Source organism: Oncorhynchus tshawytscha, linkage group LG10, assembly GCF_018296145.1.
Source record: "Oncorhynchus tshawytscha isolate Ot180627B linkage group LG10, Otsh_v2.0, whole genome shotgun sequence".
Lineage (NCBI taxonomy): Eukaryota > Metazoa > Chordata > Actinopteri > Salmoniformes > Salmonidae > Oncorhynchus > Oncorhynchus tshawytscha.
Genome location: NC_056438.1, coordinates 10,856,397 through 10,928,485, shown reverse-complemented (window position 1 = coordinate 10,928,485; position 72,089 = coordinate 10,856,397). Strand labels below are relative to the sequence as shown.

Below are 72,089 nucleotides of genomic sequence, written 5' to 3'. Positions count from 1 at the left end.
CTGTCTAACCAGTCCAAACACTACCTCTCCTCCTGTCTAACCAGTCCAAACACTACCTCTCCTCCTGTCTAACCAGTCCAAACACTACCTCTCCTCCTGTCTAACCAGTCCAAACACTACCTCTACTCCTGTCTAACCTGTCCAAACACTACCTCTCCTCCTGTCTAACCAGTCCAAACACTACCTCTCCTCCTGTCTAACCAGTCCAAACACTACCTCTACTCCTGTCTAACCAGTCCAAACACTACCTCTACTCCTGTCTAACCTGTCCAAACACTACCTCTCCTCCTGTCTAACCAGTCCAAACACTACCTCTACTCCTGTCTAACCAGTCCAAACACTACCTCTACTCCTGTCTAACCAGTCCAAACACTACCTCTCCTCCTGTCTAACCTGTCCAAACACTACCTCTCCTCCTGTCTAACCAGTCCAAACACTACCTCTCCTCCTGTCTAACCAGTCCAAACACTACCTCTCCTCCTGTCTAACCAGTCCAAACACTACCTCTCCTCCTGTCTAACCAGTCCAAACACTACCTCTCCTCCTGTCTAACCAGTCCAAACACTACCTCTACTCCTGTCTAACCAGTCCAAACACTACCTCTCCTCCTGTCTAACCTGTCCAAACACTACCTCTCCTCCTGTCTAACCTGTCCAAACACTACCTCTACTCCTGTCTAACCAGTCCAAACACTACCTCTACTCCTGTCTAACCAGTCCAAACACTACCTCTAATCCTGTCTAACCAGTCCAAACACTACCTCTCCTCCTGTCTAACCAGTCCAAACACTACCTCTACTCCTGTCTAACCAGTCCAAACACTACCTCTCCTCCTGTCTAACCAGTCCAAACACTACCTCTACTCCTGTCTAACCAGTCCAAACACTACCTCTACTCCTGTCTAACCAGTCCAAACACTACCTCTACTCCTGTCTAACCAGTCCAAACACTACCTCTCCTCCTGTCTAACCAGTCCAAACACTACCTCTACTCCTGTCTAACCAGTCCAAACACTGTCTAACCAGTCCAAACACTACCTCTCTCCTGTCTAACCAGTCCAAACACTACCTCTACTCCTGTCTAACCTGTCCAAACACTACCTCTCCTCCTGTCTAACCAGTCCAAACACTACCTCTACTCCTGTCTAACCTGTCCAAACACTACCTCTCCTCCTGTCTAACCAGTCCAAACACTACCTCTACTCCTGTCTAACCAGTCCAAACACTACCTCTCCTCCTGTCTAACCAGTCCAAACACTACCTCTCCTCCTGTCTAACCAGTCCAAACACTACCTCTCCTCCTGTCTAACCAGTCCAAACACTACCTCTCCTCCTGTCTAACCAGTCCAAACACTACCTCTACTCCTGTCTAACCAGTCCAAACACTACCTCTCCTCCTGTCTAACCTGTCCAAACACTACCTCTCCTCCTGTCTAACCTGTCCAAACACTACCTCTCCTCCTGTCAAACCAGTCCAAACACTACCTCTCCTCCTGTCTAACCAGTCCAAACACTACCTCTCCTCCTGTCTAACCAGTCCAAACACTACCTCTCCTCCTGTCTAACCAGTCCAAACACTACCTCTCCTCCTGTCTAACCAGTCCAAACACTACCTCTCCTCCTGTCTAACCAGTCCAAACACTACCTCTCCTCCTGTCTAACCAGTCCAAACACTACCTCTCCTCCTGTCTAACCAGTCCAAACACTACCTCTACTCCTGTCTAACCAGTCCAAACACTACCTCTACTCCTGTCTAACCAGTCCAAACACTACCTCTACTCCTGTCTAACCAGTCCAAACACTACCTCTCCTCCTGTCTAACCTGTCCAAACACTACCTCTCCTCCTGTCTAACCAGTCCAAACACTACCTCTCCTCCTGTCTAACCAGTCCAAACACTACCTCTCCTCCTGTCTAACCAGTCCAAACACTACCTCTCCTCCTGTCTAACCTCCAAACACTACCTCCTCCTGTCTAACCAGTCCAAACACTACCTCTACTCCTGTCTAACCAGTCCAAACACTACCTCTCCTCCTGTCTAACCAGTCCAAACACTACCTCTCCTCCTGTCTAACCAGTCCAAACACTACCTCTCCTCCTGTCTAACCAGTCCAAACACTACCTCTCCTCCTGTCTAACCAGTCCAAACACTACCTCTCCTCCTGTCTAACCTGTCCAAACACTACCTCTCCTCCTGTCTAACCTGTCCAAACACTACCTCTCCTCCTGTCTAACCTGTCCAAACACTACCTCTCCTCCTGTCTAACCAGTCCAAACACTACCTCTCCTCCAGTCTAACCAGTCCAAACACTACCTCTCCTCCTGTCTAACCAGTCCAAACACTACCTCTCCTCCTGTCTAAACAGTCCAAACACTACCTCTCCTCCTGTCTAACCAGTCCAAACACTACCTCTCCTCCTGTCTAACCAGTCCAAACACTACCTCTCCTCCTGTCTAACCAGTCCAAACACTACCTCTCCTCCTGTCTAACCAGTCCAAACACTACCTCTCCTCCTGTCTAACCAGTCCAAACACTACCTCTCCTCCTGTCTAACCAGTCCAAACACTACCTCTCCTCCTGTCTAACCTGTCCAAACACTACCTCTCCTCCTGTCTAACCAGTCCAAACACTACCTCTCCTCCTGTCTAACCTGTCCAAACACTACCTCTCCTCCTGTCTAACCAGTCCAAACACTACCTCTCTCCTGTCTAACCTGTCCAAACACTACCTCTCCTCCTGTCTAACCTGTCCAAACACTACCTCTCCTCCTGTCCCTGTCCAAACACTACCTCTCCTCCTGTCTAACCAGTCCAAACACTACCTCTCCTCCTGTCTAACCAGTCCAAACACTACCTCTCCTCCTGTCTAACCAGTCCAAACACTACCTCTCCTCCTGTCTAACCTGTCCAAACACTACCTCTCCTCCTGTCTAACCTGTCCAAACACTACCTCTCCTCCTGTCTAACCAGTCCAAACACTACCTCTCCTCCTGTCTAACCAGTCCAAACACTACCTCTCCTCCTGTCCAAACACTACCTCTACTCCTGTCCAAACACTACCTCTACTCCTGTCTAACCAGTCCAAACACTACCTCTCCTCCTTCTCCCTCGCTCTCCACTACTATCACCCACTACCACCCACTACTTACTATCACCCACTACCGACCACTACTATCACCCACTACTATCACCCACTACCACCCACTACTATCACCCACTACCAACCACTACTATCACCCACTACTATCACCCACTACCACCCACTACTAACTATCACCCACTACCGACTACTACTATCACCCACTACAACAACCACTATCACTACCAACCACTACTATCACCCACTACCAACCACTACTATCACCCACTACTACAACCAACCACTACTATCACCCACTACCAACCACTACTATCACCCACTACCGACCCCTACTATCACCCACTACCAACCACTACTATCACCCACTACCAACCACTATCACCCACCAACCACTACTATCACCCACTACCAACCACTACTATCACCCACTACCAACCACTACTATCACCCACTACCAACCACTACTATCACCCACTACCAACCACTACTATCACCCACTACCGACCCCCACTATCACCCACTACCAACCACTACCAACCACTATCACCCACTACCAACCACTACTATCACCCACTACCGACCACTACTATCACCCACTACCGACCACCACTGTCACCCACTACCAACCACTACCAACCACTATCACCCACTACCGACCACTACTATCACCCACTACCACGCACTACTACCACCCACTACCGACCACTATCACCCACTACCGACCACTACCGACCACTACTATCACCCACTACCGACCACTACTATCACCTACTACCGACCACTACTATCACCTACTACCGACCACTACTATCACCTACTACCGACCACTACTATCACCCACTACCGACCACTACTATCACCTACTACCGACCACTACTATCACCCACTACCGACCACTACTATCACCCACTACCGACCACTACTATCACCCACTACCGACCACTACTATCACCTACTACCGACCACTACTATCACCCACTACCGACCACTACTATCACCCACTACCGACCACTACTATCACCCACTACCGACCACTACTATCACCCACTACCGACCACTACTACTACTATCACCCACTACCGACCATCACCACTACTATCACCCACTACCGACCACTACTATCACCCACTACCGACCACTACTATCACCTACTACCGACCACTACTATCACCTACTACCGACCACTACTATCACCCACTACCGACCACTACTATCATCACCCACTATCACCTACTACCGACCACTACTATCACCCACTACCGACCACTACTATCACCCACTACCGACCACTACTATCACCCACTACCGACCACTACTATCACCCACTACCGACCACTACTATCACCCACTACCGACCACTACTATCACCCACTACCGACCACTACTATCACCTACTACTACTATCACCCACTACCGACCACTACTATCACCCACTACCGACCACTACTATCACCCACTACCGACCACTACTATCACCCACTACCGACCACTACTATCACCCACTACCGACCACTACTATCACCCACTACCGACCACTACTATCACCCACTACCGACCACTACTATCACCCACTACTGACCACTACTATCACCCACTACCGACCACTACTATCACCTTCTACCGACCACTACTATCACCCACTACCGACCACTACTATCACCCACTACCGACCACTACTATCACCTACTACCGACCACTACTATCACCTGCCCTTTTTTTCTTTCATTTCAAACTCTAGAGGGTCAGAAACTCCAGACTCTTGATCCTCTTCCTCACCAGCTGCCACCTCCTCTACACTCTTCCCTCTCTCTCTGGACACATTGTCTATATCTCTATCTCTCTAACCTAGTAGACATCTCTCTCTCTGGACACATTGTCTATATGTCTATCTCTCTAATCCAGTAGACGTCTCTCTCTCTCCATCCAGACCAGCTGTCCAGCCCACTGTGACCAGGGTAGACCCCACAGCAGACAGGCTCCACCACGCAGCCCACTGCCCAGCTCCGTAAGACCCCCACCACCACCACGATGCCCCCCACTGTCCCCCTGTCCGTGTCTGCGACGTTCCCTGTTTCTATGTCCCCTGACCTCACTTAACATGTCCATCTGTCTGTGTTGGGTGATTGTGGTCCTGTGGTGTTCATGTCCCCTCTCTTTGTACACCAACCCCTCCCTTCTCTCCACCAGGACCCTGGACACTCCGTCTGCATCCTTGTCTCTGTGTCCCCTTAAAGCAGACTGCTTGCCAGTTCCTCATCCCTCTGTTTTATGTTGTGTTTATTATGTTTTTCGCTGATTCCTAAAAGCTTCCATTAGTGGGACTGAGTGTTGTGAAGGTAGGATGTGTAGTCGATAATGGTGGAGGGGCTTCCTTTCCGTGTGTCTCAAAGAGGAGAAAGAATCTATAAATAATAACTCTCTTTTGTCTTGGTTTCTCTCCATCCCTCTCCATCTCTCTCCATCTCTCTCCATCCCTCTCCATCTCTCTCCATCCCTCTCCATCTCTCCATCCCTCTCCATCCCTCTCCATCCCTCTCCATCCCTCTCCATCTCTCCATCCCTCTCCATCTCTCCATCTCTCTCCATCTCTCCATCCCTCTCCATCTCTCCATCCCTCTCCATCTCTCCATCCCTCTCCATCCCTCTCCATCTCTCCATCCCTCTCCATCTCTCCATCCCTCTCCATCCCTCTCCATCTCTCCATCCCTCTCCATCTCTCCATCTCTCCATCCCTCTCCATCTCTCTCCACTATCCCTTCATCAGGAGCAGCAGAAACAGGTGGAGGATCCGGGCAGAGAGGTGAAGAAGGTGAGAAAGGCCAGGAATCGCAGACAGGAATGGAATATGATGGCCTATGATAAGGAGTTCCGCCCGGACACACGACTCACCCCCTCACCCTACCACGGAATGTCCTCCGAGGGGTCATTATCACCTGATAACAGGTAGGTTCATTAATCAATCAGTCAATCAATTAGTCAATCAATCTGACTATTTTAAATGGCTCAGTTGAACTGACCCTGTATATAATATGGTATTGAACTGACCCTGTATATAGTATGGTATTGAACTGACCCTGTATATAGTATGGTATTGAACTGACCCTGTATATAGTATGGTATTGAACTGACCCTGTATATAGTATGGTATTGAACTGACCCTGTATATAGTATGGTATTGAACTGACCCTGTATATAGTATGGTATTGAACTGACCCTGTATATGATATGGTATTGAACTGACCCTGTATATAATATGGTATTGAACTGACCCTGTATATAGTGGGACACTGGCTAGCCTTCCACTGACCTCTGCTGATTGGACAGACACTGGCTAGCCTTCCACTGACCTCTGCTGATTGGACAGACACTGGCTAGCCTTCTACTGACTGCTGATTGGACAGACACTGGCTAGCCTTCCACTGACCTCTGCTGATTGGACAAACACTGGCTAGCCTTCTACTGACTGCTGATTGGACAGACACTGGCTAGCCTTCCACTGACCTCTGCTGATTGGACAGACACTGGCTAGCCTTCCACTGACCTCTGCTGATTGGACAGACACTGGCTAGCCTTCCACTGACCTCTGCTGATTGGACAGACACTGGATAGCCTTCCACTGACCTCTGCTGATTGGACAGACACTGGCTAGCCTTCTACTGACCTCTGCTGATTGGACAGACACTGGCTAGCCTTCTACTGACCTCTGCTGATTGGACAGACACTGGCAAAGCCTTCCACTGACCTCTGCTGATTGGACAGACACTGGCTAGCCTTCCACTGACTGCTGATTGGACAGACACTGGCTAGCATTCTACTGACCTCTACGGATTGGACAGACACTGGCTAGCCTTCCACTGACTGCTGATTGAACAGACACTGGCTAGCATTCTACTGACCTCTACGGATTGGACAGACACTGGCTAGCCTTCCACTGACTGCTGATTGGACAGACACTGGCTAGCATACTCTATTGGACAGACACTGAGCCTTCTACTGCCCTCTGCTGATTGGATAGACACTGGTTAGCCTTCCACTGACCTCTGCTGATTGAACAGACACTGGCTAGCATTCTACTGACCTCTACGGATTGGACAGACACTGGCTAGCCTTCTACTGACTGCTGATTGGACAGACACTGGCTAGCCTTATACTGACCTCTGCTGATTGGACAGACACTGGTTAGCCTTCTACTGCCCTCTGCTGATTGGATAGACACTGGTTAGCCTTCTACTGACCTCTGCTGATTAAATAGACACTGGCTAGCCTTCTACTGACCTCTGCTGATTGGACAGACACTGGTTAGCCTTCTACTGCCCTCTGCTGATTGGACAGACACTGGTTAGCCTTCCACTGACCTCTGCTGATTGGACAGACACTGGCTAGCCTTCTACTGCCGTCTGCTGATTAAATAGACACTGGTTAGCCTTCTACCTCCCTCTGCTGATTGGACAGACACTGGTTAGCCTTCTACTGACCTCTGCTGATTGGACAGACACTGGTTAGTTTTCTACTGCCCTCTGCTGGGGAGTGGAAAACACTACACGTCTATGTAGAATTTCTGATTATATCAATGAGTGTCCTTGTTAAGGATATGACAAGTTAGATATAAGTATCTACAACAACGGAAACTAGGTAACTTATCCCCCCCTACTCCACCCCTCCCAGGTCGATGGCATCAGACATGGGCGAGCATTCCTACCCTGCCAGCCCTAACCACCCCTCCCAGCCAACCTCTGCCCCCACCCCATTGATGGTGCCCCCACCTCACCCAAGCCCCCAGACTCAGTCTCTGGACAGGGGAGGGTACCCCAGAGCCAACCCCCTCTGGGGCGGCCGCCGCAGTACGACAAATCGCATCACTGGGGCGCACCCAGCCCCCCACCCACCCCCGCCCACTCCGAGGGAGGGGCACTCAACGGTCCACGTCAGCAGTCCGTCAAGGACTACAGGGCTCATGGGTAAGTCAACTACCACGTACTGTAGGCTACTAGGTATTGTGTCATTAGGTATTACTAGGTATTGTGTCATTAGGTATTACTAGATATTGTGTCATTAGGTATTACTAGGTATTGAGTTATTAGGTATTACTAGATATTGTGTCATTAGGTATTACTAGGTATTGTGTCATTAGGTATTACTAGGTTTTGAGTCATTAGGTATTACTAGGTATTGTGTCATTAGGTATTACTAGGTTTTGAGTCATTAGGTATTACTAGGTTTTGAGTCATTAGGTATTACTAGGTTTTGAGTCATTAGGTATTACTAGGTATTGTGTCATTAGGTATTACTAGGTATTGAGTCAATATATTAAGTCCTATTCCATATCTATATATCAGTTACATAAATTAGTAGACTGTTAGGTTTATGTTGTCAATCTAACTTTAACACTCAATTACAGGCCTGCAAATCTGTATACGTACTGTGGATAGTAGAACCTCTCAGATAAATCATGCCAACACAAATGCTTTGTTCTCAAAAAGTATATATGATGCTAACCACATTTCCATCTACAGTTTTTATGCGAGAAAAGTAATTTCGTTAAGAAAATAATCAGGACAGGTGTGATGGAAACGGGATCAGATCATTTGTTCATTCGACACAGTGGAGTCGTTTTGTGTCTCTGATATTAATTACACAGGAAACGCCATATATTGAAATAATAACCATCATATCGAAGAAAATTTGGAGTCACGCGAAGATGTGTTGTCCTCCCACTGTCATGATGAGAGAGAGGTGTTGTCCTCCCACTGTCATGATGAGAGAGAGGTGTTGTCCTCCCACTGTCATGATGAGAGAGAGGTGTTGTCCTCCCACTGTCATGATGAGAGAGAGGTGTTGTCCTCCCACTGTCATGATGAGAGAGAGGTGTTGTCCTCCCACTGTCATGATGAGAGAGAGGTGTTGTCCTCCCACTGTCATGATGAGAGAGAGGTGTTGTCCTCCCACTGTCATGATGAGAGAGAGGTGTTGTCCTCCCACTGTCATGATGAGAGAGAGGTGTTGTCCTCCCACTGTCATGATGAGAGAGAGTGTTGTCCTCCCACTGTCATGATGAGAGAGAGGTGTTGTCTGATTCACTGATGAGAGAGAGGTGTTGTCCTCCCACTGTCATGATGAGAGAGAGGTGTTGTCCTCCCACTGTCATGATGAGAGAGAGGTGTTGTCCTCCCACTGTCATGATGAGAGAGAGGTGTTGTCTGATTCACTGATGAGAGAGAGGTGTTGTCTCACTGATGTGAGAGAGGTGTTGTCTGATTCACTGATGAGAGAGAGATGTTGTCTCACTGATGAGAGAGAGGTGTTGTCTGATTCACTGATGAGAGAGAGGTGTTGTCTGATTCACTGATGAGAGAGAGGTGTTGTCCTCCCACTGTCATGATGAGAGAGAGGTGTTGTCCTCCCACTGTCATGATGAGAGAGAGGTGTTGTCTGATTCACTGATGAGAGAGAGGTGTTGTCTGATTCACTGATGAGAGAGAGGTGTTGTCTGATTGACTGAGAGAGAGGTGTTGTCTGATTCACTGATGAGAGAGAGGTGTTGTCTGATTCACTTGTCTGTTCTTTCTCTCTCCTCCCTCAGCGGCCAGCCATCCACCATCCCGGAGTACTTCATCCCCCAGCCCCTCCCCCTCCTCCCCCAATCATCCCCTCCGCCCAGACTGCCTTCGACTCTACCTCCTCCTCCCCCTCCCTCCCCCTCCCTCCCTCCTCCCTCCCTCCCCCCCGGGCTGTGGCCATCATGTCCCGTTCTTACAGTCCCTCCCCTCCTCCTCCCGCCCCCTGCCCACTATGTCCCCTCCCCTCTCACGCCCCTCCCGCTGCCCCCCTCCTCCTCCCCCACCAGGCCTGCCCCCATCCCACATCCTGTCTCCGGCTCACGCTATTGGTGGGTCTCAAGGAGAAGCTCCGCCTACCAGGAAGGGCCAGATACCGATGATTCCGATAAGCGATGCCCGCAGCGACCTGTTGGCTGCCATACGTAGAGGTGAGATGGAGGGATGGAGGAAGGGAGAGAAGTAGGAAGGGACAGAGGAGGAAGGGAGGGAGGGAGGGAGGGAATGTGTGTGAGTGAGTACATGTGTTTGTTTCCATTTGTGTTTCTTTTCATGTTTAAGTTTGTTTTCGGTTTGTGTGTGATGTGTGGTACATGTGTGTGTATGTGTGATGTGTGGTACATGTGTTTGTTTGATTTGTGTTTCATGTATGTGTGATGTTGGTAATGTTGTGTTGTGTGTGTTGTGTGTGATGTGTGGTACATGTGTGTGTATGTGTGATGTGTGGTACATGTGTGTGTATGTGTGATGTGTGGTACATGTATGTGTGATGTGTGGTATGTGTGGTGTGTGGTACATGTGTGTGTATGTGTGATGTGTGTGTATGTGTGATGTGTGGTACATGTGTGTGTATGTGTGATGTGTGGTACATGTATGTGTGATGTGTGGTACATGTGTGTGTATGTGTGATGTGTGGTACATGTGTGATTCCGATGAGCAACGCTCACAGCGAACTGCTGACAGCCATACGCAGAGGTGAGAGATGGAGAGAGGGGGCGGTATGTGTGTTTAGTGTATGATGGAAAGACGGAGAGAGGGGTTAGATAGATACCTATAGCTCCTCCCACCAGCCTCCTCTGGTAGGTATCTATCTAACCCCTCTCTCCCTCCCTCTCTCATCCCTCCCTCCATCCTCCAGGTATCCAATTGAGGAAGGTACAGGAGCAGAGAGAGCAGGAAGCGAAGAGAGAGCCCGTAGGAAACGACGTGGCCACCATTCTCTCACGTCGCATCGCCGTCGAGTACAGCGAATCAGAGTCTGACTCCGGCGGGGAGGACAACGGGGAGTGGTCCGACTGAGAGGGGTCATAGGACAAGGGATTAGGCTTTTGAGAAAATGGTGTCTAGTTTGGTCTGGAAGGATGGGAGTGTATGGAGGGATTTTAGTGCCCCCTCCCCCCAAAAAATTCTGTCTCAATATCACTCTACAGAATTGTGTCTCAAACGCTTTCTATCTTTCTTTCCTGTATTCACAGATCTGAAACGACTTGGTAGGTGGATAGGCAATTATGATGATGTTTTAGCTTCGGTCAGATCTATGGACACTGAAGGGGGAGAAGAATGAGGCCATAGAATACACCCCCCCCTTCCCCCTCCCAATCACTCAGTTAGCCAGTCAATCAACCAATCAATCATCAATGTTACGCTCCAGTATTACAGTACTTAGTGAGCAGTACAACACTACAAAACATATTACAGTACTTAGCAATAAGCAGTACAACACTACAAGCCATGACTATGACGTTGCTGAGGTAAACTAAATGGGGTTGGTTGAGGAGCACAAGTCAGCTTGTGTCAAGAAGGTGGGTGACATGTTTTTTATTAAGTTATTCCCTCAATTCTTTATTTCACGTGGCTCATACATAACCTAGACAGGAGTACATCTGAGAAGAGTTACGGGGTCCAAAATGGCACCCTATTCACTACGTAGAGCACTACAGTTGACCTGGGCCCGTAGAGCTCTGGTCTAAAGTAGTGCACTATATAGAGGATAGGGCACCGTTTGGAATGCAGACTGTGACTAAAAAGATGGAAATATATACCCATGGCAACCAACTCCAATTATCGGAAGGTTCAGCTGGTTGCCCTGAACAATGCTAAATCTAGAACTCAAACAGATGCGGTTCCGGTAGATTCTTACCACAGAGCGCGGGGGTGTCGGGGAGGCGGTGCTATGATGCGTCCCTGAGATGCCACATTTGTGTGAAACTGCGTAGGATCACACACACACACATACACACACACACACCAAAGATGTAGGATCCCACCTTTTCTCCACTTGTAAACAACAACAAGAAAAACAACCTCATAACCAAACAAAACCCAACTGACAAAAGACAATACCAATGTGCAGTGCTTTTTAAAATATGGCTTTACAGTTTTCACCGCCTCATGTTTTAAAATTGATGTTTTAAGAGAATCATAAAAAAACACTATATATATATATATATATAAATATATCAAATAAAACACAACATAGTTTTACATCAGCAACAACTACTCCGTATGGGGGTCAGTGAGATTTGAGTATGGTGCAGTGGGTTGACTTATTTTCAAAGGCAAGTTTTCAGCGCACGATGTATTGTGGGAAATGTAGTCATCAATCACAATATTAGACCAGTTTTATTCTGTACTGAAGCCTCTGCTTGTGGTGTGCTATGTGAAGTAGCTTTGTACAGCTGCACAGATGCCTAAATCACTTCATCTAAAGTTACTCGCAATGCTTACTGTGTTTGCTCAGTGCTTGTAGAGCAGGGGTCTCAAACTACAGGCCCGTGATCCAAAAGCGGCCCCTGAGCCGATTTAAATAACGTGGCACCCTGGGAAAAATTATATTGAGAACACACTTGCAGAGGATATAATCCTAACATCAAAAAATATTTTTTTAAAGTATGGATTTTAAACTAATGAAGAAAGACATGGAGAAAGACACTGAAAATACTTTATTTTGTATTTTTGTTTCAATGTGCCACTGATAGCAAATAAACAGGGACACTGCACCCTTAAATAGCACATCTAAACTAAATATACATACAGCTCGTTTGGGGATGAAGTTGAATCCTAGACAATGATCTAAGAGCAGTTTTATGGTTTTCCCGCTAATAGTTAAGGTTACGATTGGAGGGTGGGTAAACTGATCCTAGATCTGTATCTAATAGAAACTTCAGTGTACTGTAGAAGCACAGCTGTGAATGTGAAATTGATTAACTAAATGTTTGTATAGGGAGTTATCCACCTCATTTTCGAACCCCAAACGCGGGAACTATGGCAACATCTTTCTCCGCGCTTGCGCATTATCATGATTCATATGCGCGCCACTAGAAATTCCTGCATTAGTATGTTTCTGTTAGCAGAGACATCATGACAAAATACCCCATGTATTACTGTCCTGCTGATGTGCCTGGACCGTGTAGGCTAAACTGCTCATTAAAAACACATAACTGATCCAAATGGTTGCCCAGTCAGGCATGTTAGTTTCAGTTATTTCCAAATTAATATGTATTCAAAACGCCAGGCTTTTGAGCAGTTATTCAAATGACACAGGGTATTCACTGCAGTTATAGCCTAGACTAGAGTTTTGTACGCACTTGAAAACAATAATAACATAATTCATTACATTGTGTTGTTATAGCCTAGGTAGGATACATTTCTTGTCCCTATAAAACAATAGGATAGCTTTCAGAGCTGCGTACCCACGGACGTGGAGGGACCGCACTCAGCGCAGCCTCGGGAGCGCACATAGTGAAAACATAGTTAGCCAACACTATCTGAAAAAACATTTTTTCTTTCACTTTGTAAATTGACTGGATACATTCACTGCAGTATTATGCCTAACACTGAGTTTATGAATTATGGTCTAATATGCATAAGCTTAGGCCACGGTACATCTCCAGCCTGTCTGTCTTCATTGCTCTGATGAGTATAACAGTATAACTTTAGACCGTCCCCTCACCCATACCCAGGCGCGAACCAGGGACCCTTTGCACACATCAACAACAGTCACCAACAGCGTTAAGAACGGGCACGGAGTTGGAAAGGAGAAGCCCGTATTGTCCTATCCTGTTAACACCAGACTACATCCTGACAAAATAGACCTACACCGTATGAGTGACCTAATAATGTACCTTTCTGGACCTTCTAAACTGTCAAGAATAGACCCAGACTGGTCCAAATGGTTGCATAATCAGGCCTAGGCTGTTACCCTACTGTATGCAGTTATTTCGGTATGAAACAAAACAGAATGTGTGAGCGGTTATTCAAATTAGCCCACATCACTGCAGTTTACAACATATAGACAATAACGGTGTATTCACATGATAACAATAATACATTGTTGTAGGCCAGGTATAATAATTTTATGGCCTAATATCAAGATAATATTTACCTTCTTACTTACAAAAGCTATAGCACATGTAGCTTGATCCTTTTTTATACTCGGCCTAATAGTCTATTGGAGGGAAAGCAGCAGGCTTGCTCGTGCTAATTGCTGAATGTAAAACAGGTCTACGGCATAGAAAACGCATGTTGGGGAAAGTTGAGGAAATCGTGCGATCACTATTGGACAGTTATGATAATATTGTTGCACTGATACATTGCAAATAGTTTCAGAGGACATACAGAGATGAGCACTGTAAAAAAAAAAAAAAGAAGACCCAAAGAAATTGACAACAATTCGATAAATGGAAATCACTTGAGCAAGGAGGCAATGACGTGCTGTAAAAGATGTGCAGGCTAGACGGTGTTTGTTGTTGAATTGCTACATTTAAATTAGTGGTACTATATTGCTTTTCATTAGGCCTTGATGTACATATTATTATTTGCAGTTGTCACTATGACAACGAACACACCATGAAAGCACTGAATTTTTATAATTTTTTATAATTTTATAATTGTATAGCCTATAGTTTATCATTATAGTTATTGGGTGGATGGCCCGGGCCTTTAACTCCGACACAACACAACTAACAGTATTATCACAACAGAACTAGCGAACTTGAATGAAATACATATACAATTACACGTACTCAATTACACTTATAATTGACCGTTATACTCGATAAACTGTCTCTTTCCAATAATTTAATCTGGCAAATTTGCCACCGGCGCGCTGCAATGGTAAGTAAAGCGGAAATCGAATCATTCACTTCCGTTGTTTGGCTGTGCCCATAGCAACGTTCGACAATGAGGTGGATAGATTAACAGAGTTCTATTGAATCCATTTCAGCATCAAACGTTCCATGACAATAACGTTCTCATTTACATTCTAAACTAGAATGTATCGGAACTATTGATACCGACATGGGAAATATACACATTCCAAGGCTCAGTCGCAAATCATACCCTGTTCTCCATTCAGTGCACTAGCATATAAGAATATGAGACGTAGCCAAAGTCCATTGATCTCCAACCATGTCACTTTAACTCCGTATCTCTATCGCTGTGGTTTGTATAAGTAACATTATGTGTGTTTTAAATCAAAACTGTTGTATAGAATTCTGGTCAGATCTGCTTGTAAAGAATTTGGGTTTCTAGATAAAGAGATGAACTGTCTTTGTATTGTACGCAATAAACTGTAGGCATGTATGAATAGCTAATAATAATCTAATAAAAATACTGACTGTGTAGCCTAGTTATTGAATTATTTGATGGGGGAAATGGTGGAAGGATATGCATTTTGACAGACACCAAAAAATGTATGTACCTATCTGTTTTAGAACACCTACTCACGCCTACTCAAGGGTTTTACAACAAAAACATGTTTAAACTATTTTCTACATTGTAGAATAATAGTGAAGACATCAAAACTATAAAATAACACATATTGAATCATGTAATAACCAAAAAAGTGTTACACATGATTCTTCAAATAGCCACACTTTGCCTTGATGACAGCTTTGCACACTCTTGGCATTCTCTCAACCAGCTTCACCTGGAATGCTTTTTAAACAGTCAACAGGAGTTCCCAAATACACCACCGTTCAAAAGTTTGGGGTCACTTAGAAATGTCCTTGTTTTTGAAAGAAAAGCAATTTTTTGACCATTAAAATAACATAAAATTGATCAGAAATACAGTGTAGACATTGTTAATGTTGTAAATGGCTATTGTAGCTGGAAACGGAATATCTACATAGGTGTACAGAGGCCCATTATCAGCAACCATCACTCCTGTGTTCCAATGGCATGTTGTGTAGCTAATCAAAGTTTATCCTTTTAAAAGGCTAATTGATCATTAGAAAACCCTTTTCCAAATATGTTAGCAGAGCTGGAAACTGTTGTTCTGATTAAAGAAGCAATAAAACTGTCCTTCTTTAGACTAGTTGAGTATCTGGAGCATCAGCATTTGTGGGATCGATTACAGACTCAAAATGGCCAGAAACAAAGAACTTTCTTCTGAAACTCATCAGTCTATTCTTGTTCTGAGAAATGAAGGCTATTCCATGTGAGAAATTGCCAAGAACCTGAAGATCTTGTACAACGCTGTGTACTACTCTCTTCACAGAACAGCGCAAACTGGCACTAACCAGAGTAGAAAGAGGAGTGGGAGGCCCCGGTGCACAACTGAGCAAGAGGGCAAGTACATTAGAGTGTCTAGTTTGAGAATAGAATAGACACCTCACAAGTCCTCAATTGTCAGCTTCATTAAATAGTACCTGCAAAACACCAGTCTCAACATCAACAGTGAAGAGGCGACTCCAGGATTCTGGCTTTCTAGGCAGAATTCCTCTGTCCAGTGTCTGTGTTCTTTTTGCCCATCTTAATCTTTTATTTTTATTGGCCAGTCTGAGATATGGCTTTTTCTTTGCAACTCTGCAGTTCGATAGTTAAACTCGGTAGTGTCAGTCAGTCAATAAAGCATTAGAGCCCCTTTCTCCGCTTCTTATTCTTCAGAATGGGTGAAGTACAGTTGAAGTCTGAAGTTTACATACATCTTAGCCAAATACATTTAAACTCAGTTTTTCACGATTCCTGACATTTAATCCTAGTAAATATTCCCTGTTTTAGGTCAGTTAGGATCACCACTTTATTTTAAGAATGTGAAATGTTAGAATAGTAGTAAAGAGAATGATTTATTTCAGCTTTTATTTCTTTCATCACATTCCCAGTGGGTCAGACTTTTACATATACTCAATTAGTATTTGGTAGCATTGCCTTTAAATTGTTTAACTTGGGTCGAACGTTTTGGGTAGCCTTCCACAAGCTTCCCACAATAAGTTGGGTGAATTTTAGCCCATTCCTCCTGAGAGCTCGTATAACTGAGTCAGGTTTGTAGACCTTGCTCGCACACGCTTTTTCAGTTCTGCCCACAAATGTTCTATAGGATTGAGGTCAGGGCTTTGTGATGGCCACTCCAATACCTTGACTTTGTTGTCCTTAAGCCATTTTGCCACAACTTTGGAAGTATGCTTGGGGTCATTGTCCATTTGGAAGACCCATTTGCAACTAAGCTTTAACTTCCTGACTGATGTCTTGAGATGTTGCTTCAATATATCCACATAATTTTCCTGCCTCATGATGCCAACGATTTTGTGAAGTGCACCAGTCCCTCCTGCAGCAAAGCACCCCCACAACATGATGCTGCCACCCCTGTGCTTCAGGGTTGGGATGCTGTTCTTCGGCTTGCAAGCATCCCCCTTTTTCCTCCAAACATAACAATGGTCATCATGGCCAAACAGTACTATTTTTGTTTCATCAGACCAGAGGACATTTCTCCAAAAACTATTATCTTTGTTCCCATGTGCAGTTGCAAAACAGTAGTCTGGCTTTTTTATGGTGGTTTTGGAGCAGTGGCTTCTTCCTTGCTGAGCGGCCTTTCAGGTTATGTCGATATAGGACTCGTTTGACTGTGGACATAGATACTTTTGTACCCGTTTCCTCCAACATCTTTACAAGGTCCTTTGCTGTTGTTCTGGGATTGATTCGCACTTTTCGCACCAAAGTACGTTCATCTCTAGGAGACAGAACACGTCTCCTTCCTGAGCGGTATGACGGCTGGTTGGTCCCATGGTGTTTATACTTGCATACTATTGTTTGTACAGATGAACGTGGTACCTTCAGGCATTTGGAAATTGCTCCCAAGGATGAACCAGACTTGTGGAGGTCTACATTTTTTTCTGAGGTTTTGGCTGATTTCTTCTGATTTCCCATGATGTCAAGCAAAGAGGCACTGAGTTTGAAGGTAGCCCTTGAAATACATCCACAGGTACACTTCCAATTGACTCAAATTATGTCAATTAGCCTATCAGAAGCTTCTAAAGCCATGACATCATTTTCTGACATTTTCCAAGATGTTTAAAGACACAGTCAACTTAGTGTGTGTAAACTTCTGACCCACTGGAAATGTGATACAGTGAATTATACATGAAATAATCTGTCTGGAAACAGTTGTTGGAAAAATGACTTGTGTCATGGAGAAAGTAGATGTCCTAACCCACTTGCCAAATCTATAGTTTGTTAACAAGAAATGTGTGGAGTGGTTGAAAATGAGTTTTAATGACTCCAACCTAAGTGTATGTAAACTAGTTTTAATGACTCCAACCTAAGTGTATGTACACTAGTTTTAATGACTCCAACCTAAGTGTATGTAAACTAGTTTTAATGACTCCAACCTAAGTGTATGTAAACTCTCAACCTAAGTGTATGTAAACTAGTTTTAATGACTCCAACCTAAGTGTATGTAAACTAGTTTTAATGACTAACCTAAGTGTATGTAAACTAGTTTTAATGACTCCAACCTAAGTGTATGTACACTAGTTTTAATGACTAACCTAAGTTTTAAACTAAATGACTCCAACCTAAGTGATGTAAACTAGTTTTAATGACTCAACCTAAGTGTATGTACACTAGTTTTAATGACTCCAACCTAAGTGTATGTAAACTAGTTTTAATGACTCCAACCTAAGTGTATGTAAACTAGTTTTAATGACTCCAACCTAAGTGATGTAAACTAGTTTTAATGACTCCAACCTAAGTGTATGTAACTAGTTTTAATGACTCCAACCTAAGTGTATGTAAACTAGTTTTAATGACTCCAACCTAAGTGTTGTAAACTAGTTTTAATGACTCCAACCTAAGTGTATGTAAACTAGTTTTAATGACTCCAACCTAAGTTTGTACACTGTTTTAATGACTCCAACCTAAGTGTATGTAAACTAGTTTTAATGACTCCAACCTAAGTGTATGTACACTAGTTTTAATGACTCCAACCTAAGTGTATGTAAACTAGTTTTAATGACTCCAACCTAAGTGTATGTAAACTAGTTTTAATGACTCCAACCTAAGTGTATGTAAACTAGTTTTAATGACTCCAACCTAAGTGTATGAAAACTAGTTTTAATGACTCCAACCTAAGTGTATGTACACTAGTTTTAATGACTCCAACCTAAGTGTATGTAAACTAGTTTTAATGACTCCAACCTAAGTGTATGAAAACTTCAGACTTCAACTGTATAATCAAAAAACAACAACATTGATACTCCACACACAGAGACGCATACAAAGCTCTCCCTCACCCTCCATTTGGCAAATCTGACCATATTTCTATCCTCCTGATTCCTGCTTACAAGCTAAATCTAAAGCAGGAAGCACCAGTGACTCACTCAATACGGAGGAGGTCAGATGACTCGGATGCTACCCAACAGGACTGTTTTGCTAGCACAGACTGGAATATGTTCCAGGATTCATCCAATGGCATTGAGGATTATACCACCTCAGTCACCAACTTCATCAACAAGTGCATCGATGACGTCGTCCCCACAGTGACCGTACGTACATATCCCAACCAGAAGCCATGGATTACAGGCAACATACTCACAGAACTAAAGAGTAGAGCTGCTGCTTTCAAGGAGCGGGACACTAATCCGGATGCCTATAAGAAATCCCACAATGCACTCAGACGAACAGGCAGAGGGTCAATACAGGACTAAGATTGAATCCTACTTCACCGGCTCTGACACTTGTCGGATGTGGCAGGGCTTGGAATCTATTACGGACCACAAAGGGAAACCCAGATATGTGTTCCGGACGACTGTGTTATCATGCTCTGCGTAGTCGTTTTAAACAGGTCAACATTCACAAAGCCATGGTGCCAGACAGATTACCAGGACGTGTACTCAAAGGATGTGCGGACCAACTAGCAAGTGTCTTCATTGACATTTTCAACCTTTCCCCGATCGAGTCTGTAATACCTACGTTTCAAACAGACCACCTTAGTCCCTGTGCCCACTCGCTGTGTATTATCTATCATTGGCCACTTTAATAAATGGAACACTAGTCACTTTAATAATGTTTACATATTTTGCATTACTCATCTCATGTATATACAGTATTTTATACCTTCTATTGCATCTTTCCTATGCCGCTCTGTCATTGCTCATCCACATATTTATGTGTATATATTCTTATTCCATTCCTTTACTTAGATGTATGTGTATTAGATAGTTGTTGTGGAATTGTTAGAGTACATGTTAAATATTGCTGCACCGTCAGAACTAGAAACACAAGCATTTCACTACACTCGTAATAACGTATAGTGTATGTGACCAATAACATCTGAAAACCATGTGTATGTGACCAATAACATTTGATTTAATTTGAGCTATGCATAGTCACTTTACAAATTACCTCAATTAACCTGCACCCCCGCATATTGACACGGTACCAGCACCCACCTGAATTTAGCCTCGTTATTGTTATTTACATTTATTGTGTTGCTTTTTAATTGATTCAATTGATTTACTTTTTGTTTATTGAGTAAATATTTTCGTAACTCTATTTATTCAACGGCATTGTTGGTTAAGGGCTTGTAAAGTAAGCATTTCACAGTAAGGTCTGAACCTGTTGTATCGGCGCATGTGACTAATACCATTTGATTGCCTTGGTCTAAATGAAGCTACTTTTTATGAATAGAAAAAGGAGCTCTCCTGAAACTGATAGATGTTTTAAGGGCAGTCATGTCCTTCCGTCATTAAAACAGAGTTGAGTGTCTTCATCATCCAAAATGGCCGCATCGTCAGCATCACAAAAAGTGAGAAATATGACACTGATGTTAAACAGTAACACATCTTTTAGTTGTGAGAGACAAGAGAGAAAGAAAGAGATAATAGAGCTTCAGTCATTGGTTAGATGTTTTTGGGAAGTATATGTTCTTTCAACATTAAAACTGGCTTCAGGGGGTCCATCATCCAAAATGGCCACTAATGTTGAGTCACTGTATTTTATTGTCCCCACATAAAGTTTGTGGTCAAAATTAGTGCAATACATATTGGGGGATTGGGGTGCTATTTCAGATGCAACCACTGTCAACCCTTTCCTGCTGTGGGCTAAATTAGGGTCACAGAGTGGTAGACTTGGTAGTCTTAAACAAATCTACTTTGAAACCAAAGTATACACCTCACACACATGGTAATGGATTTTTTTTTAAAGAAGACACCTGTACCATGTCAGATATAGAGTTTAAATGTATTACATTTTGAGTTTGCATCCCAATATTGCACTTTATATACATTACAGAAGACTGAAATATGACATATTCTTTAACATTCTCCCTATAAGGCCTCTAGGTCATTTGACTGCAGGAAAGGGCTACACAGAATCTTCAGACAACACATGTCATAAAGGTCTCTATGTCATTATTTTAACCCCCCATCTGTGTCAACATGGTTCATTCCAGTCATATTACTGGATGTACCGGGTCCATTCTAAGATTAGGTGGTAGGAGGGGGGTCTCTGATGAATCATTTCCAGGGGGGTTGAGTTGATCATAAGGTATGTGTGTGTCTGTGGCCTGTGACTCAGTGGTACAGCTGTAGTGATATAATCACCTGCTGTGCTCTCTAATGAGCTCTCTCCACACACACACACACACACACACACTCAGGGGCTCTTGTGAGAAAGAGAAATATAAATAAAAACAGGGGGAAGAGAGAGAGAGGTGGGGAGAGAGAGGGGTGGGAAGAGAGAGGTGGGGACAGAGAGGGGTGGGGAGAGAGAGGTGGGGAGAGAGGGGTGGAGAAGAGAGAGAGGTGGGGACAGAGAGGGGTGGGGAGAGAGAGGGGTGGGGAGAGAGAGGGGGGGACAGAGAGGGGTGGGGAGAGAGAGGGTGGGGATAGAGGGGGTGGGGAGAGAGAGGGGTGGGGAGAGAGAGGGGTGGGGGAGAGAGAGGTGGGGAGAGAGAGGGGTGGGGAGAGAGGGGTGGGGAGAGAGAGAGAGAGGGGTGGCGGGGAGAGAGGGTGGGGAGAGAGAGGGTGGGGAGAGGGGGGGGGAGAGAGAGGGGGGGAGAGAGAGGGTGGGGAGAGAGTGTGGGGGGTGGGGAGAGAGAGGGGTGGGAGAGAGGGGTGGGGAGAGAGAGGGGCGGGGAGAGAAAGGGTGGGGAGAGACAGGGGTGGGGAGAGAGAGGGTGGGGAGAGAGAGAGGCGGGGAGGGGCGGGGAGAGAGAGGGGCGGGGAGAGACAGGGTGGGGAGAGAGAGGGGCGGGGAGAGAGAGGGTGGGGAGAGAGAGAGGCGGGGAGAGAGAGGGGCGGGGAGAGAGAGGGGTGGGGAGAGGGTGGGGAGAGAGGGGGGGGAGAGAGCCGGGGATATAAATATCTATAAGTCTGGAACAGTAATGGTACAGGGTAACCCCAAACAGTTTCTGCTGGACTTTCACATAATCAAAAAATTAGCCCAGCAGGAGAAGCTCTCCCTTGGGAAAGATACACCCACCCCGAGCAGGTCAGACCAGACCTCTTCATAATATAACCCCACAGACGAGCCACCCCCAGCGGAAAGTCAACCTCCCAGCACAGAGTACTACCCTCTCATTGAAATGAAGGATACATTTACCCAGCCGGAGGTAAGGCAGGTGGAGCTGGAACAGCAGGTGATTACACTCCAGTCAGCACAGACCCAGACAACAGTCCATCACAACAACACTCTCTTAACCAGACCTGAAGAGCTGGAGGTGGAGAGAGACATATCTGCACTCTGGACAGTGGTGAGACAACTTCAACAGAAGAAATAGCAGGAGCAGGAGAAGAACAGTGCACTAGAGGAGAGGATCAGACTGCTGGAGGAGAGGTTGAGGGGATGGCGTGTGACAGAGAACAACCCACTAGAGAGGTGGCCACCCCTGCAGAGAACCCAGCAGAACAGCCCACCTCAGGACCCGACAAAAGTCTCGACACCACAGCAGAACAGTCCACACCCTGACCATAGAGTCGACATCACAGCAGAACAGACAAATGAAGAACCCCAAGCCCAGTGGCTCTCACCCCCTCTGAACACCCCCTCGTCAGCCACCCTGATAGCCCTTCTGACAACCCCCCACACCCACTGAGGACATACACAAGACACAGATTTTTCTCCTTATGGACTCAAATGGGAAATATATACAAGAAAAAAAACTTTTCTAAACCCCAAACACAGTGTGTCTAAACTCTGGTGTCCAAACACCCAGCGCACCCTAGACCTTCTGTCTGAGGACCAACTAGGTTCACCTAGCCACATAATAATACACCCAGCGCACCCTAGACCTTCTGTCTGAGGTCCAACTAGGTTCACCCAGCCACATAATAATACACCCAGCGCACCCTAGACCTTCTGTCTGAGGACCAACTAGGTTCACCTAGCCACATAATGATACACACAGGCACAAACGACCTGAGAGCACAGCAGGAAAGGGTGGCCACAGCACTGAAGGGAGGTTATTGAAAAAGCCTCTTCTACAACACGGTTGTGGTTATCTCCACCCTGCTACCACGAAAAGACTTCCACCCTGCCACAATACAGCGGGTAAACGCAAGTATTTCCCGTGACTGTGCCACAAAACCAAATGTTTTCCTGGCCCACCACTCCACCCTGGACTTGAACAGCCTCTATGACCAGGTCTACCTCTACAAGGCAGCAGTGCCCACCTTTGCCCGGACTCTAAAGGACATCGCTCTCAAACGTATCCCCAACACTCCACACAGGAGCAACAGATCAATAGACACCTCACCCAGACCAGCGAGACACTTTCCCAGACCTGCAGTACCCCCCCCTGGACCTACACATAGAGGACCCACGCCAAGAGGACTTACATCCAGACCACAGCACCCCCAGCCACATCCACACCCCCACCCCAACCAATCAACACCCCCACGTCAACCATGCCCACACCCCATTTAGGCCCCCTCAGATCAGACCTATGTCCCTCCTTCCCACCCCATGCACCCCACCCCCGCAAAGAGGGCTTCAACATGGAAGTCACACATACGCCTAGGCAGTGAGCGGGAAAACAGGTCCAACCCCCACTCTTACACTCGCCCAAGCCAATGGCATGTACCAGATGCTCAGCAGGCTCTGCTCACACTTACTGGCCTGAGGCCACACTACACGAAAATGGGTCACAACTCCTGCAGCTCTGTCGCATGCTGGGTATGTACATATTCAATGGTAGGCTTTGAGGGGACTCCTATGGTAGGTACACCTATAGCTCATCTCTTGGCAGTAGTACTGTAGACTACTTTATCACTGACCTCAACCCAGAGTCTCTCAGAGCGTTCACAGTCAGCCCACTGACACCCCTATCAGACCACAGCAAAATCACAGTCTACTTGAACAGAGCAATACTCAATCATGAGGCATCAAAGCCAAAGGAACTGAGTAACATTAAGAAATGCTATAGATGGAAGGAATGCAGTTTGGAAACCTACCAAAAAACAATTAGGCAACAACAAATTCAATCCCTTTTAGACAATTTCCTAGGTAAAAAGTTCCATTGTAATACTGAAGGTATAGCAGTAGAAAATCTCAACAATATATTTGACCTCTCAGCTTCCCTATCAAATCTAAAAATCTCAAATAGAAAACCCGAAGAAAATGAACAACAATGACAAATGGTTTGATGAAGAATGCAAAAATCTAAGAAAGAAATTGAGAAACCTGTCCAACCAAAAACATAGAGACCCGGAAAACCTGAGTCTACGCCTTCACTATGGTGAATCACTAAAACAATACAGAAATACACTATGGAAAAAGAAGGAACAAGCACGTCAGAAATCAGCTCAATGTAATTGAAGAATCCATAGAGTCTAACCACTTCTGGGAAAATTCGAAAACACTATTTATTTATTTATTTATTTTACCTTTATTTAACCAGGTAGGCAAGTTGAGAACAAGTTCTCATTTACAATTGCGACCTGGCCAAGATAAAGCAAAGCAGTTCGACAGATACAACGACACAGAGTTACACATGGAGTAAAACAAACATACAGTCAATAATACAGTATAAACAAGTCTATATACAATGTGAGCAAATGAGGTGAGAAGGGAGGTAAAGGCAAAAAAGGCCATGGTGGCAAAGTAAATACAATATAGCAAGTAAAACACTGGAATGGTAGTTTTGCAATGGAAGAATGTGCAAAGTAGAAATAAAAATAATGGGGTGCAAAGGAGCAAAATAAATAAATAAATAAAAATTAAATACAGTTGGGAAAGAGGTAGTTGTTTGGGCTAAATTATAGGTGGGCTATGTACAGGTGCAGTAATCTGTGAGCTGCTCTGACAGTTGGTGCTTAAAGCTAGTGAGGGAGATAAGTGTTTCCAGTTTCAGAGATTTTTGTAGTTCGTTCCAGTCATTGGCAGCAGAGAACTGGAAGGAGAGGCGGCCAAAGAAAGAATTGGTTTTGGGGGTGACTAGAGAGATATACCTGCTGGAGCGTGTGCTACAGGTGGGAGATGCTATGGTGACCAGCGAGCTGAGATAAGGGGGGACTTTACCTAGCAGGGTCTTGTAGATGACATGGAGCCAGTGGGTTTGGCAACGAGTATGAAGCGAGGGCCAGCCAATGAGAGCGTACAGGTCGCAATGGTGGGTAGTATATGGGGCTTTGGTGACAAAACGGATTGCACTGTGATAGACTGCATTCAATTTGTTGAGTAGGGTATTGGAAGCTATTTTGTAAATGACATCGCCAAAGTCGAGGATCGGTAGGATGGTCAGTTTTACAAGGGTATGTTTGGCAGCATGAGTGAAGGATGCTTTGTTGCGAAATAGGAAGCCAATTCTAGATTTAACTTTGGATTGGAGATGTTTGATATGGGTCTGGAAGGAGAGTTTACAGTCTAACCAGACACCTAAGTATTTGTAGTTGTCCACGTATTCTAAGTCAGAGCCGTCCAGAGTAGTGATGTTGGACAGGCGAGTGATGTTGGACATTTCGGCAGATAATTTTAGAAAGAAAGGGTCCAGATTGTCTAGCCCGGCTGATTTTTAGGGGTCCAGATTTTGCAGCTCTTTCAGAACATCAGCTGAATGGATTTGGGAGAAGGAGAAATGGGGAAGGCTTGGGCGAGTTGCTGTTGGGGGTGCAGTGCTGTTGACAGGGGTAGGAGTAGCCAGGTGGAAAGCATGGCCAGCCGTAGAAAAATGCTTATTGAAATTCTCAATTATGGTGGATTTATCAGTGGTGACAGTGTTTCCTATCTTCAGTGCAGTGGGCAGCTGGGAGGAGGTGTTCTTATTCTCCATGGACTTTACAGTGTCCCAGAACTTTTTTGAGTTAGTGTTGCAGGAAGCAAATTTCTGCTTGAAAAAGCTAACCTTGGCTTTTCTAACTGCCTGTGTATAATGGTTTCTAGCTTCCCTGAACAGCTGCATATCACGGGGGCTGTTCGATGCTAATGCAGAACGCCATAGGATGTTTTTGTGTTGGTTAAGGGCAGTCAGGTCTGGGGAGAACCAAGGGCTATATCTGTTCCTGGTTCTAAATTTCTTGAATGGGGCATGTTTATTTAAGATGGTTAGGAAGGCATTTTAAAAAAATATCCAGGCATCCTCTACGGACGGGATGAGATCAATATCCTTCCAGGATACCCCGGCCAGGTCGATTAGAAAGGCCTGCTCGCAGAAGTGTTTCAGGGAGCGTTTTACAGTGATGAGTGGAGGTCGTTTGACCGCTGACCCATTACAGATGCAGGCAATGAGGCAGTGATCGCTGAGATCTTGGTTGAAGACAGCAGAGGTGTATTTAGAGGGGAAGTTGGTTAGGATGATATCTATGAGGGTGCCCGTGTTTAAGGCTTTGGGGAGGTACCTGGTAGGTTCATTGATAATTTGTGTGAGATTGAGGGCATCACGTTTAGATTGTAGGATGGCTGGGGTGTTAAGCATGTTCCAGTTTAGGTCGCCTAGCAGCACGAACTCTGAAGATAGATGGGGGGCAATCAGTTCACATATGGTGTCCAGAGCACAGCTGGGGGCAGAGGGTGGTCTATAGCAGGCGGCAACGGTGAGAGACTTGTTTTTAGAGAGGTGGATTTTTAAAAGTAGAAGTTCAAATTGTTTGGGTACAGACCTGGATAGTAGGACAGAACTCTGCAGGCTATCTTTGCAGTAGATTGCAACACCGCCCCCTTTGGCAGTTCTATCTTGTCTGAAAATGTTGTAGTTTGGATTAAAATTTCTGAATTTTTGGTGGTCTTCCTAAGCCAGGATTCAGACACAGCTAGAACATCCGGGTTGGCTGAGTATGCTAAAGCAGTGAATAGAACAAACTTAGGGAGGAGGCTTCTAATGTTAACATGCATGAAACCAAGGCTATTACGGTTACAGAAGTCGCCAAAAGAGAGCGCCTGAGGAATAGGAGTGGAGCTAGGCACTGCAGGGGCTGGATTCACCTCTACATCGCCAGAGGAACATAGGAGGAGTAGAATAAGGGTACGGCTAAAAGCTATGAGAATTGGTCGTCTAGAACGTCTGGAACATAGAGTAAAAGGAGGTTTCTGGGGGCGGTAAAATAGCATCAAGGTATAATGTACAGACAAAGGTATGGTAGTATGTGAATACAGTGGAAGTAAACCTAGGTATTGAGTGATGAAGAGAGAGATATTGTCTCTAGAAACATCATTGAAACCAGGAGATGTCATTGCATGTGTGGGTGGTGGAACGAATAGGTTGGATAAGGTATAGTGAGCAGGACTAGAGGCTCTACAGTGAAATAAGCCAATAAACACTAACCAGAACAGCAATGGACAAGACATATTGACATTAAGGAGAGGCATGCTTAGTCGAGTGATCAAAAGGGTCCAGTGAGTGGAGAGGTTGGTTGGGGGTCACGGCGATTTAGACAGCTAGCCAGGCCATCGGTAGCAAGCTAGCATAGGATGGAGGTCTGTTGTTAGCCACCTCTTGCGTTCCGTCAGTAGATTAGTGGGGTTCCGTGTGGTAGAGGGGATTAATCCAAATCACACAACAACAACAAAAATAAAAACAATAGATATAGTTATAGAGGCCCAAGAAGAAAACGTAATAATAATAAAAATAAATAAATTGTCCGATTGTCTATTCAGATAGCAGCCGGTAAGACAGCTAACGGTTAGCAGGCCGCAGATGGGCGTTCAGGTAACAGTGTGACGGAGGAGCCAGCCGGATCTCCTTCGGGTAGATAACGTCGGCAGTCCAGTTGTGAAGGCCCAGTGGGGCTCCGCGTAGGCAGTAAAACGGGTCCGGATAGGTGACTGCAGCCCAGGAGTGATTGATGGAGCTGGCTAGCTCTGGAATAATTGATGTTTGCTCCGGAATCGACAAAGGCCGATAGTCACACGGATAGCAGCTAGCTAGCTGTGAGATCCGGGTATGAATGTCCAGAGAGCAGTCGAAATCCAGGGACATGGAGAGAAAAATTGGTCCGGTATGTTCCGTTCCGAGCCGCGCTGCGCCGTACAGAACTGACGATAGATTTTCGAGCTAAAGGATAGCTGATAACCACAAACCGTGGTTAGCTGAATGCTAACGATTTGCCAGCTTCTGATTAGCTTCTGGATTAGCTTCTGGCTAGTTTCAGGCTAGCTTCTTGGAGTTTCTGGCTAGCTTCTTGGAGGATTACAGATTTGAGGTAAATAATACTTTTTTATAAATATAAATTGGTGAGGCGGGTTGCAGGAGAGTGTTTTGAAGATGAGTTGATGGAAAATAAAAATAAAATGTATGTGAAAAAAGTAAGCTAAACAAACAACAACACGAAGAATTATCTATCCAAAATGGAGATGTATGGATAAACCACTTCTCCAACCTTTTTGGCTATATAACAAAGAATAAAGAGCAAAAACAATCAAATACAAATACAAATCATAGAATCAACTATTAAAGACTACCAGAACCCACTGGATTCTCCAATTACATTTAATGAGCTACAGGACAAAATAAAAACCCTCCAAACCAAAAAGGCCTGTGGTGTTGATGGTATCCTTAATGAAATGATCAAATATACAGACAACAAATTCCAATTGGCTATACTAAAACTCTTCAACATCATCCTTAGCTCTGGCATCTTCCCCAATATTTGGAACCAAGGACTGATCACCCCAATCCACAAAAGTGGAGACAAATTTGACCCCAATAACTACCGTGTCAACAGCAACCTTGGGAAAATCCTCTGCATTATCATTAACAGCAGACTCGTACATTTCCTCAGTGAAAACAATGTACTGAGCAAATGTCAAATTGGCTTTTTACCAAATTACCGTACAACAGACCATGTATTCACCCTGCACACCCTAATTGACAACCAAACAAACCAAAACAAAGGCAATGTCTTCTCATGCTTTGTTGATTTCAAAAAAGCCTTCGACTCAATTTGGCATGAGGGTCTGCTATACAAATTGATGGAAAGTGTTGTTGGGGGTAAAACATACGACATTATAAAATCCATGTACACAAACAACAAGTGTGCTGTTAAAATTGGCAAAAACACACACATTTCTTCCCACAGGGCTGTGGGGTGAGACAGGGATGCAGCTTAAGCCCCACCCTCTTCAACATATATATCAACAAATTGGCGCGGGCACTAGAAAGGTCTGCAGCACCTGCCCTCACCCTACTAGAATCTGAAGTCAAATGTCTACTGTTTGCTGATGATCTGGTGCTTCTGTCACCAACCAAGGAAGGCCTACAGCAGCACCTAGATATTCTGCACAGATTCTGCCAGACCTGGGCCCTGACAGTAAATCTCAGTAAGACCAAAATAATGGTGTTCCAAAAAAGGTCCAGTCACCAGGACCACAAATACAAATTCCATCTAGACACCATTGCCCTAGAGCACACAAAAAACTATACATACCTTGGCCTAAACATCAGCGCCACAGGTAACTTCCACAAAGCTGTGAACGATCTGAGAGACAAAGCAAGAAGGGCATTCTATGCATCAAAAGGAACATAAAATTCAACATACCAATTAGGATCTGGCTAAAAATATTTGAATCACTCATAGAGCCTATTGCCCTTTATGGTTGTGAGGTCTGGGGTCTGCTCACCAACCAAGATTTCACAAAATGGGACAAACATTAAATTGAGACTCTGCATGCAGAATTCTGCAAAAATATCTTCTGTGTACAACGTAGAACACCAAATAATGCATGCAGAGCAGAATTAGGCCGATACCCACTAATTATCAAAATCCAGAAAAGAGCAGTTAAATTCTATAACCACCTAAAAGGAAGCGATTCCCAAACCTTCCATAACAAAGCCATCACCTACAGAGAGATGAACCTGGAGAAGAGTCCCTTAAGCAAGCTGGTCCTGGGGCTCTGTTCACAAACACAAACAGACACCACAGAGCCCCAAGACAGCAGCACAATTAGACCCAACCAAATCATGTGAAAACAAAAAGATAATTACTTGACACATTGGAAAGAATTAACAAAAAAACAGCAAACTAGAATGCTATTTGGCCCTAAACAGAGAGTACACAGTGGCAGAATACCTGACCACTGTGACTGACCCAAACTTAAGGAAAGATTTGATTATGTACAGACTCAGTGAGCATAGCCTTGCCGTTGAGAAAGGCCGCTGTAGGCAGACATGGCTCTCAAGAGAAGACAGGCTATGTGCACACTGCCCACAAAATGAGGTGGAAACTGAGCTGCACTTCCTAACCTCCTGCCCAATGTATGACCATATTAGAGACACATATTTACCTGAGATTACACAGACCCACAAAGAATTCGAAAACAAACCCAATTTTGATAAACTCCCATATCTACTGGGTCAAATTCCACAGTGTGCCATCACAGCAGCAAGATTTGTGACCTGTTGCCACGAGAAAAGGGCAACCAGTGAAGAACAGACACCATTGTAAATACAACCCATATTTATGCTTATTTATTTTCCCTTTTGTACTTTAACCATTTGTACATTGTTACAACACTGTATATATATATATATATATGAAATTTGTAATGTCTTTATTGTTTTGAAACTTCTGCATGTGCAATGTTTACTGTTAATTGTTATTGTTTATTTCACTTTCTATATTATCTACCTCACTTGCTTTGGCAATGTTAACACATGTTTCCCATGCCAATAAAGCCCCTTGAATTGAATTGAATTGAGAGAGGGGGCGGGGAGAGACGGGTGGGGAGAGAGAGGGGCAGGGAGAGACGGGGCGGGGAGAGAGAGAGGGGGGAAAGAGAGGTGGAGAAAGAGAGGGGTGGGGAGAGAGAGAGGTGGGAGAGAGAGGGGTGGGGAGAGAGAGAGGTGGGGAGGGAGAGAGGTGGGGAGAGAGAGGTGGGGAAAGAGAGGGGTGGGGAGAGAGAGGGGTGGGAGAGAGAGGGGTGGGGAGAGAGAGAGTGGGGAGAGAGGGGTGGGGAGAGAGGGTGGGGAGAGAGAGGGGTGGGGAGAGAGAGAGGTGGGGAGAGAGAGAGGTGGGGAGAGAGAGAAGTGGGGAAGAGAGAGGGGGGTGGGGAGGAGAGGGGTGGAGAGAGAGAGTGGGGGGAGAGGGGTGGGGAGAGAGATGGGTGGGGAGAGAGAGGTGGGGAGAGAGAGAAGTGGGGAGAGAGAGAAGTGGGGAAAGAGAGAGGTGGGGAGAGAGAGGTGGGGAAAGAGAGAGGTGGGGAGAGAGAGAGGTGGGGAGAGAGAGGTGGGGAGAGAGAGAGGTGGGGAGAGAGAGGGGGGGGAGAGAGAGGGTGGGGAGAGAGAGAGGTGGGGAGAGAGAGAGGTGGGGAGAGAGAGGGTGGGGAGAGAGAGGGGTGGGGAAAGAGAGGGGTGGGGAGAGAGAGAGGTGGGGAGAGAGAGAGGTGGGGAGAGAGAGAGGTGGGGAGAGAGAGGGAACAGATAATGTGACTCCTTGGATACATTGGAAGAGAGAGAGAAAGAAAGATTGTTGGTGGTGTGGGCTAGATAAATAAAAAGAAGAGGTGAGAGGCTATATTGAGATGCTGTGAAGAGAGAAGAAGAGGTGAGAGGCTATATTGAGATGCTGTGACGAGAGAAGAAGAGGTGAGAGGCTATTTTGAGATGCTATGAAGAGAGAAGAAGAGGTGAGAGGCTATATTGAGATGCTGTGACAAGAGAAGAAGAGGTGAGAGGCTATATTGAGATGCTGTGAAGAGAGAAGAAGAGGTGAGAGGCTATTTGAGATGCTGTGAAGAGAGAAGAAGAGGTGAGAGGCTATATTGAGATGCTGTGACGAGAGAAGAAGAGGTGAGAGGCTATATTGAGATGCTGTGAAGAGAGAAGAAGAGGTGAGAGGCTATATTGAGATGCTGTGACGAGAGAAGAAGAGGTGAGAGGCTATATTGAGATGCTGTGACGAGAGAAGAAGAGGTGAGAGGCTATATTGAGATGCTGTGAAGAGAGAAGAAGAGGTGAGAGGCTATTTTGAGATGCTGTGGAGAGAAGAAGGGTGATAGGCTATATTGAGATGCTGTGAAATCAACTCAGAATTGTAGGTCTATATTTTTAGCAGATGTTGTTGAAGAGTGAAGAAGAGGTGATGCTTGTTTTGAGATGCTGTGACAGTGAAGAAGAGGTGAACTATATTGAGATGCTGTGAAAATCAAAAGAAAATTGAATAAATAAATATTTAAATATTAGGACAAACAATGTGAGAGGCATTGAGATGCTAAAATACAGAGAAGAAGAGGTGACAGTATATACAGATGCTGTTGAGAAAGAAGTATGTGAACTATTTTGAGATGCTGTGTTCCGTTAAGAAAGTGGCCAGTGATTCCATGTCTGTGTACATAGGAAGAGGTGAGAGGCTATATTGAGATGCTGGGTTGAGTAACAGGGTGGTAGAGGCTATGATGGATGCTGTCAAGTCTGATGGAAGAGATGAGAAGCTGTTTTGAGATGCTGTCCCAGCTTTGAGGTGCACCTATATTGAGATGCTGTGACTGGATGAAGAAGGGTGAGAGGCTATATTGAGATGCTGTGAAGAGAGAAGAAGCCCTGAGAGTCTATTTTGAGATGCTGTGAAGAGAAGAAGAGGTGAGACTATATTGAGATGCTGCAACTGAAGAGGTGGAGGCTGTATTGAGATGCTGCTGACCCCAGGTGGAAGAGGTGACAACACATTTTGAGATGATCCTCAAGAGAGGGACCCCTGAGAGGCTGCTATCCTGAGATGCTGTTGAGAGAAGAAGACTGAGAGGCAGGCAGATGCTGTGACAACACCAGAGGTGAGAGGCTATTTTGATTGACAAAACAGATGACAAAACAGTGGTAGGCCTGATCACCGACAACGACGAGACAGCCTATAGGGAGGAGGTCAGAGACCTGGCCGTGTGGTGCCAGGACAACAACCTCTCCTTCAACGTGATCAAGACAAAGGAGATGATTGTGGACTACAGGAAAGGAGGACCAGGCACGCCCCCATTCTCATCGACGGGGCTGTAGTGGAGCAGGTTGAGCCAACAAACTAACATGGTTCAAGCATGCCAAGACAGTCGTGAAGAGGGCACAACAAAGCCTATTCCCCCTCAGGAGACTAAAAATATTTAGTCCTCAGATCCTCAAAAGGTTCTAGAGTAGCACCATCGAGAGCATCCTGACTGGCTACAGAGGGTAGTGCGTACGGCCCAGTAAATTACAGGGGCCAAGCTTCCTGCCATCCAGGACCTCTATACCAGGTGGTGTCAGAGGAAGGCCCTAAAAATTGTAAAAGACTGTTCTCTCTGCTATCGCACAGCAAGTGGTACTAGAGTGCCAAGTCTAGGTCCAATAAGCTTTTAAGCAGCTTCTACCCCCAAGCCATAAGACTCCTGAACATCTAATTAAATCGCTACCCAGAATATTTGCATTGTACCCCCCCTTTACGCCGCTGCTACTCTGTTATTATCTATGCATAGTCACTTTAATAACTCAACCTACATGTACATATTACCTCAATTACCTCGACTAACCGGTGCCCCCGCACATTGACTCTGTAGCGGTACCCCCCTGTATATAGTCTCCACATTGAGTCTGTAGTGGTACCCCCTGAGTATAGTCTCCGCATTGACTCTGTACCAGAACCCCCTGTATATAGCCTCCACATTGACTCTGTACCGGTACCCCCCTGTATATAGTCTCCACATTAACTCTGTATCAGTACCCCCCTGTATATAGCCTCCACATTGACTCTGTAACGGTACCCCCTGTTTATAGTCTCCAAATTAACTCTGTATCGGTACCCCCTGTATATAGTCTCCACATTGACTCTGTATCGGTACCCCTTGTATATAGCCTCCACATTAACTCTGTATCGGTACCCCCTGTATATAGCCTCCACATTAACTCTGTACCGGTACCCCCTGTATATAGTCTCCACATTGACTCAGTACCGGTACCCCCTGTATATAGTCTCCACATTGACTCTGTACCGGTACCCCTGTATATAGTCTCCACATTGACTCTGTACCGGTACCCCCTGTATATAGTCTCCACATTAACTCTGTATCGGTACCCCCTGTATATAGCCTCCACATTATCTCTGTACCGGTACCCCCTGTATATAGTCTCCATATTGACTCAGTACCGGTACCCCCTGTATATAGTCTCCACATTGACTCTATACCGGTACCCCCTGTATATAGTCTCCACATTGACTCTGTACCGGTACCCCCTGTATATAGCCTCCACATTGACTCTGTACCGGTACCCCCTGTATATAGTCTCCACATTAACTCTGTACCGGTACCCCCTGTATATAGTCTCCACATTGACTATGTACCGGAACCCCCTGTATATAGTCTCCACATTGACTATGTACCAGTACCCCCTGTATATAGTCTCCACATTGACTATGTACCAGTACCCCCTGTATATAGTCTCCACATTGACTCTGTACCGGTACCCCTGTATATAGCCTCCACATTGACTCTGTACCGTACCCTCTGTATATAGTCTCCACATTAACTCTGTACCGGTACCCCCTGTATATAGTCTCCACATTGACTCTGTACCGGTACCCCTGTTTATAGTCTCCACATTGACTCTGTACCGGTACCCCCTGTATATAGTCTCCACATTGACTCTGTACTGGTACCCCCTGTTTATAGTCTCCACATTGACTCTGTACCGGTACCCCCTGTACATAGTCTCCACATTAACTCTGTACCGGTACCCCTTGTATATAGTCTCCACATTGACTCTGTACCGGTACCCCTGTATATAGTCTCCACATTGACTCTGTACTGGTACCCCCTGTTTATAGTCTCCACATTGACTCTGTACCGGTACCCCCTGTACATAGTCTCCACATTAACTCTGTACCGGTACCCCTGTATATAGTCTCCACATTGACTCTGTACCGGTACCCCTGTTTATAGTCTCCACATTGACTCTGTACCCCCCCTGTATATAGTCTCCACATTGACTCTGTACTGGTACCCCCTGTATATAGTCTCCACATTGACTCTGTACTGGTACCCCCCTGTATATAGCCTCCACATTAACTCTGTACCGGTACCCCCTGAATATAATCTCCACATTAACTCTGTATCGGTACCCCCTGTATATAGTCTCCACATGAACTCTGTACCGGTACCCCCTGTATATAGCCTCCACATTGACTCTGTACTGGTACCCCCTGTATATAGCCTCCACATTGACTCTGTACCGGTACCCCTGTATATAGTCTCCACATTAACTCTGTACCGGTACCCCCTGTATATAGTCTCCACATTGACTATGTACCAGTACCCCTGTATATAGTCTCCACATTGACTATGTACTGGTACCCCTGTATATAGTCTCCACATTGACTATGTACCAGTACCCCCTGTATATAGTCTCCACATTGACTCTGTACCGGTACCCCCTGTTTATAGTCTCCACATTGACTCTGTACCGGTACCCCCTGTATATAGTCTCCACATTGACTCTGTACTGGTACCCCCTGTTTATAGTCTCCACATTGACTCTGTACCGGTACCCCCTGTACATAGTCTCCACATTAACTCTGTACCGGTACCCCTTGTATATAGTCTCCACATTGACTCTGTACCGGTACCCCCTGTATATAGTCTCCACATTGACTCTGTACTGGTACCCCCTGTTTATAGTCTCCACATTGACTCTGTACCGGTACCCCTGTACATAGTCTCCACATTAACTCTGTACCGGTACCCCCTGTATATAGTCTCCACATTGACTCTGTACCGGTACCCCCTGTTTATAGTCTCCACATTGACTCTGTACCGGTACCCCCTGTATATAGTCTCCACATTGACTCTGTACTGGTACCCCCTGTATATAGTCTCCACATTGACTCTGTACTGGTACCCCCTGTATATAGCCTCCACATTAACTCTGTACCGGTACCCCCTGAATATAATCTCCACATTAACTCTGTATCGGTACCCCCTGTATATAGTCTCCACATGAACTCTGTACCGGTACCCCCTGTATATAGCCTCCACATTGACTCTGTACCGGTACCCCCTGTATATAGCCTCCACATTGACTCTGTACCGGTACCCCCTGTATATAGTCTCCACATTAACTCTGTACCGGTACCCCCTGTATATAGTCTCCACATTGACTATGTACCAGTACCCCCTGTATATAGTCTCCACATTGACTATGTACTGGTACCCCCTGTATATAGTCTCCACATTAACTATGTACCAGTACCCCCTGTATATAGTCTCCACATTGACTCTGTACCAGTACCCCCTGTATATAGTCTCCACATTAACTCTGTATCGGTACCCCCTGTATGTAGTCTCCACATTGACTCTGTATCGGTACCCCCTGTATATAGTCTCCACATTGACTTTATACCTTTACCCCCTGTATATAGTCTCCACATTAACTCTGTATCGGTACCCCCTGTTTATAGTCTCCAAATGAACTCTGTATCGGTGCCCCCTGTATATAGTCTCCACATTGACTCTGTACATATTACAGACTCTGTATTATTTTTAAACTGTATTGCTGGTTTCTTGTAAGTAACCATTTCACTTCTCTGGTGTGACTAATACGATTTGATTTGATGTCATTGATGATCTTTTTGGTCTTCCTGTGACATCGGGTGCTGTAGGTGTCCTGACAGCTGTAACTCTAGTGTGTAGGTGGAGGGGTTTGCGTGAGAGCGAGGAAGCGAGATACAGACAGAGATAGAGATGTCTCTGTGGGTGGAAAGGTTTGTGGTAAGCATGGGCAGAGGTGTGCCAGCCTCCCTGCCTGCGTATTTATCATCTCCCTGGTGTCTCCCTGCCTGCCTACATGTTATCTACCTCCCTGGTGTCTCCCTGCCTGCCTACATGTCATCTACCTCCCTGGTGTCTCCCTGCCTGCCTACATGTTATCTACCTCCCTGGTGTCTCTCTGGTGTCTCCCTGGTGTGTCTCTGGTGTCTCCCTGGTGTCTCTCTGGTGTCTCTCTGGTGTCTCCCTCCCTCCCTGCCTGTGTATTTCCTGGGTGTCTCCCTGCCTGCCTACATATTGTCTACCTCCCTGGTGTCTCTCTGGTGTCTCCCTGGTGTCTCTCTGGTGTCTCCCTCCCTCCCTGCCTGTGTATATCCCAGGTGCCTCCATGCCTGCCTACATATTGTTTACCTCCCTGGTGCCTCTGGTGTCTCCCTGGTTTCTCCCTGGTGTCTCCCTGGTGTCTCCCTGGTGTTTTCCTGGTGTCTCCCTGGTATCTCCCTGGTGTTTTCATGGTATCTCCCTGGTATCTCCCTGGTGTTTTCATGGTGTCTCCCTGGGGTCTCCCTTGTGTTTTCATGGTATCTCCCTGGTATCTCCCTGGTGTTTCATGGTATCTCCCTGGTATCTCCCTGGTGTTTTCATGGTATCTCCCTGGTATCTCCCTGGTGTTTTCATGGTGTCTCCCTGGGGTCTCCCTTGTGTTTTCATGGTATCTCCCTGGTATCTCCCTGGTGTTTCATGGTATCTCCCTGGTATCTCCCTGGTGTTTTCATGGTATCTCCCTGGTATCTCCCTGGTGTTTTCATGGTGTCTCCCTGGGGTCTCCCTTGTGTTTTCATGGTATCTCCTGGTATCTCCCTGGTGTTTCATGGTATCTCCCTGGTATCTCCCTGTGTTTTCATGGTATCTCCCTGGTATCTTTCTGGTGTTTCATGGTATCTCCCTGGTATTTCTCCTGGTGTTTCATGGTATCTCCCTGGTATCTCCCTGTTGTTTCATGGTATCTCCCTGGTGTTTTCATGGTATCTCCCTGGTATCTCCCTGGTGTCTCCCTGGTGTTTTCATGGTATCTCCCTGGTATCTCCCTGGTGTTTTCATGGTATCTCCCTGGTATCTCCCTGGTATCTCCCTGGTGTTTTCATGGTGTCTCCATGGTATCTCCCTGGTATCTCCCTGGTGTTTTCATGTTATCTCCCTGGTATCTCCCTGGTGTTTTCATGGTGTCTCCCTGGTATCTCCCTGGTGTTTTCATGGTATATCCCTGGTATCTCCCTGGTGTTTTCATGGTGTCTCTCTGGTGTCTCCCTGGTGTTTTCCTGGTGTCTCCCTGCCTGCCTACATATTATCTACCTCCATAGTGTCTCCCCAGTGTCTCCCTGGTGTCTCACTGATGTACTACCCTCATCTGACCACAGGGGGGTAGAGAGATATGGAGGAAGAGATACTGTACACTACAGTCGTTGTCAAAAGTTTGAGAATGATACAAACAGTAATTTCCACAAAGTTTGCTGCTTCCGTGTCTTTAGATATTTTTGTCAGATGTTACTATGGAATACTGAAGCATAATTATAAGCATTTCATAAGTGTCAAAGGCTTTTATTGACAATTACATGAAGTTGATGCAAAGAGTCAATATTTGCAGTGTTCTTTTTCAAGACCTCTACAATCCTCCCTGGCACGCTATCAATTAAAACCTGTTAGGGCTAGGGGGACCTTGAAAGGTAGAGTTCGAAATTCAAAAATATTCTTTAGAAATATTTTACTTTCATACATTCACAAGTTGAATATTTCAAATGAAAGCTTAACTTCTTGTTAATCTACCCATCGTGTCCGATTTCAAAAAGGCTTTACAGCGAAAGCACACCATATGATTATGTTAGGTCAGAGCCTAGTCACAAAAACACATACAGCCATTTTCCAGCAATATCCTTCCCTGTGAAGCCCTTTTTGTGCACAGCAATGATGACGGCATGTGTTTCCTTGCAGGTAACCATAATTGAAGGAGGAAGAACAATTGAAGCTTCCAGTCTGTTATTCGACCGCAATAAGCATGACAGAGTGATCTCCAGTCTTGTCCTCGTCAACACTCTTATCCGGACAGTTTTGTTTTGTTTTGGTCTTGTCCAGACAGTTTTGTTTTGGTCTTGTCCGGACAGTTTTGTTTTGTTTTGGTCTTGTCCGGACAGTTTTGTTTTGTTTTGGTCTTGTCCAGACAGTTTTGTTTTGGTCTTATCCGGACAGTTTTGTTTTGTTTTGGTCTTGTCCGGACAGTTTTGTTTTGTTTTGGTCTTGTCCGGACAGTTTTGTTTTGTTTTGGTCTTGTCCAGACAGTTTTGTTTTGGTCTTATCCGGACAGTTTTGTTTTGTTTTGGTCTTGTCCTGACAGTTTTGTTTTGGTCTTGTCCAGACAGTTTTGTTTTGGTCTTATCCGGACAGTTTTGTTTTGTTTTGGTCTTGGCCTGACAGTTTTGTTTTGGTCTTGTCCTGACAGTTTTGTTTTGTTTTGGTCTTGGCCTGACAGTTTTGTTTTGTTTTGGTCTTGGCCTGACAGTTTTGTTTTGTTTTGGTCTTGGCCTGACAGTTTTGTTTTGTTTTGGTCTTGGCCTGACAGTTTTGTTTTGTTTTGGTCTTGGCCTGACAGTTTTGTTTTGTTTTGGTCTTGGCCTGACAGTTTTGTTTTGGTTTGGTCTTTTGGCCTTGTCCGGACAGTTTTGTTTTGGTCTTGGCCTGACAGTTTTGTTTTGTTTTGGTCTTGGCCTGACAGTTTTGTTTTGTTTTGGTCTTGGCCTGACAGTTTTGTTTTGGTCTTGGCCTGACAGTTTTGTTTTGTTTTGGTCTTGGCCTGACAGTTTTGTTTTGGTCTTGGCCTGACAGTTTTGTTTTGTTTTGGTCTTGGCCTGACAGTTTTGTTTTGGCGGCCTTGATTTAAACATCCACGGATGTTATGAACCAATCATATACGTCTGTTTATGTTTGGACCGGCCTTGATATCCAGTCCGGACAGGTATATATATATATTTGGCCCAAACAGAGACATCTATAATTGGTTCAGATGTGGTGTGGTCCGCACCAGCCTTGACATTTGACAGGATTAATCTGAACCAATCATAGACAGGATTAATCTGAACCAATCATAGACAGGATTAATCTGAACCAATCATAGACATCTATGTTTCACAAGTTTGGACAGCAGAGTACAGCACAGCAGAGTACAGTCCATTACAGTACAGAACAGTAAAGAAAAGTATATTATATTACAGCAAAGTACAGTACAATAGTACAGCACATTAGAGTATAGTATACTGTACTATATTGTACCCAATTTTACTCTAATGTACTCTAGTAAGACTTAAAATGAACCTAACTTCAACGTCTGGTAAAATATGTATTTTCAACGTCATTGTACTATTGTAGTTTCACAGGGGTATAGGAGGGTGTCAGAACGGCCAGGACTAAGCCTGTCAGTAAGTTCATTACTTATTTTCCATGTAGTGGTGTAGCTAAGTACTGGAACTACACGCTACTTTGTTATTGCAAAAAAATATAATAAAATATTTGTGAAGAAGGCAAGAATTGTCTTTCTTTTTCTGGATCAGACCTAATTAATTTCTTACTTGAAACATAGTTTTTGTGTTTGATAAATTCCACATTCTGTTAACGTATTACTCCAGAGGGAGTTGTAGTCTAGGACATTTCTGATTTAGATATGATAACTTATCAAAGTCGTTTATTTCAAAGGAACTTTAACTAAATGTTTCTTAAGGGCAGCTTTAGTATAGCTTAACTTCCTCCAGTGTGAAGTAATTGGTAACTGTGTTCAGAGTAGCTTCCCCAACACTGGGGACTAGTGTGTGCATCCCAAATTACACCCCATGCACTACTTTGACCAGGGCCCTATGGGTAGTGTACTACTTTGACCATGGCCCTATGGGTAGTGTACTACTTTGACCAGGGCCCTATGGGTAGTGCACTACTTTGACCAGGGCCCTATGGGTAGTGCACTACTTTGACCAGGGCCCTATGGGTAGAGCACTACTTTGACCAGGGCCCTATGGGTAGTGCACTACTTTGACCAGGGCCCTATGGGTAGTGCACTACTTTGACCAGGGCCCTATGGGTAGTGTACTACTTTGACCAGGGCCCTATGGGTAGTGCACTACTTTGACCAGGGCCCTATGGGTAGTGCACTACTTTGACCAGGACCCTATGGGTAGAGCACTACTTTGACCAGGGCCCTATGGGTAGTGCACTACTATGACCAGGGCCCTATGGGTAGTGCACTACTTTGACCAGGGCCCTATTGGTAGTGTACTACTTTGACCAGGGCCCTATGGGTAGTGTACTACTTTGACCAGGAAGAAGTTATGCTGAGGGGGACAACCTCAATAATTTATCATCACCAGGCCTTTTAACACTCAATACATTTTCTTTACACGGTCTGACACTCACACTCACACTCACACTCACACTCAGACCAACCATTGACAGACAGTGAAATGTGCAAGAGGGAAACTCAACACAAAAAAATGATTTAGCTTCTTTTTTATTTTATCAGTTTATTTGGCAAATAAATCTCACTTGTTTTGTATTTAATTTATTTACAATAGTAAAAATAAATCATTTGTCAATGATATTTAGGATTATACATTGGACACTTACAGTGCAATTATTGTAACATGTCCCTTCTCATAATGTCCCAAATGCAACCCTATTCCCACTGGATTGCACTACGTCTGACAAGGGCACATAGGGCTCTGGTCTAAAGTAGTGCACTACCCATAGGGCTCTGGTCAAAAGTAGTACACTACCCATAGGGCTCTGGTCTAAAGTAGGGCACTACCCATAGGGCTCTGGTCTAAAGTAGTGCACTACACATAGGGCTCTGGTCTAAAGTAGTGCACTACCCATAGGGCTCTGGTCTAAAGTAGTGCACTACACATAGGGCTCTGGTCTAAAGTAGTGCACTACCCATAGGGCTCTGGTCTAAAGTAGTGCACTACACATAGGGCTCTGGTCTAAAGTAGTGCACTACACATAGGGCTCTGGTCTAAAGTAGTACACGACCCATAGGGCTCTGGTCTAAAGTAGTGCACTACCCATAGGGCTCTGGTCTAAAGTAGTGCACTACCCATAGGGCTCTGGTCTAAAGCAGTGCACTACCCATAGGGGTCTGGTCTAAAGTAGTGCACTACCCATAGGGCTCTGGTCTAAAGTAGTGCACTACCCATAGGGCTCTGGTCTAAAGCAGTGCACTACCCATAGGGCTCTGGTCTAAAGTAGTGCACTACCCATAGGGCTCTGGTCTAAAGTAGTACACGACCCATAGGGCTCTGGTCTAAAGTAGTGCACTACCCATAGGGCTCTGGTCTAAAGCAGTGCACTACCCATAGGGCTCTGGTCTAAAGTAGTGCACTACCCATAGGGCTCTGGTCTAAAGTAGTGCACTACCCATAGGGCTCCTAGTCAAAAGTAGTGCACTATGTAGGGAATAGGGTGCCATTTGGAACACACATATAAAGTGCATTGTACTTTGTCATCATCAGATGGATATTTAACAATATAAAGAAGAAAATAAAAACATGATTCCAAGCTGCTACGTCCGAAATCACACCCTATCCCTTACACACTCCGCTGCTTTTGCTATTGGAGTTAGGGTGTCATTTGGGACGTAAACAATAAGAACAACAATAATATGTCAGCTCTGTTATGTCACAGTATCATCAACCAATCAAGTCCCTTGTTCAGGGCCTGACTTCCTTATTCTGTGAGGGACACATCCTAACTTTTTTTTTGTGATCAGACCCTTTTTTTTACATACCCAAAACTAACTGCCTGTAGCTCAGGACCTGAAGCAAGGACATGCATGTTCTTGATACCATTTGAAAGGAAACAGTTGTGGAAATGTGAAATTAATGTAGGAGAATATAACACATTAGATCTTGTAAAAGAAAATACAACGTTTTTTTTTGTCTTTGAAATGCAAGAGAAAGGCCAAAATGTTACAGTCCAGTTTAGGCGCAATTTATATTTTCGCCACTAGATCGAAGCAGTGTACATGCAAAGTTTTAGACTGAATCAATGAACCATTGTATTTCTGTTCAAAATGTTGTATCAGGACTGCCCAAATGTGCCTAATTGGTTTATTGATACATTTTCAAGTTCATAACTGTGCACTCTCCTCATTCAATAGCATGGTATTATTTCACTGTAATAGCTACTGTAAACTGGACAGTGCAGTTAGATTAACAAGAATTAAAGCTTTCTTCCAATATCAGATATGTCAATGTCCTGGGAAATGTTCTTGTTACTTACAACCTCATGCTAATCACATTAGCCTACGTTAGTTCAACCGTCCCGCAGGGTACCCACCGATCCTGTAGAGGATTTAAGTTTAAATTAGGATTTCTCCCCTAAGAAACAATGACAATTCAACCATAAACAATGTTTATAATCTGTGAAGGCTATACATGGTCCCAGTGAAGTTTAGCTCTCAGGTACCGCTATAGACAATCTTTTAGTAAAAGTGAAGATAAAATGGCCGAACATGACATTTTACCCTGTTCTAAAATGTTAATGAATGGGGGTTACATAGCCTAGTGCTTTCTATGTGCTGAAAGCTCTTTACACAGTGGGAAAGGCTAGTTGATTTAGTGAGTCAGTCTCTTTTGATTTTCTCCTATGTGCGCACACACACACACACACACACACATACACACACAGGTGGCTTAGTTTTAGTGGTTCTTTTGTTAAGCAGCAAAAGCCTTAGCAACGGAATCCATCTTTACACAGACTCCGATATGAGAAAGAGAGAGAGGTAGAGAGAGAGAGGTAGAGAGAGAGGTAGAGAGAGAGAGGTAGAGAGAGAGGTAGAGAGAGAGAGAGGTAGAGAGGTAGAGAGAGAGAGATCAAAGAGAGAGAGAGAGAGGTAGAGAGGTAGAGAGGGAGAGAGAGAGAGAGAGGTAGAGAGGGAGAGAGAGAGAGAGAGAGATGAAGGAGAGAGATGAAGGAGAGAGAGAGAGAGGTAGAGAGGTAGAGAGAGAGAGAGAGGTAGAGAGAGAGAGAGAGAGAGAGAGAGGTAGAGAGAGAGAGAGAGATGAAGGAGAGAGATGAAGGAGAGAGAGGTAGAGAGAGATGAAGGAGAGAGGGAGAGAGAGATGAAGGAGAGAGATGTAGAGAGAGAGATGAAGGAGAGAGGGGTAGAGAGAGAGAGATGAAGGAGAGAGAGATGAGGGGTAGGGGTTGGGATAGGGGTTGGGGTAGGGGTTGGGGTAGGGGTAGGGATTGGGGTAGGGGTTGGGGTTGGGGTAGGGGTAGGGGTTGGGATAGGGGTTTGGGGTTGGGGTTGGGGTTGGGGTAGGGGTAGGGGTTGGGATAGGGGTTGGGGTTGGGGATAAAATGTTCCTAGATCAGTCTTGTTTGATCAGGGTCTTGTATATCATTTCAACATCAGACGTGGTAGGCTATCATACTATCTCAAAGCTCATGAATGCCTTTACCTTGAAATACACCAGACAGAGATGCATACGTGATAAATACATCAACCAAAATAAACCACTAGTCATAAGTAAGAAATATGGCACTTTTTTAGCATAATCCACTACACATTGTTTCAAGAAATTATTTTGACCATTGATAAGAACACACACACACACACACACACACACACACACATTAACAACCATATTATTTAAACACATGCCCTGATGACGAATATGTAAAAATATGTAAAAAATATGTTTCTGTACAGCATTGAATAAGGAAAATAACTCCCTTTCTCTCCTGAAGAGACAGTGGCAAGGGTACAGAAATAGAATGAGTAGAATCTATTTATATCGGTTTGTCTACAGCAGTATGGCCCATCTTGGTGTGTTTGTACATACGAGAGTCAAGCTTTTATCCTGGAGGCCCACCGTGTCTGCTGTAGTTTTCGTTCCTCTGTTAATTGACCAATTAACCAATTAACATCACTGATTGGCTATAGTGGTCACAGCTGGTTTCCAGGTGTGATTCAAGAGACTAATTGAAAGTCAATGATGAGGATCACCTGGTTCGTGATCATCAGGCACCAATACGGAAGAAAACGGAGTGAAACTAATATGGACATCCTGCCCTATTTTCATTCCTCCGATTCGATCCTCCGATTTCTATTGGACAAATTCATTGTGAACCACGGAGTGATACACACACACACAGTGCTAGGTCATTCCACCCCCGCTCTATAGGCATAACAGAGTATATATTCACGATAACGGGATTCAATGACACGTGAGGACGCACCTCACATCAGAGAGTTTCCAGCACCGTGGCTGAACGATTCCATCAGAGAGTTTCTACCACCGTGGCTGAACGATTCCATCAGAGAGTTTCTACCACCGTGGCTGAACGATTCCATCAGAGAGTTTCTACCACCGTGGCTGAACGATTCCATCAGAGAGTTTCTACCACCGTGGCTGAACGATTCCATCAGAGAGTTTCTACCACCGTGGCTGAACGATTCCATCAGAGAGTTTCTACCACCGTGGCTGAACGATTCCATCAGAGAGTTTCTACCACCGTGGCTGAACGATTCCATCAGAGAGTTTCTACCACCGTGGCTGAACGATTCCATCAGAGAGTTTCTACCACCGTGGCTGAACGATTCCATCAGAGAGTTTCTACCACCGTGGCTGAACGATTCCATCAGAGAGTTTCTACCACCGTGGCTGAACGATTCCATCAGAGAGTTTCTACCACCGTGGCTGAAAGATTCCATCAGAGAGTTTCTACCCATCAGAGAGTTTCTACCACCGTGGCTGAACGATTCCATCAGAGAGTTTCTACCACCGTGGCTGAACGATTCCATCAGAGAGTTTCTACCACCGTGGCTGAACGATTCCATCAGAGAGTTTCTACCACCGTGGCTGAACGATTCCATCAGAGAGTTTCTACCACCGTGGCTGAACGATTCCATCAGAGAGTTTCTACCACCGTGGCTGAACGATTCCATCAGAGTTTCCAGCACCGTGGCTGAACGATTCCATCAGAGAGTTTCTACCACCGTGGCTGAACGATTCCATCAGAGAGTTTCTACCACCGTGGCTGAACGATTCCATCAGAGAGTTTCTACCACCGTGGCTGAACGATTCCATCAGAGAGTTTCTACCACCGTGGCTGAACGATTCCATCAGAGAGTTTCTACCACCGTGGCTGAACGATTCCATCAGAGAGTTTCTACCACCGTGGCTGAACGATTCCATCAGAGTTTCTACCACCGTGGCTGAATTCCATCAGATTCCATCAGAGAGTTTCTACCACCGTGGCTGAACGATTCCATCAGAGAGTTTCTACCACCGTGGCTGAACGATTCCATCAGAGTTTCTACCACCGTGGCTGAACGATTCCATCAGAGAGTTTCTACCACCGTGGCTGAACGATTCCATCAGAGTGACCAGGGGTGTATTCATTACTCACAAATATAAATCCAATATAAACCCAATATAAACCCAATATAAACCTAATATAAACCTGTTGTCATCTGCTTTGAAGGCTGACACAAGCAGATAATACTTATATATCATAGATATTCATCATATCTAGATCTATCTAGAATCTAGTTCTATAATCAGTCACATGGTGATCCATAATTATGGTTTATGTAGATTTAGGCTAACATGTTTCTGTTTCTGTTTTTATTGTTGAACGTTGTGAGAGCTTGATTTGAAGGGATTCTATCGTTCATTAGTTCCAGTTCCCCCTCTCTCAGTTGTAGCTTTTTGAGATTGACCTGTACACGGTAGTAAGTAACACTGTTGGAGCTATTTTATCCACTACAAACACACTGAACGTTATTGCAGAGGAGTTAGGTACGATAAGGCCAACGGAAGAGTTACAGAATCTGCATTTTCAAGGAATTGGAGGAATTGGGTTTGCATTCATTGTCTGACTACACTACAGACCCAATAGAACCGTATTCCCTATCTAGTGCATTGCTTTGCAGGGCCCATAGAGCTCACAATTAGTGTACTATATTGGCAACAAGGGTGCCATTCGGGGCTCAGCCTAACAGGGAAAGCATGCGACTGTTTGCTCGTTCATCCCGCTGAATAGAAAACTATAGAAAAGACACCATTTTACAAAGTAGAAAAATTCCATCATCAACATTATGAACAAGTTATTGTCAAGTAAGTTCATGTCCAGTAAGTTATTGTCCAGTAAGTTAATGTCCAGTAAGTTATTGTCCAGTAAGTTAACATCCAGTAAGTTAATAACGTCCAGTAAGTTATTGTCCAGTAAGTTCATGCCCAGTAAGTTAATAACGTCCAGTAAGTTCATGTCCAGTAAGTTAATAACGTCCAGTAAGTTCATGTCCAGTAAGTTAATGTCAAGTAAGTTCATGTCCAGTAAGTTAACTTCCAGTAAGTTAATAACGTCCAGTAAGTTATTGTCCAGTAAGTTCATGCCCAGTAAGTTAATAATGTCCAGTAAGTTAACGTCCAGTAAGTTAACGTCCAGTAAGTTAACGTCCAGTAAGTTAATAACGTCCAGTAAGTTAACGTCCAGTAAGTTCATGTCCAGTAAGTTAACGTCCAGTAAGTTAACGTCCAGTAAGTTAATAACGTCCAGTAAGTTATTGTCCAGTAAGTTCATGCCCAGTAAGTTAACGCCCAGGAAGTTATTGTCCAGTAAGTTAATGTCCAGTAAGTTAATGTCCAGTAAGTTCATGTCCAGTAAGTTAACGTCCAGTAAGTTAATAACGTACAGTAAGTTAATGTCCAGTAAGTTATTGTCCAGTAAGTTATTGTCCAGTAAGTTAATAACGTACAGTAAGTTAACGTCCAGTAAGTTAATAACGTCCAGTAAGTTAACGTCCAGTAAGTTCATGTCCAGTAAGTTAACGTCCAGTAAGTTAACGTCCAGTAAGTTCATGTCCAGTAATTTAATAACGTCCAGTAAGTTCATGTCCAGTAAGTTAACGTCCAGTAAGTTAACGTCCAGTAAGTTAACGTCCAGTAAGTTCATGTCCAGTAATTTAACGTCCAGTAAGTTCATGTCCAGTAAGTTAACGTCCAGTAAGTTAACGTCCAGTAAGTTAACGTCCAGTAAGTTAATAACGTCCAGTAAGTTCATGTCCAGTAAGTTAACGTCCAGTAAGTTAACGTCCAGTAAGTTAATAATGTCCAGTAAGTTATTGTCCAATAAGTTCATGCCCAGTAAGTTAATAACGTCCAGTAAGTTATTGTCCAGTAAGTTAACGTCCAGTAAGTTCATGTCCAGTAAGTTAACGTCCAGTAAGTTAACATCCAGTAAGTTAATAATGTCCAGTAAGTTAACGTCCAGTAAGTTAATAACGTCCAGTAAGTTAATAACGTCCAGTAAGTTAATAACGTCCAGTAAGTTAACGTCCAGTAAGTTAATGTCTAGTCCTGTGCTCCATTTTGAGAGTTGCCTGTTATAGTTTGTTCTTCGTTTTTTTTTTTTTACTAATTGTCCATTGAAACACCAAGCCCTATTACTGTCCCTGTTTCCCAACACAGCCCACTATCTCCATGACTGGTACATCACCGGGCACTTCTCCACAGTAGTATTTTACCATTGTTGGTGTGTTGCTGTTGATGTTTGTACTAAACAGTGGATACAGTTGCAGAATTGAGAGCAAACAAGCATGATTATGATTATTTTTAAGACAGTACTATAAAATCTCTAGTTTCTGTTCAGTTTGTGGGCTTCATCCTAATAGTCTAATTTTGCATCCTCTCCTCATCTCCTTTCCTTACTAACCACGTATCCAGTCAGTGTCTCTCAACCATCAGAGGTCGTGTAGGAAAGGAGACAAGGAACGGGGACAAGGAAATGGAAGCCGTGCCATTAGGATGAAGAACTAACCTAAAGTATGCTCATTGTACCACAACTAACTCTGTCATTGGAGCCTTTGTACATCAGTTCACTACAAGCTTCCCTTTCAGGGAGAAACTAACCTCATTATAATCTCTCCGTCTGTGTGTGTGTGTGTGTGTGTGTCTATCTGTGGGAGAATGAAACCGTAGGTTGCATTACCCTACTGTGTGTGTGTGTGTGTGTGGGTTGCATTACCCTACTGTGTGTGTGTGTGTGTGTGTGTGGGTTGCATTACCCTACTGCGCCTGGTGCCTCATTTCATGCCACCGCTGCTCGGCTCACCTTGTAAAACCTCATTAATCCACCGCACCGTTGATCCGGCTGAGGCTAAGACGCGTCGGCTCCTCTCTTGCAGACGTTCAGAGATACAGAGAGGGGGCGTGTGGTGTGGAGCGTGTGTTGAGACAGACAGCATTGAGAGAGAGGGAAAATGAGGGGTATATTGGCCAATATAATCATTTAGATAAAACCCCATAGAGTGTGGTTTTGTGTTTTACATTCCATCAGGGGCAGACTGGTCCATTTTTAGCCCGTGGGACTGTCTAACTTCGGTTTTTAATAGCAAAATGATCATTATCTGGCTAATATTGTTCAAGTAAATAAATGGACAGGTTTGTTAGAAATGCCAGGGCTAATTTCTGGTCCCAGTCTGGTCCTGCATTCTGTTCTGTTGTGCTGCTGTTGCCTATTGTCCATGCATCGGCAGCTAATCAATAGAACCCTATTGGATTTGGATCCATGTTCACTTCACCTGACATGAAGAGTAGTCAATATGCTGTTTACATTGCCGGTTTTCAGACGTGGGTTGATCAATCGTTATCATTTAACTTGTCTGCCTAAATCAATACTTGTAAACCCATGTGTACATAATCAATAGGCCCAGTTGACATTTTATTTCAAGTCCCGTTAATGATATCAAATGATATCGAATTGCGATGTATAGACTTATTAATTGTTGTGATAGCCTGTCACACAATACTTTCAACCTATGATCATTCTAAAAGGATACTAGTCAGATATGACAGACTCCCTCTGCTGTCACTTGGTTAGAACCCACCGGGTCATTTAGAACCATTAGTTAGAACTAGAATGGTTAGAACCCACCACGTCATTTAGAACCATTAGTTAGAATTAGAATGGTTAGAACCCACCGCGTCATTTAGAACCATTAGTTAGAACTAGAATGGTTAGAACCCACCGCGTCATTTAGAACCATTAGTTAGAACTAGAATGGTTAGAACCCACCGCGTCATTTAGAACCATTAGTTAGAACTAGAATGGTTAGAACCCACCGCGTCATTTAGAACCATTAGTTAGAACTAGAATGGTTAGAACCCACCGCGTCATTTAGAACCATTAGTTAGAACTAGAATGGTTAGAACCCACCGCGTCATTTAGAACCATTAGTTAGAACTAGAATGGTTAGAACCCACCGCGTCATTTAGAACCATTAGTTAGAACTAGAATGGTTAGAACCCACCACGTCATTTAGAACCATTAGTTAGAACTAGAATGGTTAGAACCCACCGCGTCATTTAGAACCATTAGTTAGAACTAGAATGGTTAGAACCCACCGCGTCATTTAGAACCATTAGTTAGAACTAGAATGGTTAGAACCCACCACGTCATTTAGAACCATTAGTTAGAACTAGAATGGTTAGAACCCACCGCACCACAAAGTGATTGAAACTCCGCCAAAGGCCCTGCGAACATGAGCCCTGGCTGTGACACACGTTTTGTCACCTCTCGCTCTGTCTGGAAAGATAACACAGCCCTGTGAGTTTTTCTCCTTCTCTCCACACCAGGCCTGTTTTCTAATGAATTATTCAACCGTACAACCAGTGAGAAGTGTTAAAACGACTGTCTGGTTAGCTGGCTCCGGATAGAATTTCCCTTGACCTTAGTCACAGATCGAGAATCAGATTTCACTTCCCAAATTGGTTAAATTAACCAGTAAGGGGGAGAATGCAAAAACTGACCATAGAGCAGAATCAAGTAGGGACTACAAGCATCAGCTCGCTGGTGCTGAAATGAGCTTTTGATGCACATTGGCAATGTCTTGACGCTATGTTTTGCTGTCTGTGGTGCTGAAACGGTTTTAGCTAGAACCCGGTGTGTTTCTAGAATTACTAGAACGATGACTTGACTGTAATTGCATTTCTATACCTCATGACTGTAGGCCGGCAACATACATTGCTTAGCAGCTGTAAAAAAATATATATAAAAATTGGGAGGTTTATAGCATTGGTGATAACAGGGAAACCTTTTGGGGCTTGTGGGCTTTTCAAAAAACGGTATGTTTCTTCTCCAAGGGTAACAATGAATCAGACTTCATATTGGCTTTGCGTGTCTGTCTGTCTGTTATGTGTTATACACTTGTGTTTTATCCAAGAGCTTTAGTCATCATCAGCAACAAGATCATTGTGGCATGATAGTTTCTAAGGTTTTGAATGAAACCTCAAATTCTTAGCATTCCCACCTAACACACATCAACATTGTTGGCTAGTTAGCTCATCATAAGCAAGTTAGCTCATCATTAGCAAGGTAGCTCATCACAAGCAAGTTAGCTCATCAGTAAGCAAGTTAGCTCATCATAAGCAAGTTAGCTCATCATAAGCAAGTTAGCTCATCATAAGCAAGTTAGCTCATCATAAGCAAGTTAGCTCATCATAAGCAAGTTAGCTCATCATAAGCAAGTTAGCTCATCATTAAGCAAGTTAGCTCATCATAAGCAAGTTAGCTCATCATAAGCAAGTTAGCTCATCATAAGCAAGTTAGCTCAACAGTAAGTTCCAGCTCATCTTCCATCGAGGCAACTCCTTAGGCTGTACTACTCGTGCTCACCCTCTGAACGAGTAGCCTTTTAGAGGCCTATGATCCCCCACTGAAGTGGCATTGTAAAGCATTTAACCTGAGCCCCACACAGTTCGGAACCACCAACTCTATCCATTGGGTTACAGTATAGCCTAGGCCCAGGGCAAACCATCCCAAACTTTCTCAGTCCAGTCCATGGCCCCTCATCCTTTGATGAAGGAGAGCCGCATCCGCCCCTGCAACTCTGATCTAGACCCTGGAGAAGGATGGGAAGGGGGTTACATTGCCAGGTCACCACCCCACACCCTCCCTCTTGCCTTAGGGTCCCCTTTGACCTCACTGAGTCCTCTCCCTAAACCTTACCCCCTCACTGGCGATCCTAGGGGGGGGTCATCACCATGTCCCTTGATCTCACCACCACATTCTCTTCTGGATGTCCAACTTTGCTGGAGGCCCTGGGTCACAGAGCTAGGTTGGAAGGCGTACACCCACACCTCCTCCAATACCGGCATCATCCTGCACCCCTTCTATATACGTCGCTACACCCCCTCCCTAGACATTGCCAGGTCCAGGGCCGGAGGGAGAGGTTGGAGCGGTCGTAGCCATGAACAATGCTTCCCTATACATCACTGGATGTCCTGGCTCGAGGTCTCAGGCTCAGATTTGACGGGACACACCCACAACACGCCAACCAGAGCCCCTTCTGTATATCCGGGTTCCTGAACGCATATATAACAGGATTTATGACTGAATTACACGCCGCCAGCAGCACCGTAGAGTATGTGTATATGATAGGATAGCTTGAATCCGCCACTATAGAATACATAGCAAACGGCAGCCAACACGTGGCGAAGGTGCCGAGAATCACGGAGAGCGTCTGGACTCCTTTGGTCGTGGACATGGCGAGGAACTGATGCTGGACGGCGATTTGCTGAGCGTGACGGAACGCGATCCGACAGATCTGCAGGTAGAGTTGCATCATCAACGCGAAAACCAGTAGGAAGAAGACAGCGAGGGCGACGGCGTTGGATTTGGTGACGGGTCGACAGACTGAGCACGTTGATTGGTCGTCTAGGCAGTTCCACCCGAGCGCGGGGAGGACGCCGAGAACCAGACACACCAACCAGATGACCCCTACCACCAGGTATGTGAAGAGGACAGTCCGCTCCGTGTGGTAGGTCAGCGCGTTGTACAGCGACAGGTACCTGTAATGCAATGAACAGGAAATCCAGTCCGTGTTTTACATTCTCATTTACACCTTTAGCACATTCTCTGCATTCAACTACACCACATATCACTGTCATGGCAAGTAAAACGTTTCTCAACAAAGCAGCTATCCGCAAAGTCAGAACATTTGAAACCGTCTGTATCCCTGCAAATCTCATTTTAAGATATAAAGAGAGACATAAATATTACCGTACCTGTCCACGGTGATCGCCAAGATATTCAAGATGGATGCCGAGAATGCCGCAATGAGTATCCCTGTGGCAACCAAGGTCACGACCTCTCCCTCGACAAGATAGGTGAACACGAAGTTCAGGATGAGACCGAGACCCGCCAGGAGGTCGGCGAACGCCAGCGAGCCAATCAGGATGAACATCGGCGCTCTGAGGGTCGGCGTGTAGAAGAGGACGGCGATGACCAGAGCGTTCTCGCAGGCGATGAGTGTACCCGTGACACATAACGCCACATCCCATGGGCTAACATCCTGTTGATGACAATAATCATCCTCATATCCTTATCATGATATCATCATTATAATGCTAATAACAACAATAACAACCACAATAATAAAATAAAAATCATCATAATCATAACAACAACAATAAAAATTATAATTTATATGTTAAGCAATTCTCAAATCACCCAAAGGTCACTATACTTTTTTTAAAGCAATGAAATCAGCAATCACATCATAAAAGTAAACTAAACTTGATGACATCATGTCTAACCTGTTGTGAGGTCAGAGGTCGTAAGTCAAGGTCGGAGGTATAGGTGCGGCCGGGGACGTCGGAGGAGGAGGCGTTAACCCCGGGGAGGTCAGGGTAGGGGTCAGGGTAGGGGTCAAGCCAGGGGTCCAGGGGCGAGGGGTCAAAGGGCGAGGAGGAAGTCGTGTTCTGGGGGATGCCGCCGCTGCTCATAGCTGCAGCTAGGGAGAGGATCATATCTGGATGGAGGGAGGTGAGAGAAGAAGAAGAAGAAGAAGAAGGGGGGGGAATAGGCTGTATTGAAATAATAAGGAGGCGGGACACCATAGTGTTAGCTTTAGGAACGTGTTTAGTTAGATCAAACCGGATACAGAATACAGAGCATTATGGGTACTGTAGTATATCATGCTACAGAGGGTGAGGAGAGGGACAGGAGGATATGAGTCCAGGGGGCAAAGATGAGGGGAGAGTTGGGGGAGAGAGGGAGGATGAAGAGGGAAAGGTGAGGAAAGAGAGAGAGAGAGAGAGAGAGAGAGAGCAGAGGTGTCCATCACAACTCTATCAATTTATCCATATATATACATCTACAGTTGAAGTCAGAAGTTTACATACACTTAGGTTGGAGTCATTTAAACTCATTTTTCAACCACTCCACAAAGTTCTTGTTAGCAAACTATAATTTTGGCAAGTCGGTCAGGACATCTACTTTGTGCATGAACAAGTAATTTTTTCAACAATTATTGTTAACAGACAGATTATTTCACTTATAATTCACTGCACCACAATTCCAGTGGGTCAGAAGTTTACATACACTAAATTGACTGTGCCTTTAAACAGCTTGGAAAATTCCTGAAAATTATGTCATCGCTTTAGAAGCTTCTGATAGGCTAATTGACATCATTTGAGTCAATTGGAGGTGTACCTGTGGATGTATTTCAAGGCCTACCTTCAAACTCAGTGCCTCTTTGCTTGATATCATGAGAAGATCAGAAGAAATCAGCCAAAACCTCAGGAAAAAAATTGTAGACCTCCACAAGTCTGGTTCATCCTTGGGAGCAATTTTCAAACACCTGAAGGAACCACGTTCATCTGTACAAACAATTGTACACAAGTATTAACACCATGGGACCATGCAGCCGTCATACCGCTCAGGAAGGAGACGAATGTACTTTGATGCGAAAAGTGCAAATCAATCCCAGAACAACAAAGGACCTTGTGAAGATGCTGGAGGAAACAGGTACAAAAATATCTATATCCACAGTAAACGAGTCCTATATCGACATCACCTGATTGGCCGCTCAGCAAGGAAGAAGCCACTGTTCCAAAACCGCCATAAATAGCCAGACTACGGTTTGCAACTGCACATGGGGACAAAGATCGTACTTTTTGGAAAAATGTTCTCTGGTCTGATGAAACAAAAATAGAACTGTTTGGCCATAATGACCATCATTATGTTTGGAGCAAAGGGGGAGGCTTGCAAGCCAAAAACCACCAACCCAACTATGAAGCAAGGGGGTGGCAGCATCATGTTGTGGGGGTGCTTTGCTGCCGGAGGGACTGGTGCACTTCACAAAATAGATGGCATTATGAGGCAGGAAAATTAGGTGGATATATTGAAGCAACATCTCAAGACATCAGTCAGGAAGTTATGACCCCAAGAATACTTCCAAAGTTGTGGCAAAATGGCTTAAGGACAACAAAGTCAAATTATTGGAGTGGCCATCACAAAGCCCTGACCTCAATCCTATAGAAAATTTGTGGGCAGAACTGAAAAAGCGTGTGCGAGCAAGGAGGTCTACAAACCTGACTCAGTTACACCAGCTCTGTCAGGCGGAATGGGTCAAAATTCACCCAACTTATTGTGGGAAGCTTGTGGAAGGCTATCTGAAACGTTTGACCCAAGTTAAACAATTTAAAGGCAATGCTACCAAATACTAATTGAGTGTATGTAAACGTCTGACCCACTGGGAATGTGATGAAAGAAATAAAAGCTGAAATAAATAATTCTCTCACTCTCTACTACTATTCTAACATTTCACATTCTTAAAATAAAGTGTTGATCCTAACTGACCTAAGACAGGGAATTTTAACTCTGATTAAATGTCAGGAATTGTGAAAAAACTGAGTTTAAATGTATGTAAACTTCTGACTAAAACTGCATCTATTAATTCATCAACCCACCCATCCATCCATCCATCTATCCACCCATTCATCAGTGGTGGGAAAGGTTCCCAGTTGCCATACTTTGGTAATAGTAAAGATACCTTAATACAGAGGTCAAACTCATTCCATGGAGGGCCTAGTGTCTGCGGGTTTTTGTTTTTTCCTTTCAGTTAAGACCTAGACAACCCGGTGAGGGGAGTTCCTTACTAATCAGAGACCTTAATTAATCTATCACGGAAAAGGGAACCCGTAGGCACTCGGCCCTTCGTGGAATGAGTTTGACAAGTGCCTTAATAGAAAATGACTCAAGTAAAAGTAAAAGTCACCCGGTAAAATACTACTTGAGTAAAAGTCTAAAAGTTTCTGGTTTTAAATATACTTAAGTATCAAAAGTAAAAGCAAATGCTATAAATCTTTTGAAATTCCTTATATAGAAAACAAGAAGGCTCACTTTAATTTAAAAATAAATAAATATGGATAGCCAAGGAGTGGTTTACCGGGAGGGTTTTCTGGGTGGGATACGACCAATGGGTGAGTTTCCCTGTGGGTCCTGTTTTTTTCCTACATCCATGGGCTTACAGTATCAGCACTAAAGATAAGGATTACATCATTAACATAACATTCCTGTCTAAAAAACAATGGCAACACTAGCTATTCCCTCTCAGAATTAGAAAGACCTAATTGGTCCTATCAAAGGTTCCAGCTGTCTTGAAATCCCAGTATGAAACCATATTGATATAGCAACACTCCTAGAACACGCCGGCTCCATCAGGACGCACATAGAATGCAGAACCATTTGTACAATCTGCCTATGTCAGCCTTCCACGTCTGCCTATGTCAGCCTTCCACGTCTGCCTATGTCAGCCTTCCACGTCTGCCTATGTCAGCCTTCCACGTCTGCCTATGTCAGCCTTCCACGTCTGCCTATGTCAGCCTTCCACGTCTGCCTATGTCAGCCTTCCACGTCTGCCTATGTCAGCCTTCCACGTCTGCCTATGTCAGCCTTCCACGTCTGCCTATGTCAGCCTTCCACGTCTGCCTATGTCAGCCTTCCACGTCTGCCTATGTCAGCCTTCCACGTCTGCCTATGTCAGCCTTCCACGTCTGCCTATGTCAGCCTTCCACGTCTGCCTATGTCAGCCTTCCACGTCTGCCTATGTCAGCCTTCCACGTCTGCCTATGTCAGCCTTCCACATCTGCCTATGTCAGCCTTCCACATCTGCCTATGTCAGCCTTCCACATCTGCCTATGTCAGCCTTCCACATCTGCCTATGTCAGCCTTCCACATCTGCCTATGTCAGCCTTCCACATCTGCCTATGTCAGCCTTCCACATCTGCCTATGTCAGCCTTCCACATCTGCCTATGTCAGCCTTCCACATCTGCCTATGTCAGCCTTCCACATCTGCCTATGTCAGCCTTCCACATCTGCCTATGTCAGCCTTCCACATCTGCCTATGTCAGCCTTCCACATCTGCCTATGCCTTCCAGCCTTCCAGCCTTCCACATACGCCTATGTCAGCCTTCCACATACGCCTATGTCAGCCTTCCACATACGCCTATGTCAGCCTTCCACATACGCCTATGTCAGCCTTCCACATCTGTGGTGGAAGGTGGCCGAGCTACAGCTGTGTTTGTCAGACCATGAGACATACCCAACATCTGTCTTCTCACGGAAACGTCTGTACTAATCCAAAAGCAAATGAGTACACTTTCTACTCAAACAGTCATAAAACATTCTCTCAAATCGATTTTATATTGTTATCTACACCTCTATTTTCTCAAATTAAAAAGATTAACATTTTGACACATGAGTGTGTCCGACCACCATGCCTAATACTGCCAATTACAAATGTCAGAATCTCCTAAAAGAGCCACAAAATGCAGTTTCAATTTGAAATGTAACTAAAATGATTCCTAATGATCAATAAAAATTATATTGATGATCATCTGATTCTATGGGATGCCACCAATGGTTTTATTAAAAAGAATGCAATTGCATTTGCATCTGGGTTGAATACATCACAATAAAATAAGATATCCAAATGGCAAATGTTGTTAACTGCGTTAGTATGTTCTCAACAAACACATTTTTCAGACCTGGTAGCTATTACTCTTTCCAAGGTCAAGGTATAACTTAATTTATTGATAAGACAGGGAGCAGAATTCGCCATCCATCGAGGTAGACTCACTATTACTTCCATGGTAATCGTCCCAGCTGTTTACTGGCCAACCAGCTACACAGTAATGATAAATTAGCTGATAGAGCAACTATTGTATCTGAAACAGGGGAATTACTTTTAGAACCCAAATTAATCAATCAAAGACTCGCCCGCTTCTATAAATAACTGTACACCTCTGATTGTTAATCCACACCAAGCAAGACTAAGTTATTTCTAAAATAATTAAGAACTCCTCTTTTCTCTCAACAAAAGAAGCCGCCTCTCTGGGAGACCAACTCTCTCTCAATGAACTCAAAAGAGCACTGGAAAGCATGAATAAAGGCAAATCATTTGGATGAGACGGTATTCTCCCTGAGGTCTATATAAAATGTGGAAATCAATTAGGTCCAGTATTGGTCTAAATGATTAACACAGCCGTTTACAGAGGTTCATTAGGGAGAGATGTGAATACAGCACATATTGCAGTTTTATTTAGAAAAGGAGAAGGATGCCACTCTGCATCCCACTGCTGGTTTGCTTCTGAAGCTAAGCAGGATTGGTCCTGGATGGGAGACCAGATGCTGCTGGAAGTGGTGTTGGAGGGCCAGTAGGATTGGGGACATTGCCCTGTGTAAGGTGCTGTCTTTTAGATGGGATGTTAATAAACGGGTGTCCTGACTCTCTATGGTCGCTAATGATCCCATGCCACTTATGGTAAGACTAGGGGTGTTAACCCTGGTGTCCTGGCAAAATGTCCAATCTGCCCCTCATACTGTCACTGTCACCTAATCATCCCCAGTTTACTATTGGCTTGTTCATCCTCTCCCCTGTAACTATTCCCCAGCTTGCTGCTGTAAATGAGAATGTGTTCTCAGTCAACTTACCCGGTTAAATAAAAAGTGTTCTCACTAGTGCATCCTATCTATCTTTGATAAACACAACTATTAATCTGTTTTCCAAAATATTGTCATCCCGTCTCGATATTTACTTACCCAAATTGGTCTACACGGACCAAAGTGGGTTAGTTAAAAAAAGTTTATCCTCAACTGTTACATATTCAAGTTCAAACCCCCGAGCTGACAAGGTACAAATCTGTCGTTCTGCCCCTGAACAGGCAGTTAACCCACTGTTCCTAGGCCGTCATTGAAAATAAGAATTTGTTCTTAACTGACTTGCCTAGTAAAATAAAGGTAGAAATGTAAAAAAAATATATATATATCTTAAACGTTTCATCTGTGTTATCTCTCGCTGCATAAAAATCTGTGAATGGTCATATCTCTGGTCCCTCTTGGCTCCAATTTCATTCATTTGATTAAAATACTATTTTCCAATACCTCAGCAATAGTTATAACAGGCAATATGTGCTACAATCCATTCAGAATCACTAGACGCAGCAGACAAGGTGATCCGATTTCTCCTCTGCTATTTTTATTTAGCTATGAAACCTCCGGCCCAGGCAATTCCTCAATCAAAGGAAGTAAGACCCATTTCCCTCAAATCTACTGATCACTTCGTCTCGTTACATGCAGCCGATATTTTACTAGACAATGCATCTCGATCGCTCCTAAACATATTGAAGTTCATAGATAAATTCAGCTTCATCTCAAATTATAAAATGAATCTAATGTACTTTAACAGAATTCTCAAATCAATTCAATCTGACCTCAATAGATTGACTAACATCCTCGTTGCTTTAAACAGCAGAATATCTATCGAATATATTGTCACGGCTGAATTTCTGTAGTTCAATGCTTCCCAAATCAAATCAAATTTGATTTGTCACTTACACATGGTTATCAGATTTTAATTTATTTTAATTTATTTTTTATTTCACCTTTATTTAACCAGGTAAGCTAGTTGAGAGCAAGTTCTCATTTACAACTGCGACCTGAACAAGATAAAGCAAAGCAGTGCGATACAAACAACAACACAGAATTACACATGGAATAAACAAAACATACACTCAATAACACAATAGAAAAAAAAGGAAAGTCTATATACAGTGTGTGCAAATGGCGAGAGGAGGTAAGGCAATAAATAGGCCATAGTAGCAAAGTAATTACAAATCAGCAGATTAACACTGGAGTGATAGATGATCAGATGATGATGTGCAAGTAGGGATACTGGTGTGCAAAAGAGCAGAAAAGTAAATAAAAACAATATGGGGATGATGTATGGAGATTGGGTGGGATATTTACAGATGGACTATGTACAGCTGCAGCGATCGGTGAGCTGCTCAGATAGCTGATGTTTAAAGTTGTTCACTGGGCCAGCAGCCTTGCGAGGGTTAACACAATTAAATGTTTTACTCACGTCAGCCACGGAGAAGGGGGGGGGTGCGCAGTCCTTGTTAGCAGGCCGAGACGATGGCACTGTATTATCCTCAAAGCAGGCAAAGAAGGCATTTAGTTTGTCTGTAAACGTGACATTGGTGTCCGTGACGTGGCTGGATATCTTTTTGTAGTCCGTGATTTCCTGTAGACCCTGCCACATACATCTCGAGTCTGAGCCATTGAATTGCGACTCCACCTTGTTCCTGTGCTGGCATTTTGCTTGTTTGATAGCCTTGCGGAGGGAATAGCTACACTGTTTATATTCAGACATATTCCCATATTCCCTTTCCATGGTTAAATGCGGTGGATCGCGCTTTCAGTTTTGCACGAATGCTGCCATCCATCCACGGTTTCTGGTTTGGGTAGGTTTTAATAGTCACAGTGGGTCCAACATCTCCAATGCACTTCTTTATAAACTCACTCACCGAGTCAGCGTATAGGTCGATGTTGTTCTCTGAGGCTGGCCGGAACATATTCCAGTCCGAGTGATCAAAACAATCTTGAATGTGTAACCTTTATTTACAATGACGGCCTACTGGGGAACAGTGTGTTAACTGCCTTGATCAGGGGCAGAACGACAGATTTTTTTTACCTTCTCAGCTCAGGAATTCGATCCAGCAACCGTTCGATTACAGGCCCAACGCTCTAACCACTAGGCTGCCTGCCGCCCCAAAATCGTAGCTTCCGATTGGGCGGACCAGCGTTGAATGGTTCTCGTCACTGGTACATCCTGTTTGAGTTTCTGCCTATAAGACAGAAGAAGTAAGATGGCGTCGTGGTTGGATTTGCCGAAGGGAGGGCGGGGGAGGGCTTTGTATGCATCGTGGAGTAGCAGTGGTTGAGTAGCGCAATCAATATGCTGGAAGAATTTAGGTAGACTTGTTCTCAAATTTTCTTTGTTAAAATCCCCAGCTACAGTAAATGCAGCCTCACAGGCTGACGACACCGCTCGCGTCGCAAAATAAATGTAGAAATCTATGTTATTCAATTATTGCACCCACACTGCTTGCGCGCGCCAACAAGCATCTGCGTTGCCAAGGACTAAAATAGAAGTCAGTTCTATTTGTGACGCAGATCACGCTGCAAGTCCTGCCTCTCCCATCTCCTCATTGGTTTATATGAGCAGAAACCCAAGTGCCATCTCCTCATTGGTTATACCCACGTGAGTGACTGAAAGACGAATGAGGTCAGTGGCGGTAATGCACCTAATTTATGAAAGTTGCCAATCGCAATATAAAGTCAAGAGAAGAAAAAGCCTGGAAGGAGGAGAGATGACTAGAAATTATTCGGTTGACCGTTTAATGTGTGGATGAATTGGTGGAGTAGAGGACCTTGTGCATTTCAGATAAAATAACAACTCAATCGTTATAACCCAGGACAAATTAGCTAGCAACAGCAAGCTAGCTAAATAGGACAAATTAGCTAGCAAGTGCCAGCTAGCTAGCTAAATTGCCATAAATGTTTAATACTTTTCGACCTGTCCCCAAATTAATATAATTGGTTAAGAGTTTGCTTTGATATTTTAACCTGCGTGTCATGATTGCTTTGGTGTGGGGGTACAAAATATATTTATTCACGGTGGCGCACGATGGCGCACACACGCAGTTGTGGATTCCATGTCACAGTGTGTCAGGGTGTATGGTTTCCAGTTTGCATATAGTCCAGTGAAGTTCCTTAATGGCCGTCTTGGTATCTGCTTGAGGGGGGATGTACACAGCTGTGACTATAAATGACGAGAATTCTCTTGGTATGTAAAATTGGCCTGCACTTGATTGTAAAGGAATTCTAGATCAGGTGAGCAGAAGAATTTTAGTTCCTGCATGTTGTTATGATTACACCATGAGTCTGTAACGGGATTCGTCTTCTTCTGACGAGGAGCATGAAGGATCGGACCAATATGCAGCGTGGTACGTGTCCATGTTGATATTTATTAACACTGAGCGCAAAAAAAAAACTAAATAACAAGGAGAACGAACGAAAATGAAACAGTTCTGTTTGGTGAAGACACAGAGACAGAAAACAACTACCCACCACTAAAATGGGGAAAACAGGCTACCTAAGTATGATTCTCAATCAGAGACAACGAACGACACCTGCCTCTGATTGAGAACAATACTAGGCCAAACACATAAACACAACATAGAAAAATAACATAGACTACCCACCCCAACTCACGCCCTGACCAAACTAACACAAAGACATAATAAAGGAACTAAGGTCAGAACCCCCCCCTACCCCCAAAGTGACAAAACCTGAAACTATAGGGGAGGGTCGGCTCTGGTAGCTCCCCACTGACTGAGACTCGGGTGCCGGAGTGACGGGCGGCTCTGGTACCTGGAGGGGCGAGGAGGGAGAGACGGAGAGACAGCCTGGTGCATGGGTACTGGCGACACCGTGCGCTTGACCGCATATCACAGTGCTTGACCAGTACTGCGCTTCTTCCGGTAAGCACGAGGAGTGGGCTCAGATCTCCAACCTGACTCTGGTCAGACTGCCAGATGGTGAAGTGTGATTCATCACTCCAGAGAACGAGTTTCCACTGCTCCAGAGTCCAATGGTGGCGAGCTTTACACCATTCCAGCCGACGCTTGGCATTGCGCATGGTGATCTTAGGCTTGTGTGCGGCTGCTCAGCCATGGAAACCCATTTCATGAAGCTCCCAACAAACAGTTATTGTGCTGATGTTGCTTCCAGAGGCAGTTTGGAACTCTGTAGTGAGTGTCGCAACCGAGACAGAGGGTTCTGTGAACTTGTGTGGCCTACCACTTCGCGACTGAGCCGTTGTTGTTCATAAACATTTCCACTTCACCACAACAGCACTTACAGTTGACAGGGGCAGCTCTAGCAGGGCAGAAATTTGATCAACTGACTTGTTGGAAAGGTGGCATCCCATGACGGTGCCACGTTGAAAGCCACTGAGCTCTTCAGTAAGGCCATTCTGCTGTCAACATTTGTCTATGGAGATTGCATGGCTGTGTGCTCGATTTTATACACCTGTCAGCAAAGGGTGTGGCTGAAATAGAAGAATCCACTCATTTCAAGCGTTGTCCACATATTTTTGTATATATAGTGTACATTACACAACACAAGATGTTGCCTGGTAGTCTAATGCTTCTTGTTAGAAGACACACACACACACCAAGCACACACACACACACACAACTAGGTATGGCTTTTCTTCATACTGCAATGAATCATCTTGAAATTGCTTTCCTTTTGCTCCTACTGAATGCAATAACCTGACCTTTGAAGTGGTAGGCTACATAGGGTAACCAACAGCAACATCTAAAACATATCCAAATGAAGGAAAACAAAATCAATGTGTTGTATTCTCACCCGACATATGTGTCCGAAATAGAGTCGTCCTCATAGGCTTGGAGCCATCACCTTGCAATGAAGGGTTCTATTTTTAGAAAAACGTTAAACATGGGTTTTATATAAAGAACAACACAGAGACTGTGATAGCAGAATATCCCAAATATGAACGCGCGCGTGCAGCCGCGCTTAGAATCCGCGAGATCGTTCTGATTCTAGAGTTGCGCAGACAGAAATCACCGAGCTAATTTTAACTCCGCCAGCGCGCGCCAAACCAGCAAGCTCCATTCACAAATTTCTCATCTTCCCTCCCTCGGTTCCTCCTTCCCCACCCTCTCTCCCATGCATGCACGCACACGAACGCGCGTACAGGCACACACGCGCACGCACACACACATAGGCCACTTAACCGCAATACACGTTCCTTTTGATGGTTTCTATTTATACATCTATTGTTTTCTATTATTGTGTTTTATTGTCAACAAACGATCTGTTAATAAACACATCAGGCGGTTCTGTATAAGTAGGCTAAAGACGTAACAATACCACAGTTTCATTCAACAGCATTGCTTTTTCCCCAGCGCAGTCCGTGACTGTAGAGCAAGCGAGAGCGAGAGATAGAGGAGGGGGATAGAGGGAGGGGGGGGGGGGATGGAGAGAGGAGGGGGGGAGATAGAGAGATGGGGATGGAGAGAGATGGGGATGGAGAGAGAGAGAGAGGGGAGATAGAGGAGGGGGATAGAGAGGAGGGGGAGAGAGATGATGGGGATGGAGAGAGAGGGGAGATAGAGGAGGGGAGATAGAGGGAGGGGGATGGAGAGAGGAGAGAGGGATAGAGGAGAGATGGGGATGGAGGAGAGAGAGGGAGAGAGAGGGGGAGAGATAGGAGAGAGCGAGAGGGGGGAGATAGAGAGGAGGGGAGAGAGATGGGGATGGAGAGAGCGAGAGAGAGGGGAGATAGAGGAGGGGGAGATAGAGAGGAGGGGAGAGAGAGATGGGGATGGAGAGAGGAGGGAGAGAGAGGGGGAGATCGAGGGAGGGGGATAGAGAGGAGGGGGAGAGAGATGGGGATGGAGAGAGGAGGGAGAGAGAGGGGGAGAGGAGGGAGATAGAGAGGAGGGGGAGAGAGATGGGGATGGAGAGAGGAGAGAGAGAGGGGAGATAGACAGAGAATAAGAAGACAACAGATAAATAAATTACCAGTTCCTTGTGTCCTTTTAACTCCGCTGGATAAAAATGCAAAATATTTTGTGGAGAGTAGTCCTTGAAAAGAGGAGCGTGGTGCGGATCTCTTACGCTATCCCTTCGCTATCCCATTGCTTCAACACTCTCGGCAGTTTCACCGCCTCTGCCGCTTGCCGCTCTCCTCCAGCAAAGCCCATGCACACCGCTCATTGGACGCGCTGCCGACGATTCGATAATTCTCCCCCGCTGACGTCAGAAGCTCACTACAGTCATGCTGTGTCGCTGGGTTCTGTGAATCACAGACGGAATATTGATAATGAAATCCGGGTTCTCTCAGTTTCATAAACAATACTACTAGATCGGTAGAACGGAGGACGGGGCCTGGGAAACAGGCAAACGGGTGGGTGGGATTTTGTTGGGATGGGAACGTGCATATCACACTCTCAAATCGGCCTTCCATCTCTGGGTCCGGTACGGACGCACATACACACACACACACACACACACACACATACCCCAAGGTCGACGTGGTGCGTACAGTTTTTGCAGACAGACACACTCTTAGCGAACTGCATGCACTTTATCCTTCTCGTCGCAGCGCAGTTGAGATCAAGTGCGGAACCTGGGTCGCAACTCAAGCGACACGGAGACACTCCATTGCGTCCACATCTCGAAACATACTTTATATATAAACTAAGTCCTCCCTCAAAACAACACTCGGAGAAACTTCTATTTATTCTGTCTCATTGAGTACTCTGTGGTTTGTAGCTGTTTGGCGGTTTAACGGCTCTAACTAGCTCACACTGCCTCATAAAACACAAACCCCTTTAGCAGCTACACAGCAGCCAACACAAAGCCTTTTGGCAGGCCTATAATCTCAATCTATAGATATCATCTGATGTGGTGTAATCTACTGTGGTGTGTTTTGTGCACTTGTTTAATGTCATGGTAGTGTGTGTGTGTGTGTGTGGATTCGATAATTAATTATCTTCTAAACGTGTATTGTCCCTCCAAGACTCTCCATTCCATGCCCAAAGTTTCAGCTCCTCCCCCCACACTCATTGCATATGGCACGTCATAAAATAGAACCCATCTTCCACACAGCAGGAAGTGAAGTCCACATGTTGCATTAGTTATGTGATCAATGATGGATTAATGGAAGTGAAGAAAATATTTGTGGGGAACTAGTATAATATAAATATAATATAGGGAATGTAAAGGGTGGCGTATATAGGTGTTATGTACAGGATGGTATGGTATGTATAGGGTGGTATGGTATGTATAGGGTGGTATGGTATGTATAGGGTGTTATATATAGGGTGGTATGGTATGTATAGGGTGGTATGGTATGTATAGGGTGGTATGGTATGTATAGGGTGTTATATATAGGGTGGTATGGTATGTATAGGGTGGTATGGTATGTATAGGGTATGGTATGTATAGGGTTATATGTATAGGGTGGTATGGTATGTATAGGGTGGTATGGTATGTATAGGGTGTTATATATAGGGTGGTATGGTATGTATAGGGTGGTATATGTATAGGGTGGTATGGTATGTATAGGGTGTTATATGTATAGGGTGGTATGGTATGTATAGGGTGGTATATGTATAGGGTGGTATGGTATGTATAGGTGTTATATGTATAGGGTGGTATGGTATGTATAGTGTGTTATATATAGGGTGGTATGGTATGTATAGGGTGGTATGGTATGTATAGGGTGGTATGGTATGTATAGGGTGTTATATATAGGGTGGTATGGTATGTATAGGGTGTTATATATAGGGTGGTATGGTATGTATAGGGTGGTATGGTATGTATAGGGTGTTATATATAGGGTGGTATGGTATGTATAGGGTGTTATATATAGGGTGGTATGGTATGTATGTATAGGGTGTTATATATAGGTGGTATGGTATGTATAGGGTGTTATATATAGGGTGGTATGTATAGGGTGTTATATATAGGGTGGTATGGTATGTATAGGGTGGTATGGTATGTCTAGGGTGTTATATATAGGGTGGTATGGTATGTATAGGGTGTTATATAGGGTGGTATGGTATGTATAGGGTGGTATGGTATGTATAGGGTGTTATATATAGGGTGGTATGGTATGTATAGGGTGGTATGGTATGTATAGGGTGTTATATATAGGGTGGTATGGTATGTATAGGGTGTTATATGTATAGGGTGGTATGGTATGTATAGGGTGTTATATATAGGGTGGTATGGTATGTATAGGGTGGTATGGTATGTAGGGTGTTATATATAGGGTGGTATGGTATGTGTTAGGGTGGTATGGTATGTATAGGGTGTTATATATAGGGTGGTATGGTATGTATAGGGTGTTATATATAGGGTGGTATGGTATGTATAGGGTGGTATGGTATGTATAGGGTGGTATGGTATGTATAGGGTGTTATATATAGGGTGGTATGGTATGTATAGGGTGTTATATATAGGGTGGTATGGTATGTATAGGGTGGTATGGTATGTATAGGGTGGTATGGTATGTATAGGGTGTTATATATAGGGTGGTATGGTATGTATAGGGTGTTATATATAGGGTATGTATAGGGTGTTATGTATAGGGTGGTATGGTATGTATAGGGTGTTATATATAGGGTGGTATGGTATGTATAGGGTGTTATATATAGGGTGGTATGGTATGTATAGGGTGTTATATATAGGGTGGTATGGTATGTATAGGGTGTTATATATAGGGTGGTATGGTATGTATAGGGTGTTATATATAGGGTGGTATGGTATGTATAGGGTGGTATGGTATGTATAGGGTGTTATATATAGGGTGGTGTGGTATGTATAGGGTGGTATATATAGGGTGTTATATATAGGGTGGTATGGTATGTATAGGGTGTTATATATAGGGTGTTATGGTATGTATAGGGTGTTATATATAGGGTGGTATGGTATGTATAGGGTGGTATAGTGTGTTTCATCAAGGCTTGAGATTAGACTAGCACACTCATCTCTATCTCTCTCTCTCAACACAATTACATCATCACACCTTTCGTGCAGGAAACTCTCCGGCCCACGCGCTCTCTGTGACCCTCCTCTCCTCTCCCCTCTCCCCTCCTCTCCTCCCCTCTCCTCTCCTCTCTCCCCTCCTCTCCTCCCCTCTCCTCTCCTCTCTCCCCCTCCTCTCCTCCTCTCTCCTCTCCTCTCTCCTCCTCCTCCCCTCCTCTCCTCCCCCCTCCTCTCCTCTCTCCTCCACTCCCCTCCCCTCCCTCCAATCTCCTCTCCTCTCCTCGTCTCCCCTCCTCCTCTCCTCTCCTCCCCTCCCCTCCTCCCCTCGTCTCCTCGTCTCCCCTCCTCCGCTCCTCTCCTCTCCTCCCTCCCCTCCTCCTCTCCTCTCCTCGTCTCCCCTCCTCCTCTCCTCGTCTCCCCTCCTCGTCTCCCCTCCTCCGCTCCTCTCCTCTCCTCCTCCGCTCCTCTCCTCTCCTCGTCTCCCCTCCTCCACTCCATTCCCGAGGTGAGTTCTTTCAGTTGAATCATGCTTTTCATCAGTGTTCGTGCCTCTGCAGTGTGTACAGATGTCGGCTCTTAATTTGAGCCAGTTTGCTACAGCAGGAAAATAATCCTGCAGCATCAGGAAATGTTAATTATTATGTGGATTATAATTAATGGACATTTTTTGTATGGGTTGATACATTTTTCATTGGGGGAATTGAAAAATTGTTACGGTTTTCTAGGTGTGAAGGAGAGTCTGACCAAAATGCAGCGTGTAGATTGCGATCCATGTTTAATAACGAACGTAAAACACGAATCAATAACAGACACTACAAAAACAATAAACGTAACAAAAACCGAAACAGCCTATACTTGTGTAACCTAACACATAGACAGGAACAAGGACACTAAGGACAATCACCCACGACAAACTCAACGAATATGGCTGCCTAAATATGGTTCCCAATCAGAGACAACGATAAACACCTGCCTCTGATTGAGAACCACTCCAGACAGCCATAGACTTTGCTAGATAACCCCACTAGCTACAATCCCAATACATACACACCAAAATCCCAAGACAAAACACACCACAATACAAAAACCCCATGCCACACCCTGGCCTGACCCAATACATGAAGAAAAACACAAAATACTTAGACCAGGACGTGACAGAACCCCCCCCTAAGGTGCGGACTCCCGAACGCACCTCAAAACAATAGGGAGGGTCTGGGTGGGTGTCTGTCCATGGTGGCTGCTCCGGCGCGGGATGTGGAACCCACTCAGTCAATGTCTTAGTCCCCTCTCCTGGGCGTGACAAAAATAAACCTTAGAAGCCTTTTTGAAACTCAAATCCATTACAAGTTTGCATTTGATCAAATGAATCTCTGAAAAAGTTATTCCTGCCAATGAGCCTGATCGTAGTACAATGATACAATGATGTAGTGAAATGTGATGTTGCACAAGGACGGGGAAGCACAAAACACACACGCACACACATTCATATACCATGAAGTATACAGTGCATTCGGAAAGTATTCAGACCCCTTGACTTCTTCCACATTTTGTTACGTTACAGCCTTATTCTAAAATGGATTCAATTTACACCACCAGTCAAAAGATTTAGAACACCTAATTATTCAAGGATTTTTCTTTATTTTTGGTTTTTTCTACATTGTAGAATAATAGTGAATACATTAAAACTATAAAATAACACATATGGAATCATGTAGTAAACAAACAAGTGTGCAAAGCTGTCATCAAGGCAAAGGGTGGCTATTTGAAAAATCTCAAATATAAAATATGTTTTGATTTGTTTTGTTTAACACTTTTTTGGTTACTACATGATTCCATATGTGTTATTTTATAGTTTTGATGTCTTCACTATTATTCTACAATGTAGAAAAAAACAAAAATAAAGAAACGCTTGAATAAGTAGGTGTTCTAAAACTTTTGACCAGTAGTGTATAGAGAAAGAGAGCTAAAGAGAGAGATGTAGAGATAAAGCACAATAGAAATATATATATATATAGAGAGAGAAAAATATATATAGAGAGAAATAGTGATATATATATTTATATATAGAGAGAGGGAGAGAGAGAGAGAACTATATATAGAGAGAATGTCACACCCTGACCATAGTTTGCTTTGTATGTTTCTATGTTTTGTTTGGTCAGGGTGTGATCTGAGTGGGCATTCTATGTTGCATGTCTAGTTTGTCTATTTCTATGTTTGGCCTGATATGGTTCTCAATCAGAGGCAGGTGTTAGTCATTGTCTCTGATTGGGAACCATATTTAGGTAGCCTGTTTGGTGTTGGGTTTTGTGGGTAATTGTTCCTGTCTCTGTGTTTGCACCAGATAGGGCTGTTTTGGGTTTTCACGTTTCTTGTTTTTGTTAGTTTGTTCATGTGAAATGCTTTATTAAACATGAATCAAAATAACCACGCTGCGCTTTGGTCCGCCTCTCCTTCGGGGCGGCAGGGTAGCCTAGTGGTTAGAGTGTTGGACTAGTAACCGGAAGGTTGTGAGTTCAAACCCCCGAGCTGACAAGGTACAAATCTGTCGTTCTGCCCCTGAACAGGCAGTTAACCCACTGTTCCCAGGCCGTCATTGAAAATAAGAATGTGTTCTTAACTGACTTGCCTGGTTAAATAAAGGTTAAAAAAAAAAGTCAAGAAAACCGTTACAGAGAAAGAGATAAAGAGAGAGAGATGAAAAGAGATATAGAGAGAAATATATGTATATATATACAAAGGAGAGATATATAGAGAAATAGATAAAGAGAGATAAAGAGAGATAAAGAGAGATATCGCGAAGGCCCGAGGTGGGTGTTGACGCAATGTGATTTCTGTTTCCCAGTAGGGACCAGGGGCAAGTGGCCCACCGTAACAACCAAGTGCTGTGAGCTATGGGAGTATCGGATTGCCGAAGGACAGCAGTCGCAAAGCTGGTAAGCCAGAGAGTCCTGCTCTACTCTATAGACCTGCTGAGAGAATTTTTCCGTGCTGACCGGCTAGAGGAAGAGGCCTCGAGTGATGAGGGTGATTAAATCACCCGGGGCCACATCAGGCCAAGTGGGTTTGATATTCCTCGATACTCCTGACAACGAAAACCCCAACCATGGTTGGGAGACCACTTTGATGGTCGGGAGAGCAAAAGGGCACTCTGACGACGGTGAAGGCCGAAGAGAGTAAACAAGGGAGGGCTATGGCTCAAAATCCCTTACATGCCCCAGTTGTCTGGGTTGCGCGCGACTGGCTCATCCCCATTTCCCTGTAATGCACGGCCGCATGGCGCACCTGTGGGCAGGTGAGTCGGCCGCTATCGAACGGGATTGGGGGTTACCAGTGAACCGGGACTTCCCGACATGGTCTCCAATTTTGAAGCTGCTTGAGTCTCGCCCAGGATCCTCACGCGGCACTGGGAACCCAGCCAACCTTTCTGGGCTCAGGCGGGGGTATAATGTCTTCCCTCCCTTTCGGCGGCGGAGGAGCACCCGGAAGCCAACCCTAACCTCAAACCTTTTGGATTCGTGAACTGTGGCCTCTCGCTCGACTCTGTTCCCCTAGACAGGCAGCCAATCAGAGAACGATGGCTTGAACGCTGCCCCAGCTCCGGCTGGGAGATCCAAGTCATTGGGAACTGCTGATTAAGTGTCATGCCGGGATCAGTCTGATCACAGATGGCTGTGACGAAACAAAAGCTTGCGTTCCCTGCATGCTTGGATAGCTCTAAACCGCGAAGGCTTGAATTGAACACTGCCCGTTGAGAGTGAACATTAAATGGTGATGGCCAGTGTCCAGCGGTTATGTACTACCAGGTCTCAGGTTCGCCTTGGAGCATGAAGTGGAATGGCATGTGACTAACCATCAACTGGCACTTCCAGGCCTCAGTGCGGGCCTGAGTGCGGGACCTCACACATGGTAGGTGTGTTTGTCTCCCCTAAGTTCGGAGACCCAAGGCGGTGTCAACCCATAGGCCCCGCGGCGATAGGGCACTGCACGAAGGCTCATGTCCTTTGTGGATCGGGGCATGAGAATCAATAAACTGTGAATGCGGTCACCAGTAGTGTCTGCCCTGAAACATGGGGGCCGGGGGTGAAAATGCAGGCCGAATGGGAGCTACACTACATGCATACGCGCACATGGTAAGGTGAGAAGGGGCGGAATGGTAACATGTATCACTCACACCGGGTGAAACCCACACATAGCGGTACTGTTCCATAGAAATGCATAGGGCGCTACCATCCGACGCACGGTCAAAGAATCTCTCTTCTGTCGCCCTCAGGTCTCTGGACGGAGTGAAGCAGCAGGAAGTCCTTCCCAG

The 72,089-nt window shown here is 44.7% G+C and overlaps 3 protein-coding genes across 4 annotated transcripts in view; 1 reads left to right on the top strand and 2 right to left on the bottom strand.

The window, feature by feature from the left end:
• The window catches only part of LOC121847411 (wiskott-Aldrich syndrome protein family member 3-like), a 72,126-nt gene extending 56,853 nt beyond the window's left edge, over nt 1-15,273 (top strand). The window contains exons 6-10 of one of the 2 annotated variants that reach the window (XM_042328112.1): nt 5,025-5,102; nt 5,862-6,040; nt 7,763-8,055; nt 9,678-10,082; nt 10,790-15,273. In XM_042328112.1, the coding sequence (XP_042184046.1) occupies nt 5,025-5,102; nt 5,862-6,040; nt 7,763-8,055; nt 9,678-10,082; nt 10,790-10,950 (1,116 nt within the window). In that variant the 3' untranslated portion in view covers nt 10,951-15,273. The remainder of the gene's footprint in view (nt 1-5,024; nt 5,103-5,861; nt 6,041-7,762; nt 8,056-9,677; nt 10,083-10,789) is intronic. The other variant, XM_042328113.1, reaches the window with a different exon arrangement.
• A 29,335-nt stretch (nt 15,274-44,608) lies between these two features.
• On the bottom strand, nt 44,609-46,269 carry LOC121847410 (repetin-like). Its single transcript, XM_042328110.1, has 2 exons — nt 45,805-46,269; nt 44,609-45,750 (listed from the first exon to the last, which is right to left on the bottom strand). The coding sequence occupies exons 1-2, from the start codon at nt 46,004-46,006 to the stop codon at nt 45,299-45,301; spliced, it is 654 nt and encodes a 217-aa protein (XP_042184044.1). The 5' UTR covers nt 46,007-46,269; the 3' UTR covers nt 44,609-45,298.
• A 1,744-nt stretch (nt 46,270-48,013) lies between these two features.
• Nucleotides 48,014-54,086, bottom strand: LOC112237277 (G-protein coupled receptor 12-like). The gene is made up of 3 exons (XM_024405878.2): nt 53,661-54,086; nt 53,130-53,416; nt 48,014-52,913 (listed from the first exon to the last, which is right to left on the bottom strand). The coding sequence occupies exons 1-3, from the start codon at nt 53,961-53,963 to the stop codon at nt 52,328-52,330; spliced, it is 1,176 nt and encodes a 391-aa protein (XP_024261646.1). The 5' UTR covers nt 53,964-54,086; the 3' UTR covers nt 48,014-52,327.
• Nucleotides 54,087-72,089: the final 18,003 nt, after the last annotated feature.

What these genes read in the sequence shown, in the direction of transcription:
- LOC121847410 (XM_042328110.1), bottom strand. Translation starts at nt 46,006, where the DNA reads ATGGAATCGTTCAGCCACGGTGGTAGAAACTCTCTGATGGAATCGTTC. An exon ending in GGAATCGTTCAGCCACGGTG is followed by an intron (nt 45,751 to 45,804) that starts GTAGAAACTCTC and finishes TCAGCCACGGTG; the next exon opens with GTAGAAACTCTCTGATGGAA.
- LOC112237277 (XM_024405878.2), bottom strand. Translation starts at nt 53,963, where the DNA reads ATGGTGTCCCGCCTCCTTATTATTTCAATACAGCCTATTCCCCCCCCT. An exon ending in GACCTCTGACCTCACAACAG is followed by an intron (nt 53,417 to 53,660) that starts GTTAGACATGAT and finishes TGTCATCAACAG; the next exon opens with GATGTTAGCCCATGGGATGT. An exon ending in TTGGCGATCACCGTGGACAG is followed by an intron (nt 52,914 to 53,129) that starts GTACGGTAATAT and finishes ATTGCATTACAG; the next exon opens with GTACCTGTCGCTGTACAACG.